The following is a 72,089-nucleotide window of genomic DNA, read 5'->3' on the forward strand; positions in this document are numbered from 1 at the left end:
AAGGTAGATCTGAGACGATGTTTCCTCTTGTGGAAGAATCTAGAACTAGGGGGCACAGTTTAATGATAATGATGTCTCCCTTTTAAGATAGATATGAGGTGGAATGCTTCTCTCAAAGGGTCTTTAAGTCTTTGGAATTTTTGTCCATAGAAAGCAGTGGAGGCCGCGTCATTGAATATATTTAAGGCTGAGTTAGAGTCAACAGTTATGGGGACAGGCAGGTAAGTGCTGTTAAGGTCACAATCAGATCAACCATAATCTTATTGAGTGGCAAAGCAGGTTCAATGGGCCGAATGGCTTCCTCATGCTCCTATTTCTTATGACCTTACAGATAGGGATTGTGCTGAAAACATTAAGCAGGGACCTTCACCCTTAAATAAAATTAATAATTATTGTAAATACACGGCAAGTCAGGCAGCATCTGTGGAGAGAGAAGCAGAGTTAATCCGATGACCTTTCATTAGAAGTGTAAGAAGTTAGAGATTTAACAGTTTAGAAGCAAAGCGAGGGAAAAGGGCGGGCGGGGGCGGGGTGGAGACTGAAGTTACAACGCGCCTTTTGAGAGTAACTAAAGACCGCGTTGGATGTAACTGGCTAGTAACCAGCTTGCAGAGCCGGCTAACACCAGCCATTGTAACCAGTGTAGACTCTGAGCTGACCCAGGTACCTGACCCCGGCGTACGCTTCCCTCATTGGTGCAACGCCGTGTTGTGCAAGCAAGCAGCCTTTGTTTGGTTGGTTGGAAGACCAGCAAATAAATGTTGCAGCACATCCGCAAGTAGATTGGCACACCCACTGCAACAGGTTATTTACTGACAGCTGGCAAAGTCTTTCATGATTTTTCTTTTGGCAATCCCCTCTTAACCATACACTGGTGTCCAGTGAGATGTCCTTATATTTCCTTCACTTGTGGTGGACGTGATCTTGGTCGGCTGTTGGAGATTGCAGTGGGTTGGGTCTGTTGTCCACCTGACGCACAGCTCCAGTTTATATTGAGGTTAGGACACAAACCTCGGTTAATTCCTTTCAGTTCCGGCTGCAGGCAGTTGCTGCTCACATGGGGTGCGTTGTTTACCACACTATTTATGTAATTTCTGTTCTGGAGGATTTGGTTGCAGATTTGAACGTTCTCATTTAAATCTCGCGACCTTGTCTTAAATTTTTTTTTAATTTAACGGCTGGAGTGATTTTGGGGGAACCCAAAGGAATTGGAACCGTCTCAGAAACAATGTGGGCGAAGTTCGCGCTGCTGTTCTGCCAGCACTTTATTCTTTCGCTGTGTAAGTACAAGATATTATTAAATGGTGATTCGCTATTACATTTAAGTTAAAGGAAAAATAGACATTTAAATTTCAGTATAGTTAATTACCAATGGATTATCAATGAATATTCTAAGGTCCATATTCTAAATATTGTTCTGAAATAAAATTGATATTAAGCAAAGAAGACCCCTTTTGCTGCTTGGATCCCGGCTGTATTGTGGAAATAATTATTCAAAAATAAAATGTTATGAATGCCGATGGATCTTTCCAGCGACGGATGCAGTCATTTCGCGGTCTGTCCCGCAATCCTGTTTAATGCTCGGTGCAGTGTAACAGAACACTTAGGACCTGTCGTTCAGCCAAAGTCTTCTGTCAGCTCTGCTGAGATATTCGAGGGACTGAGCGCTTAACAAGCACCAGTCCTGTCAGTTGAGCGGAGAAGGAGTTTCGGGGGGTGGGTGTTGGGGAAAGAACTGGCACAGTGAGAAAGTGGTGGTTTAAACTAACAGTAGAGCAGATTAGATTCCGCGTTTCAGAGGTGAATATTTTCCTACGTGTTAAGTCAACAGTAAACGTTTCCTTTCTCTTTTCAGCGACTGATAGCCTGACTACGAGCGGAACAACAAGCGGAACAACACAAACTGGTTCTGCAACAAACGCAACTACATTTCTATCAGAAATCTCACTTACCGCTTCTATCTCCCCCACGCCTCTTACCACAACCCTGCAAAACGTAACAGCAACCAGTTCAAAAACAGATGTAGAAACATACTCTTCACTTTCTTTCATCAGTACAGCTGTACCCACAGACACAAGCCAGCTGACCAGCACTGTGTTACCCACTGCATCACGGAACTCCACTGCTGAAAGCAGTACACCTCTTAACACGACAACAGTGTTATCCACGTCAACTCCCAACATCACTTCCAATAGTTTAGCCACGGTGACGAGTTATTCACCTAACATAACAAATGTCTCATCTCAAAGTGATAATGCAACTAATACAACCTACAGTCCGCTGACAAGTAACACGACCCACACAACTTCACTTCATACTATTGCCACCAATAGTTCTTTCACAAGTAGGGAACCAACATCCCCTCCAAATAGCACCGGGCACAGAGAGGTCACCACAGTAAAAGCCTCTACTGTCACCTTCACAACAGCTGCTCCCAGCACCGCTCTATCATCTTCGAGCGCAACCTCCCTAGCAAGCACCAGCCTCTCAACCAACAGTACGGGAAAACAGGATAGAATTGCAGTTCCAAGCGATGCAGGTGAGACTTAACACGATCATTTCAAAGATTACGAGGAGTCTGTGCATCAGCACCCAAAGTAAAATCTTTGCAGATATTTACTGTGACCTTTGTCTATTTCCATTGGGCTCTGTGTATTTTTGTTGAAAAAGTGAGAGATGATAACATAATCAGCACTGCTGGCAGGGAGACAGGACAGTGCTAGTGACGTGAGGGCACTGAATCTGTCAATGCAGTTAAAAGGAGATCTCTTGGAAGCAACTTACTTCAATAACCATGAGGCTGTAAAATGCAAATGGATTTCTAGGCTTCATCTCAAGAGTTACAAAAGATTAAAGCCAAGAAGTAATGATCAGCCTATATAAAACCTTAAGAATTCAATTAGAGTACTGTATGCAGTATTGGGTTACACAGTACAGGGCGGATGTTGAGGTTTAAGAGAGTGCACTCTGCATTTCACCACAATGCTCCCTGACATAATGAAATGTCAATGTGGAGAAAAACATGGCTCAGACTGGGCACAGCCTGGCAAAGCTGGAGAACAACTTTTGAATATTTGAGTTTAGCTTTGCATGTCCTTCACCTGAAGTTCCCATACATAATAAATAACAGCGAGTGCCTTTAGCCTCACTGTTATTTTGACAGCAAATATGACCTGTTATGCCAGAAAATGGGTCAGCGCAGACCTGTGAAGAGAGAAGCAGCATTTGCGGGCATTGGCCTTTTATCAGAAGTGGTGTATGTGGAAATGAAAATCTCATTATAATCATGTTGTTTCTCCAACACTTTTTTCCTGATATTTGTACATCTCCCCACAGCACAGTGAATGTCTGGAAGTCTGAAATAACTCTCATAAGAGTCTTGCATCCTTTGTTCCTTAGTTCTATCCTTACTGTGTCCTTCCTTTCCATTGCTGTGATTGTGTCTTTTATCAATATTGCTGCCCCCCTCTTTTCCCAATTTCCCTTTCTTTTCTGAAGAGTTTATAGCTTGGAATAATTGGCTCCCAAACCCTTGTTGCCAGGTTTCTGTAATAGATAGTATAGCAGTGGGTCAAGTTTCTGCTAGTTATATCAGGTGTAATTGGTTGACTCCGCAGAAAAGAGTGAGGATTTGTAAACAATAACAACTTGTAATTATTTAGCGTCTTTAATGTATTAAAACTTCCAAGGTGCTTCACAGAGACATTACTGTGTAAAGCAAAATATGACACTGAGCCACTATAAGGTGATATTGGAGTAGATGATGGTCTGGTCAACTGTGTCAAATGCTGAAGACAGGTCAATAAGGATGAGAAGTGATAGTTTACCTGTGTTATAGTAGCAAATGATGACATTTATGATTTGAGATAAAAGCCATTTTGATAAACTTGAGTGTGTTATGACCAAAACCACATGCTTTTGTGTTCTCTGTTACCTGTTCCACTGGCTCAATATTCAATTCACTTTAATTAGACCGTGCCCACAAAACTGGCTATATCCTAGGGTGGAGTTGCGAGATTTCGCTGTTGGTTCAGGGTTGCATTCATTTTCTTAGCTTCACAGCACTAGCAGGCAAATTTTGTTTAAGCTTTTACATTTTAAATACATTTAATATAATTTTAAACTGACTATTATTTACCAATGAAATAGTTCAGAATAGTTTTGGAGGATTGAACATCTTCAATAAATGCCTATCTTTGCTGCAAAAAGAATGGTTGTAGATGTAGGGAAATTCCAAAATTAGGGGGATAGTCATAATCAGTGGACTGTAATGGGACTTTTAACCAATAAAGAGGGGAGGGTCTAGGCAAGAAAAGAATAACCTAAAGATTAATAAAAAAAAGACAAAAAGGTCAGAATACAGAAGGAAGGATAATATAAATAAATCTGTGAACAGGAAAAGTTACAGGAAGTAACTTTATATTTATATTGTATTAATAAAACAGTACCTGTTTATTGCTCTTCACAACATCATTGAATACTTTTTAATAGGGAAAAAAGAAACAATTGCATTGCACTTCCTGACTGCACTGGTTCACAGAAGATTTTAGCTTATGACTCTAACCCATACTCTTTACGTTGCGTTTGTGCTTTTAATGTATGTGTTTTACTCCAAGCATTCATCAACTTAACTCTTATTTGGTTAACTGCCCCCACCCTGCCCAGATGATGTATTTCTCATACTTTTTGACCTATCACACCTTTGGTTGCTGATAATCTGTGCATGGCAATACAGGAAATGTAGGACGTTTTGATTCTTCATCACCCCTGCTTTATATTTAACAGGTATTTCATTATTACTTCCTATAACTTCTCCTGTCCCCAGATTTATTTATGTTATCCTTATTTCCTTTTTATTCTGACCTTTTTTCTTACTTTTTAAAAAAATCTTTAGGTTTTTTGTTCTGCCCAGACCCTCCCCTCTTTATTGGTTAAAAGTCCTATTACAGTCCTCTGATTGTGGCTATCTCTCTGATTCTGGAATTTCCCTACATCTACAACTATTCTTTTTTGCTGTTCCTGTGCACCCACTTCCTTCCCCCTACTCCCTTCCCACACTGCCTCCAGTTCCAGGGTGCCCTGGTTACATTATTGTCTATTCTCCCCACAGCTTTGTTCCTTTTCCCCCATAGATAGTAAGTAAATTGTACTTGTTGGAGAGGACCATTTTCTGCAGTTTCCCCCTCCTATGCTGACTATCATCACATGCTCCTTTTCCTATACTTGTATCTCTCTAAGTGGTGCGACTGTCTTTTGGCATTGGCTATGCAGATATTTTTCTGCCTTCCTTATGTGTGGGAGTGTCTAACTCACACTTCAGCTCAATGTCTCTGAGTTGGGCTGACTCAAGAGATAGAAACTTTCCACATGTGTTCATCAGGCACAGCCCCACTCTCCTGAAATTCCACATTCTACTGTCCTGACACACTGCCTGGGCTGCCATTATCTACTCTGTATTTAGTTGGATCATTTTACTGTAGTCATTTAAGCAACTATATAGTTAAATATTTAAATTGTGAATAAATAATTGAGAAGTGAGCTTTTATATCTTGGACTCCAGTGGTCCTCTTCATTGGTTATGGAGTCACATTTCAGATTCTTCATTTTATTTCAGTGCTGTTATCACTATGATTCTCTGTGCTCTTTCTAAATATTCTTCTGTCACTGCTTGAATACTGTCTGTTCCTGTGAAGGGCCTTGGGATGTTTACCTTCTTAAAGGTGTTATATAAATGCAGGGTGTTGATGTTGGGCAGAATCTTGTCAGCCATGCAGAGATGGGTTTGGAGGTGGGACGGTGGGGAATTTTTGAAGGTTATTTATCAGGTCATCTACCTGATGTGTTTTCACCTCTGAGTGATCTTGTGGGTAACCAATTAGTAGCAATTAATTGTCCACTTGGGAGCAAATTGGTGATACTACTGGGATCTTCCCAAAGGTGGATGGGCTTCCTGCTGCTGAGGCTGAGTCCGATGGGCTGGCCTTATAATGATATGCAACTATATTAGAATGAGGTTCCCAACATCCGATGGTGAGAAGCATGGAGCACCATTGACAGGCTGAGCGGACGATCACAAACTCGTTTCATGACATTGTGAAATCAATTTTTGGCCTTTGTACCATATTGTCAGCTCACGCCACTGAATGTGCCTGACGCCAGCGAGCATGGAAAATCCTGGCCAATGCTTCTGTAAGATTCCAGCTTTGTCTGAAATTCTTCTGCTCCTGTGTCCATCTAGTAACAATGTGCCTGATTTCATGATGTTAACGGATCATTGGAAAGCTTTTATGGTCACTAGTTGGAGGAATATATTGATGAACTATAAAGGTTGCATATCATGTTTAAACAAATGTATTGAACGTCAATCAAACTGAATGTTATTTATAAATTCAAATTTAATATGAAGCCAAGGAGCAATGACTAATATTGTTGCTGATTTAAAAAAAAAGTGTATTTCATGATGGATACAGCTGTATTTGTCTTCAGACTAGTATGTCTGTATAACAGTTTATGAAACTTTTTTTTTTCACTTAGCCCTCATTTTATTGCTGGGCTAAATGTCTGTTCATTTAGGGCTCTTAGCATTCGAAATTTCAGGTATAAAAATCCCTGATTGTCGCTACAGAAATGTAAAATTTAAATGTTAAAATAATGGGTACACTGGTTGAGCTGTGCAACAGTTTCCAGCCAGTGGAAGCCAATATTGCCAGCAGAGAGCAAAATCCTGGTCCAGAGGGTGTGCATTGATGCTGAGACTCTGTTCATCAATTCATCACTGCATATAAACATGGGTCAGAGATTTCTGCTCTTGCACTTACCATCCTGTGTTTCTCCTGTTCATTAAGATTAATTGGGGGAAATCAAGGGCTGGTGAGTGCACCAGCAGGAAAACCTGGCCAATAACCGCAGTTAGGTTGAGTTACCTTTCCTATGATTTCCTTTAGTAAAATGTTTTTTTGATCATGAAAATAAATATTAATAGCAAACATTGAAATAAAACGGTGAAAGCTTTTTGCAATAAGGCATTTGCTGAGTAGCATACATTCTGAGTTATAATTTTAAAATAAAGAACTGCCATAAATGTTTAATATCAACAAGAGTACAGTTAAGATATACATAATAAACTAGGTAAAAAGCAAATACAGCCAAGCCATTATGGGTGGGTGCTCAATGAAGGTGTTTCCCTTATAGATATGGGGGCTGGGGGTGGGGCAGAGGAGAGAATCAGTCACATTGGACCATCTTTGATAATCTTCAATATCTGGATGTTGAATTAAAGAAGTATTGGTAAAGACTAAGGAGCAAGTCTCATGTTCATGGTGCACACATATTGCAGAATGGCCTCCAACAGGCTTTAGGCCCCTGATTGGCATATGCAAAGTGCCTAACCCTTGTTTCAGACACAAGCTGTGGACTTTTTGACTATATCAATATAGTGGATGGTATACTTCTGTCTTGTAAAGGTCAGACAATTCCTGTCCGCTATATTGGAGTTTTAAGCACGTATTTCATGTCTGAGAAACAAGTGTTGTGGCATTGAATTTCTAGGCCATAATGCCTGTCCATCTTGATGAATTCTATGCTTCCAATATTCTAGGGTCTATCCAGCAAATCAGTAGTTATTCAAACTTACCTTACAAAAAAAATCATCTCATCCACACAACAAAGGACAGCAGGGGATGCGGGCCTTCATTTTTACTGTGTGTGATAGTGTAAAAATGGGTAATAGTGAATTGGCAGCTCCTGTTTTACATCTCCCCAAATTTATATTTCCTTTGATTTCAGTCATTCAAACAAAATCATAATTTTAACAAGGTGACATTTAAGAAAATTGGAATTAAATTGAAGGAAAATCTCCTTTGACTTCAGTTGGAACCTTTCGAAGAAACTGTAACAGGCATTTTCAAGAATATATTACTTATAAACAAATACTTTTGATTTTGATTAGACAGAATTATGGATGGTCAGAGAGCCAAACCACGCTGTGATTCAAGTGGAAAATCCCTCTTTAAAACGGAAGTAAGATGCTGAAAATGATCTTTTATGAAACATTGGAGGCAATTACAAGTGTCTAGGAGTAACCTTGTCATGCATGGATTCCATATAATAGACCAAATGAGACTGTAAATCAATAATACCCAGTGAGTGATGAGAAAGTGTTTAGAAATTACTTATTCTATGGGTGCAAGGTATAAGTGCTTTATTTGAACAGGACCTTCCAACAAGAGAGATGTATACTTTGTATAAACTTGTTAAGAGGACTTTTAAGATAGTAAAGGTTTTAGTGTGGCTATTCATTCTACTGTAAGGAGGTACATTTCTAGCATTTAATTTTCTTGAAAATACTTGAAAAGTTCCAGTCATGCTCTTCAGCCCCTCAAGAAAGAAATATTAGTTGTTTACTGTAGGAGTAATTTAAGAGTTCCATGGGAAAAAAATTAAAGTTTTAGAGTGGTTGAAGAAGTAGTTGCACTGCTGATTACACTTTATAATTTTGTTCATTTTGCTACAAAGAGAGACATGTTTCTGAAACTTTTTGTCTTGCACTCCTCAAGATAAACCTAAGAATGCCAAATTTCAAATGACCACAATTTATACAACAGGAGAAAAGGGTTGTGATTGGTTGGCAAATTGACTCTGATTGGCTGATGTGTTGCCATGGAGAAAGCAACAGGGAACCATAGGCTCCCCAAACTCCCAGGTAATTCAAAAAAGGCACAAGGTTTGAACATATTCCTTTTGTTTGCTGGGAATGGCTCCCTGCATATGAATGTATGTCACTTCTAGCAAGCGTAAATGAACCATGTTACGAGCTTGACTGATTATTATAAAATGGTTGTTAATGTAGCTATTAACACACTCAGGATCGTTCAGCAAGTGCTGCCCAATCACAGCATCACATCTAATGGTAGATGTTTTGTTTTGGGTTTTGCAAGCATAGGCTGGTTGAGTACAATCTGAACTTTGTCTATTTGAACAACAAGTAAAGCAAGCTGTTTTAAACTGCTACTATGCTGGGGCTACACAAGAAGTATTTTCAACTAACAAATGCTGTCAGCAGTCCAAAAAAATGTTCTACCTACCACATAATTTAACAATATCATGTATGAATTTTGTTGCTGGTGTGATGCCAGGGGCATGGGCCCAACAACTGGCTGAGTGAGTCAAACAGCATGTTCCTTGGTTGTACACAATAGGCAAAGTATGGATCATACTCAACTTTGCACTTGTAAAAACCCAAAACAAAATGTCTATTCTTAGAGGGGATTCCATGATTGGGCAGCACTTGCTGAACGATCCTGAGTGCACTAATAGTTACACTAACAACAATTTAAGATAATTAGTCGAGTTCGTAATGTGACATACATGCATGTGCAGGGACCCATTCTCTGCAAATAAAAGGAAGATGTTCAAGCCTTGCACCTTTTTTGCGTTACCCAGGAGCTTGGAGAGCCCATAATTCCCTGTTGCTTTCTCCCTGGCAATGATTTGGCCAATCAGAGTCGGTTTGCCAACCAATCAGCACCCTTTTCTTCCATAGTATAACTTGTGTTCATGTGAAATTTGGTATTCTTGCATTTTTCCTCATGAGTGTAAGATGAAAAGCTTCCGCAACATATCTCTCTTGTCAGCAATATTCGAGCTCCATTTTACCATATGAGTCATCCTACAAAAGGCTATGTTTGCAATATGTTACAATGTGTGACAAATTCTAGGATACATTGAAGGAATTATAAGTATGCACGAGGGTAGGGATCTTGGCATTAAATGTGTTTTATTAACATGAGATAAAACTTGCATGCAGCATTGATACTTTCTAAATGTAGGAATAAGTGCAGGCAGAGAATGGTGCAACTAGCAAACTTGTAATTTCATTTACTTCTTTTCTCAAAGTTCCATCTTTGCCCTTATGATGGGAGAGGGACAAAAGGAAATTTCATATTTCATGTTGCATCCATTTTTAATGAAGATGAGACTGTAGATAATCCAGTTATTCCTTTTAAGTCTGTCTTTTTCCTTTTTTCCCAGTGGTGTTTTTCATCTGTGGTTGAGGGGGTGATTGGGAAAATATACTCCCAGGCATATATCTCTGAAAGGGGCCACTACAAGTTCAAGTTGTTGTTGTTGTATAATGGCCTCAGCATGGTCTCCCTCCAATTTCCTTCCCTGTTCTGAAGTACTTTGCTGTCCATTTGATGATTGATCATAGAAATATTCTTGAGTTTTGGAGACTGGTGTTCAGTACATCATGTGTATAGGTTGTGGCGCCGTGCTACTGCGCAGTAAACATTTACCATTCATTCATTTAAAAGAAAAATGTTCTAAAGGGTGTGGATGATATTAGCAAGGCTGTAATGACTTCCCATGGCAGTTGCCCTGAAAATATGTTATTGTTCCTTCAGTCTGAATCACTGCTGTCTTTTGTGGTACTGGCACTGGTAGGGTTCATTTATAAGTAAATACCATTTTTAATTATCCTATAATTTTGTCTTTGCTACAAGTAGGCAAAGAATACATTCTAATTCAGTAAACAGTTGTGGTTAGGTACACTGTATTCCGGACTGATAAGCATCTAGTCTTAACAGGTGGCGACACGTTGGTTTGGATTTTTCTCATTTTGCTCCTCCTCTTCTTCCAAAAAGCAAAGATACAGTTGTAATTCTAAAAGGAAGCCCTTTGTCCCTTTGCATGAACTGATAGCCAAATAATGCCAGCCTCAAAACAAATGACACAAAGACAGATGTTAAAGCCATTGGCAACTGAAAAAACCCTACAAAATATTCCTCTTTAAAATCCAACACAAACAGGCTTTACTTTCCACCCTAATTTGAATAGACTGCCCAAAAACAGACAGGTGCTTCCTGTGGTTGCTGGGGAAAATGGCAATCTGAAATGGGGTGGGCCAGAAAGCCGGAACTCTGACTAATTTTCCGACTGGTTCTCTGTAAAATTGTAAAATTAAGGCTAACATGGCTTGATTAGATGACAAGGAGGATATATTTTAATTGGGATTCTCCAATTTAAGGGTGTGCGTTACACACAAACTCCAGTGGGCAGGAAATGCCAGCATCAAAAGTGCTTGCATGAAATTCAACGTTATGGTAATATCCAGATCAGGAAACTCAACTTTTCTTAGTTGTTTTTCCCACTTAAAAAAAATGCACTCAAAGAGATAAATGTGCTAATTATGCATTAATTCTGCCCTAGTAGATGGCACATGTAAGGACTGTAACTGCCTAATTAATGGATGTTTGCTGAGAAGGATTCCAATTACAGGGTGTCATGCTTTTAGTGGTACCGTATGAAAGAAAGGGTGTCAGAGTGACCGCCAACAGCAACCTGTATTTATGTGCGTCTCCAACATTGTACTTTGTTACATGCTGCTTCATAGGAGCGTTATCAGACAAAATTTGAGAACGAGCCATGTAAATAGCTATTAGGACAGATTGATCAAAGAGTTAAGTTTTAAGGAGAAACTTAAAGGAGGAGAAAGAGGTAGGAAGATGGTTTAGGGAGAGAACGGGAGAGATCTATGGAGGGAATTCCAGAACTTGCAGCCAAGACAGTTGAAGGTATGGTCGCAAATGGTGGAGCGAAAGAAATCGGGGATGTGCAAGATGCCAGAATTGGAAGATCATACCCTGGGTTTGTCACAATGCCACTATTTATATCTGTAGGCCCTGGCTCTCCATCATGGAGAATTGTCATCACAAGGACTGGGTTGTCACCTCTGTGTTGCAGCCATGCAGATATCTTGCAAATATAGGGCAGTAACAGTCAGCTGTGACCTGAAATTTGTCTTAACTTTCTTAATTGTAGACATTCTGTAATTCTCATCTTTGGATAATGGTGCCTTGGAGAAGCAAAGAGGGTAACCGTCTCTGCAAAAACTTATGGCAGCACCTCCTCCACTTTAGCAGCCATCAGAATCCTGGGCTCCTTCAATATGTGCCTGCAAACTTATGTCTGTACCTTAGCTTTTTGTTCCCCTTACTTTTGTTTGCCAGTTCTTAGGGCAGAATTTTACATTCCACTGCGAGCGTGTTTGTAGGCACGGGGGGGGGGGGATGACGATAACCATCAAATTTCACAGATGGCCTTCCCACTGGGCTCCCGCCTGCCTGGACCTCTCCACAATTTTACGCTTGGATGGTGAGGCCTAGGCTGGCCTGTCCACCCTTGCCTCATTTGAGGCCCTTAAGTAGCCAATTATTGACCACTTAAGGGCCGTTTCCCACCCAGGCTGGCGGGAGCAATTCAGGGACAGAGGAGGAAGCCTGAAAATAAACTGTGTTTGGGCTTCAGGTGGGAAGTGGGCAGGTGTGTGTGTGTGTGTGTGTGTGTGTGTGTGTGTGTGTGTGTGGGGGTAGTGGGGGGGCACACCCATTAGCAGCTTCCTTTTAACATGGAGCACACCCCGAGAAGGTCTGGCTCCTGCAGGCCCTCCCTAGACCCCACCACCTCCCCAGGCCTTTCTACCAACACCTTCAAACCTGTCTGCCCACCTTCCTGGGCCTCACTCTGCTCCCTGCCCTGAGATCCCTAAAACTTACCTGGTCCTGCAATCCTGGGACTTAGGCTCAGGGGACTGCTTGCTCTGGCTGGCAGCTCTCTGAGTCAGGACTTCCTCCCAAGGGAGAGGCGTAAATCCGGCCTCCAGCCAATTAACATTTGTTGGAGCGTTAAATGGCTGCAGGGCAGGCAGTATCGACGGGGATGTGTTCTCTGCCGGCTCTTCGGATGGCGAGAAGGGAAATCTCACTATCCTAAAAATCCTGGCCTTAGTCTCCTCCTTATTACATTTGGCCAAGGCTGCTCATAAGTTCAGATGCTTTTTGACCCTTAGTTTCCAGAGTGTATCAGAATTTTTGTGACCCTATTATTTCTTTTTAATTGTTCCCATTTCTTTATGTTTTACTTACATAGAGTTTTCCACTCTGGCCTCCTTACAAACATCAGAATCAGACCGTGGTACCATGCGTAATTTTAATAATGAATTGCCTTTGGAAAATTGGGTGCCAATGACACACTACCATTCAACTGGGTGCAAAGGATAGGGCATGAATTTCTGGAGGGGGTTTCTCCCATCCATCATAACTTTAGTGGATCCTTAGGAAAATGGCGTAAGTGCTGTCTTTCATGATTTCTGAGGCTCTTCTGCAATTGGTGCAGCTCCTGCAGAAATCGTGTCTCTGGGCTTCTAACAATTTGCGTGGAAACTGTGCCTACATTGAATGATCTTGGCTCATAAGCCTTACTAAAATAGAATCAAAACATTGCAAGGAAAAAGATGTGAATAACTGCAGCTTATCATGCAGCATGAGAATTTTTAGATTGTATTATTTTGTTATTTCAGCATGATGGATAGTGCAGCTTGTGCTTTGATCAAAAGAGCAACTTGAGTTCTAGGCAGCATGTTTTACCCAGAGCCTTCTGACAAGTAGAAGGCACAATGAAATGGAAAACGAGTACATTTTTAGCTTTGTTTATGATGTTGCTACTCATTGAGACACAGATAAATCAGTTTAACTGGTAAATGAGATTAGAAATTCTAGTTTACTGGTTGGGTAATTTTATTCTTTAATATAAGTTTGCTCAGCTTTCTAAGTCAATAAATCATCACATCATTTATGAATGGCATCAACATGACAAAATGATTCGTGGGTTTTCTGCCTTTCTTATGTGAAAACAATGCTCCTTTAAAGATTATTTGAGGGGATGGCAGTTCTTAACTGATGGTGTTTTTGAATCAAATAAGGTTAAAATTTGCTTTTCTGGGGCAACATATTTCTTTATTATTTAATATTAAATGTTGATAGCATCATATGCCAGTTTACTGGAAAGGATATACAGTAACTATTTAAATAGATATATGATCTGGTGAACAAAAATATTAAAATATTCCTCTGTTTTAAACAGAGGCATAGGTTTTATGTCTTTTCCTGTCGATTGCCCTGACCTGTATCTCTGAGGGACATTACTTCTGACCAAGGGGTCATTAGCATGCTGGAGGTATACTCCTCAGGCCTCTGCTTGGCAGCCTCGACAGAAAGTGGGCAGAGTCCTGATAAATAGGCTTCAAGCACCTGCTGTAATATGAGATACAGGAAGCTCTGCACAACCTGAAAAACCAATTTAGTGACCCCACCTTCACCCTATGCAGATGCTTTGTGGGCACAGTGAAACCTGTCTAGATGAACACTCCCCAAAAACAAGCACCAGCAAAAAAAAACACACTTATTTAGAAACCCAAGTAGCTTATATGGCAAAAGAGACACTACGAAACCAGGTAAACTTGCAAATTGTGAACTTCCGGGAGCATTCAGTACACCAAGCCCTTTTACAATGTAAAACACCAGACATGGTCTATTATAAAGCTGCTGTATCTGGAACTTTCACTGATTTGAGATCGCTGATGCTCCCCCTTGCTGCTTGCTCCCTTTCTGTGTCTAAATTCTTGTGAGTTCAGTATATCAGCACAAGGCAAGAGTAGGTTTTGTGAAAGAAATGGCTTTTGTGGAATGGAGAACTCTTGAACCAGCATGCAGAGTTAGAGAAACTGCTCTGTCTCTGGGACTGAATGCTTGTACGGCTCTGTCCAAGGACAGAGCATTTTTTCTGTTACTGTGGCTGCTGGGTAAATGACTTCCACATTTAATTGAAAAGTTTTAAGGTACATATGATGACCATTTTGAAAATGAGGACACCTGCAAGATGATACCAATGTTTATGGTGTCTGTAATTCACAGATTTCACTGCACTTGCATAGGCCCAGGATGTAGAAAGATGTTTCATCCCCTCCAGTAAACCATCAAATGTGAGACACTTGGGCCAAACATGTTTTGTGTCCAAAATTCAAACAGTGTAAATGGCATAAAACACAGTCAAGGTCATATTTCCCTCATTTGCAAAATATTTTACATATGCCTGGCCTAATAATCTGCATCCACGTGATCAATCTCTGGAAAATCTTGGGACGGTTTCAATTCCGCATGGGGATTCTATGTACACACATGGAGTCTCAAGTCTAATGATTTTGCATGAGCCTAATATAGGTGATAAGGGTTTGTTTTGATGCCTGCTGAATTTACCTTGTGTTCTGTTAGGATGTCTGAAGGTGAAAGTAACAAAACTTGCGTGGGAAATGGGATAGACTTTGGGAAAGAGCATTATTGTTAGGTTAAGAACTTCAGTGAGCTTAAAACTGAGCTTAGTGTTGGGTATGAGAGGAGGAGTCATGGTTGTTGGATAAATCACTTGTAAATAGTTTTGGGACAATGTTCCCACAAAATTGTCCTTGTACTGCGTGGGCTAAAGATGCCTCTGAGCACTATTTATTTGTCCATGGGCAGCTTCCATTTTAAGTCACTGAACTTTCATGAAGATGAGAGCAGCTCTTTTATTTCAATGCATGATACATTCCAGATTACTGCATGGCTGTGCACACCCACATCCTAGAGGGATCATTACTCCCAAGCAATGGGAGGAAAGAGACTGAGTTCCATGTCTTTATTAGTATAAATATCATTTGAAGTGATTGTACCCAACTTGTGCTAAATAGTAAATTAATGTATTTCTCTTATGCAAAAAAAACTTCAAAAGTGCTGTTTCCACTCCATACAGTGTGGCCAAGTTTCCTTGGTATGGTTGTTCCCAGCTATGCTGACCCTGCCAGAGTTCCATGTGGTCTGGACAAATATTATTTAACTCACATTTCCTTGAGGGTTCAGGCAACTTCCACGACCTGGAGCTCAGCTAACGAGGGAACCTTCAGAGCAGAATGGCTCACATTGTCATAACTTCATCTACATATGCAGTCCTGACTGAGTTGCTGGAATAGGAACTCCAGCAGTTCCACCCCCATGGCAACACCTGCTTTCTGAAGGACGGATCTAACCATTTTCCATTGTTTTAGGAACCTTGCTGGTCGCCCTCCAGAATTATGTCAGCGGTTCGATGGAAACCTGAGTAATTTTGGCCACAATATCATTTGCCATCATTATTTAAGGGGGAAGTAATTTATTTTAAATTGTGGGACCACTTCCCAGACAAAATGATTTAAAAACCTGCCATAGGACTCATATGTCTAGTCCTATTACATCCTAATGACAGGATTACTGTAGAAAAGGATAGATAGATTAGTTGAGGACGGAACAGGCCAGTGAGGAAATCTGGTTTTGTTTTGCTGATACTTAAAACCATGAGAGAAATATGAAGAAGCGTTATTATAGGCAGGGTGATGTAGAGGACCCTATGTGTATGTTTAATTCTGATGTAGTCTTAGTTGGTTCTGTAGTATAGTGTTAGAACTGTTAGCTCAGTCAGCCTTTTTTAGCATGTTTTCTTGGAATTGTATAATGGTGCTTTAACAGTGTTGTCACTTTTGCAAGATAGATGCTGAAACTAACACAAGGGTGACAGATTGCAATAGTTTTTTAATGTTTACACTGGAGAATTAAAATGCAGTTAATGGCAATTTTCTCTATTATGCATCCTTGAATTTGAGGTGCCTGAAAGAAATTTCGTACAACATTGATTTGATGTTAGTGATCACATTTTGGAGTTCAACACTCCATCTGGCACCCTTTCATAACCTTGCACATCTGAACAAATGTTCAGCAGGAAGAAACCCCCTTCAAGAGTTAAAGGGATCATTAACTACTCATAGATTAGTTGCTGGTTGACTTCTTCTGACTGTTGTTATAATTCTACAAGTGTTTGGTGCTTTCCATAGTTGTTTCAAGTTGCCAAAATCTACAGGGAGTGGTGTAGCAGGTGCTAAAGGACTTCTTGCTGACTTCAAGGCTTCTGCACAAACCAGTCTCTCCAAGGCATGAGTGCACAAATAGGCATTCCCTTTGGAATACAGCATGACTTGGAGAATGCACAAATTCCAATTAGAGCAGGATAAGCTGCTGGAAGAGGGAGTGGGGAGAAGGACTCTCAGTAGAAGGCCATATCTACCAGGGTGTTCTGGGAGTGATTCTCTTATTGAACTTTGAGGTACAGAGGGATCTGGGTCCTGGTACACGAATCAGGAAAATTTAATAAGCAGACACAGCAAGCAATTGGGAAGGCAAATGGAATGTTGTAATTTATTACAAGGGGAATGGAATATAAAAGTAGGGATGTTGTACAGGGTGTTGGTGAGACCACATCTAGAGTACGGTGTACAGTTTTGATCTCCTTCCTTGAAAAGATATAAATGTGGTAGAAGCAGTTCAGAGAAGGTTCACTTGACTGATGCCTGGGGTAGGAGGTTATCTTACGAGGAAAAATTGGACAGGCTGGGCCTGTATCCATTGGAGTTCAGAAGTTTGAGAGTGGATCTTATTGAAACATATAAGATCCTGAGGGGACTTGACAGGGTGGATACTGAAAGGCTGTTGCACCTTGTGAGAGAGACTAGAACTAGGGGACACAGTTTAAAAATAAGGGGTCTCCCATTTAAGACGGAGATGAGAAGACTTTTTTCCCTCTCAGAGGGCCTTGAATTTTTGGAACTTCCTTCCCCAGAGAGCAGTGGAGGTGGATTAATGAATATTTTTAAGGCAGATGTAGACAGATTCTTGATTAACAAGGGAGTCAAAGGTTATCGGGAGTAAGTGAAATTTGGAGTTGAGGCCACAGTCAGATCAGCCATGAACTTATTGAATGGTGGAGCAGGCTTGAGGGGCCGAATGGCCTGCTCCTGCTTCATATGAAACCTCAGTATGGAACAATTGGCTGAACTTTAGGCTCCCCCAGGCAGGTTGGCAGGTGAAACGTGGGGGGGGCTCGAGGTGTAAAATTGGGCGCAATGCCATGAATGCCATCCCCATTCCTACTTGCCCACCCCCGAACTCACTGCAATTTTACCTGTGGCTGGAGAAGTGTCATGAGGCTAGCCAGCCAATTGAGGCCCTTAAATGACATATTAGTGGACACATTGGGGCCACTTCTCACCACTGCTGGAATTTAACTTGAGCTAGGCAGAGGCCAGCTTTCACTGCTCGAGCTGCTGGTGGACATGTGGGGAGAGGTTCCTTCTTTACGGGCCTATCAGAGATATCCCACCCCAAGGTCTTCCTTCCCCAAATGCCCTGTCCACCCTAGTCTCCCACTCCCATTGGCAGGGCCTACCAGTCTGGCCCCACGATACTACCACCACCCCCCCCCAAGACTTCCTTTGCATCCAGCTCCAGCGCCGATCATTGTTGGGGACAGGGTGTAATCCCAGCAATGGTTACCGCTCCATGGTGTTGCTGGGACAAGCTCTCAGAGGCAGCATGTCCTCCTCAGGTGAGGCCAGAGTTCTCAAATCAAATGATGGCTGCAGGATGAGCTGGCCAAACTGAGGGCTCATTCCTGACATTTATGCTGGGGGGCAGATACACTAAGCCCTGTGTAAAATGCAGGCCAAGGTGTGCACTTCAGTAAGAACACCCACTCTGAAATCTGCCACCTGCTGCAAACACAACTGCAACCTCAGAGTAAGACAAGGACTGCACTGCCCATAACCTTGAAGTGATCGTGAGAATGAACTTTTGTGTGTCTGACTTTTTCCAGGCTGGGACTGAAGATATTTGCAACATTTTGGGGTTTCCTGTCCACAGTTGCATAAGGTTCTCCATCATTGAGAATTAACCATATATCGTTTTCTCTTGCAAGAGAGAAGCAGGCAGAGCAAAGGCACCTTCTCTGGGATTGCTGACTTCCCTTTGGTGCTATTGAATGCACCCATGTCATCTTAAAGTTGTTCCATGTCAACTCTGCCCTACACCTGAACCAAAAGGGATTCTATTCACTCAGTGTCCAGCTGGTGTGTGACCCTAGGTAGAGCAACATGCAGGTCATTTCTTCTCCGTCGATGCTGCCAGACCTGCTGAGTTTTTCCAGGTAATTCTGTTTTTGTGTTGTCAATGCTAGTATCCTGACAGCAGTCATGATGACTTCATTTTGTGACAGCCTGCTGTGCCAACTGCACTTGAGTCACCATAGCAAACCAAAGGGTGGATACTGGGTGACGAGCTAGTCACTGACCACCTGGCTGATGACAAACCATGCACATGTGGGCAGCATCCAGACAATGTAAGCCCTGCTGCCACCCAAAATGTGATAGAACAGACAACTGGCAGGCTGAAACAATGCCTCTGCTGCCTGTACTATTGCGTACTCACTGAGCAGAGTGGGTGTCAAGATTTCACATAGTTGTGAAACCAGTTTGCAATTGTCTGCTCTGCCTGTCGATGGCGGGCTGCGATTCCTGTCGTGGGATGTTGGGAACCTCATTATAATACTTCTGCATATCATAAACCCAGCCTGCCAGAATCATCCTCCCTATGCTGGATCGTGTGGGAATGTCGGTGTGATTGCTGATGTGTTTCACAACAGCATGTATAAGGCGTGCACCTGGCTGGCTGCATTTCGCTTGGGACTTTGTGGTTTGTTGGCCTGCCTTGCTTCGGGCAGCACTTGCAGTCATCAACACCCAGGCTTCACAGACAGCACCACATCACTTTTAGGACGGTCAAGGCAGCTCTACCTACCAGACCAGCCATAAGGCAGGGGTGGCTTTTCAACAGCTGCAGTGCTAAGGCTTGGTTGGGGAAGGGGTAGAACTGGCCTCGGGCAAGGGAAGAGGCTGCAGGGCAAGGGCATTACTGGGGAAGTGGGGTATCCCAGGGTGTGTGTGTGTGGGGGCACATGTTGATCTGTGCAAATAGTCTCAAGAGGGTGAGGGCTGAGGAGGCAGTCTCCAGAGGAGATGAGGCCAGATGGAGATGTGAGGGTATGTGTGTGAGAATGGGTGGTGATGTCCCTTGAGCTGGCCGTGAGATGCCAGAGAATATGTGATGGGCTTGGGTGTGTGAGTTTAGAGTGATGAGATGGTCGCCTTACCCTGGCGGCACGGATGAGATCATTCATTCTCTTTCTGCATTTGATGGCATATCTCTTCTATGCAGCATTGGCACTGATCACCACTGCTATTGCCTACCAAGCCGGAGTGGTAATGTTGCTGCCTCTCTTGCGGTCAGAGCCGGGGTAGAGGATATCACAGTGGGCATCCATGGTGTCCAAGAGGTACCTGTGGGATGTGTCACTAAACCTGGGGGCTGCAGTCTTCTTACCTTTCAAGGCCACGTCTGTTTTGCAGTAGTTCTTGGCTGGAAGCACTGGGAGCTGTGTATGTGGCTGTGCTTTGAACGTGGCATCCAGCGTGATGAAGCGGCGAGGTGATGGCATGGCAGGGAATTGGAGCACACCTGCCATTGAAATGACGTGTTTCCTGGGAATGCATAACTAATGTGGCAGGATTAGGATGATACAGCATGAGAAGCCACCATTGAGGCCAGCAGGTAGAGTGTCATTCTTCCTGCCTGCTACCATACTTAGTGCGAATCTGGGACAATTCCGCCCTTAGAGTCTCACTTTCTGCAGATTCCCTTTTATTCCATCCTTTAAGAAAGTGCAATGTTATCATGCGAGCATGTGCCTATGAGTGTTAAATTGAGTGATGGTGCGATGTCTTCATCAGCACTCTCTTCTTGATATTCCTCCATTGCCTGGTTAAGTTGCACCTCTTGTGTATCTGAAAGGGAAAAGACACAAAGGTAAGGTTGTGGTGTGTGGAGTATGTAAAGAGGAAAAGTAAGAGCTTCATGCTTACATTATTGCTCATCTACAATTTACAAATCAGAAGGGATTGTGGGATGAGGGGAAGAGGGATGTGAGAAGGTTATATAGGAGGGCACCATCTTTTTTGATGGTCTCATCCTTGTCACTGGCCACTGCCTTAGCAATGGGCATCTCAATAATGGCCAACATGGGGGTCATGACATTCCAGTGCATGTGTTCCTGATGCCTCCAGAGTGCGCCACCTTGTCTTACAATAAAGAGGGAAGTGTGACAATCAGCGTTGTGCAATCTGTTTGGCTGAATAGCTGGCAGTGTGTGCAAGCTGTGGGCTGTGTGAGGATTGTAGCAGTGCTCTTGGTGTGGCGGTTCGGTGGAGCATATGAATGTTAGGAAAGACTCCTGACTGAGAGAGATTGTTGATAGGTGAAAGATGGGGTTGTGGTGATTTGAGTACCATCTGCGGCTGGTGGTGCAGCTGGTGGGATATGGCATTTGAATATGCATTCACTGAGCTTGACAGCTCGTGAGGTAACTGAATTTCTTGTGACACAGGTCCTCAGAGCTTCGTTCCTGTCATTAACCGCTATGGCTATCTGGCCCCACTGCTTTCTGACCACGTGTCTGGAAGTTCTAGGAAGGTGCTAGATGAAGTATGGTGCTTAGAATACAAAAGGAAGGAGGCCAAGCTAAATTTGTATAATTTAATTAGCCTGCAGTTGGTATGTTATATACTGTTTAAAGTACAACATTATGGGAAGAATATAAAAGCAATGGGAAGGATGTATTGTATATTCTACAGAATGTTACCAGGGATAAGGGGTTACAGAGAAACGCAAGAGCTTTGGCTTTCTTAGCTCCAGTGAAAAAAGCTCCATCAGTAACCTGAACAAGGCTTTCAAGGTTACGAAGAGTTTTGCTAGGGTAAATAGTGGAAGATTTTTTTCCATTGGTTGGTAAGATAGAAACAGGACAAAATATACTGTATTTAAGACAACACCAGGGTATTGTCGTGTAGCCATTATGTGACTGAACTAATATTCCAGAAGACTGGAACAATTATCAAGAAACATGAGTTCAAGCCCCATTGTGGTGATTGAAGAATTTTTTAAAAAGTATTATTTGTTCTCAGGATGTGTGTGTCACAGCCCAATCCTAATTGCCCTTGAGAAGACACTGGTCAACTGCCACCTTGAACCACTGCAAACGTAGCTTGCTAGGCCATTTAAGAGGGCACTTAAGAGTTGCTTTGGATCTGGAGTGACATGTAGGCCAGACCAGGTAGAGACAGCAGATTTCCCTCCCTTATAGGAATTAGTGGACCTTAATGTTCCAGTTTCATTTTTACGATAATCCAATAGTTTCACGGTCACCATTACTGATAGCAGTTTTATTTTTAATTCCAAACTTATTTAATTAACTGAATTCATGGCCGGGATTTTCTGGCCCTGTCGTGGGCGAGGTGGCACCCCAGCTGGAAGTCCATTGACTTGCGGCAGGACCAGGAAGATCCCAGCAGCGGGCGGCTGCAGAATCGCCCCATATCTGCAGCTGCCATGGTGGGATTTTGACTTATGGATGGGGTTTTTTGGCCCCACTCACTACCTGGATTGTTTGGTCCTGCCATGATGCGGCCAGAAAATCCTGGCCTATGCCTCTGGATCGTTAGCCTCGAGCTCTGGATTATTAGTTTAATCACATAACCACTATGCAAATATGCCCATTGACTTCAGTTTAAAAAAAATGTAGAAATGAGTAGCTGGTATCAGTAAAAATGACCATTGTTTTAAAATGCCCAGCATTCCTTAGAGTCAATACCCATTTGTGACTCCAATTCCATGTCAGTGAAGTTGACTCTGAACTTCCCTTTGGGGTGACCTGGTAAAGCACTCAGTTGTATCCAAACCACTACAAATACAATGGTTCAGGAAGGAAGTCTGCTGGCAGATTCTGAAGGGAATCTAGAAAAAGGGAACAAATCCTGGCCTTGCCAGTGATGTCCAGATCCTGAAAACGAATAATTAAAATAAAGCAAGAGGAGCATAGGAAAAAAAGCCTTCCCATAGAGGGCAGCTAGAATATGCAATTTTCTTCCAGAAACTGATGTTGAAACAGAGCCTATGAGCAGGATTTTTTGTTTTGAGTCAGGACTCTGATGTCGGGTGGATCCCTACCCAGCACTGTGTTGCGAGCAGTCATCTGGCAGTGATTTAGTCTGAATAGGCCAATTAGTGGTTAGAAGACATGCTCGTCATCCAATTAAGATGGTGGGTGGGCTGTCACAACTAGAGGATCAATAGGAGAACTTCCATCATGGAACCTACCTTTGCAAGTAAGGCAGAGAGAGGGTGGCCTCCACCTTGAAGCACCCTCTCAGCAACTTTAAAAATTCTTATGATAAAAATGGCCACAGGTGCCAGACCACCATTGCAAAGGAGGAACCCCTCCATAGGGTGGTCTGTGACTACAGCTGTGTCCGGGTGGGTGGAAGGGGTTTCAAAGGCAGTCTGGAGCCTTGACTCCCCAGTCTGATGTTAGGAGGTTGCCTCCAGGTAGCTGTTGTACTCTTGAAGTCACAGGAAAAATCCAGGCGGCCTCTGATAATTGGCAATAATTGGCATTTAAATTATCCTAACAAGCTACTTGCCACTTGAGGGCAGGTAGTCGTTCCTTTCCTGAATCTGCCCCCACCAAAGTGGCTAAATTGGCATGCTGGCTGGTGGTGCAAACTTATTTGTGGGCATAGTTTCCAGGCCATCATTGTGAAGGAGAAAACTCTTAGCAGGACGGCCACTGATTGCAGCTATGGCCCTGTGATAGAAGAAGCTTCAGGTTGCGGGGGAGGGAGTGGGTGTGGAGGATAAATAAAGGAGGCTTTGCTGGACCCTCGCTCCCTGGCTTGCAACCAAGATGCTGTCTCCAGGGACATACCAGGCTTTGCCCATAGCATGGCACCCGTCCATTATTGGTAAGGTCCCAATATTGCCCCCAATCTGCAGTCCAGTTAATTGACATTAATTGGTTACCCTCTGCTCCCAGGCTGGTAGCCACTTCTACTGCTCACCCATCTCCAGTAAGATTGGCTTGAGGCAGGGAAGCGTTGCATGGTCCACCTGACCCACCATTTTCAAAACTCCCCCACCCAACCACGAAACCTGTAAGGTACCACCCAAAGGGTGTGAGCTGAACATCTGAGTAGCAGCTGGAACTTAGATCATTTTAGAACATTGTCACATATTTTAATGTAATTGTATAATATTCAACAGCTTATTTTTATATTACAAGATTGTTCAATTTAATGTAACCCAAACAAAGTTGATTTTGGCATTATTAATAAAGTTGCACCATTCTCAGACAAATGTTCATTTTATGTTTCTAAACAGAATGTTAAAGGGCACTGAAACACTGATTAACCTCCTAAACTCCACTTGGTCTTAGCTGTATGCATGTAGTCTCTGTCTTGAGCTATTACGATTTACATAGGAGTTTCTTCCACAGACATGTACTACTAACTCAATTTTGCTGTTATGTTCTTCCTTTTCTGTGATACAGCAGTTTAACTGATTTAGTGATGCCATTGTATGGAAAATGTAGCCATCAATTTTGCGGCTAGTTCAGTTTCCTATTTTATATCCAAAGCTGTAAGAACAGTTAATGCAGATTTCAGAGTTGGACTGTCTGTCTCCCAAAGCTTTTCCAGATTTGTTTATGATTAAATTTAAAGAAAACATTCAAATTGTAAGTTAACCTTATATTAAAAACTCTTAATTACAAACGCATATAATTGTGTTTCCTGCACTCTTAATTGCACATACTTAAGACTCTCAAAAATCTTTATTTGCATACAAAATAGTATTGAACAACTGAAGTTGAAGCAGAAAAACATTCCAGTAATAATAGGTCATATAAATTACTAAATAAATCGATAAGTCAAAAGACTAATCGGAGTTTATTACATTGTAGTTACTTTAGATCATTTCTGAAAGGCGGCTATTCATTTATGGTGACAAATTATGTATTTATGGCATTAACAATTTTGTATTTTTGTTAACAGGAACAGCTGTAACTGTTATAGTGTCTTTGGTACTCATTGCCATAGCGGTATTGGGCTTGGTGATATATTTAAAGAAAAGGTAAGTTCATGCACTTCAATGGGAACGGCGGAATAACGCGAACCAGAATCCACAAGAGAATACCAACATGTCTATTATTTATTTTTCTGTTGAGACTTTGTGCTGTTGAAGTAGGGAATGTTAATGCTGGGGACCTGGTATTCAACGTCTGCAGTAAGCTGCCAGTTGGATCACTAGGCCATACTCTCCCTACACTGTCCTATGAGGCAAATCCCAACACAGGCAGATATTAAACAACTCAGATAGAGAATAAAAGTCTTCCTATGGTGCCTCAACAAATTGCCTTAATCCCAGTAGCAAAAAGGCCTCCAGTTATACCACGGTGCATTTTTATGTTTCTATACCAGTTGCCCTTACATGAGAATAAGTAAACTTGCTTGTAACAAATTCTAGGCAGTTTTGTACAGTAGACATGTGGCTATTCGGAATTGGGTAGAATTCTCATAGACACCAATGAAAGGAGACCTTCATACCATTAATAAAAACAGTAAATGCTGGGAAATCTCAGTAAGTCTGGCAGCATCTGTGGAGAGAGAAATAGAGTTAATGTTTCAAGTGCGTATGACTCTTTTTCAGACTCGAAACATTAATTCTGTTTTCTCTTCCCCCAGATGCCGCCAGACCTGCTGAGTTTTTCCAGCATTTTCCGTTTATATTTCAGATTTCCAGCATGCACAGTATTTTGTTTTTACCTTCACATCATTAGTCCGTATCAAACCCAGTTCCCAGAATAGTGGTAATAGCTTTGGGCTTACCAGAAAATAACGGTCAGTATCTATCATATAATGACAAGATAGATCCCTATAAATTAGCTGTGATTCATAGGCTGCAGTTTGGACATCCCTGCTCTAGGCCATCCTAAGTGAAGATATTGGAGTAGAGTTTGCGTGCAGTGGTGTGGGTTTTTATGGCGCCATTTGACAAAAATTGGTGTAACCCCATAAAAGATAGTGGAATTTTAAACAAAATTACATTCAACGCGAATTGAGTTTCTGCAGGCCTTTGTTGAGACTGCAAAATTAGGCTGTTTTTAAAAAAAAAAACTCTTTCGGAATCAACCAAATAAACTAAATTAACAAAATCAGGGACAAAATAAACACAACCCCTAAGTTAGGGTAACTGTAAAACCAAAGACAAATTTTAAAGGAAACTTACAAACATCAAATCAAAATGTGATTATCAGGGTTGATAAAGCACCCCAGTCCCTGCGGTGCCCACTGGGCACAGAAGGCCTCGATGGCGCCGGCAGACACTGCGTGCTCCCTCTCCAGGGACACCCGGCCGCGAACATAGCCGCATTAGGCTGTTTTTATTTGCACACAAGAGCTTTGATAGGCACATTTTAAAAGCTTTCAAATGTAATTTTTTTTTTAAGTATTTACTAAGGGCTGTATTTTACATGCCCCTGCCAGGTGTGTTGTGGGTGGAGGGAGTATGTAAAATAGGATGAGTGCCCACCCACCCCCGAGCTCACAATATGGGGGGTGGACGGATGCCAAGATTGGCGGCCTGCCCACCATATTCAAACAGGTAATCAAGGGTTAATTAGGCTTGTCATCAAACCAATTGACCCTGACAGTATGCTGTGCACACCATAAAACGTTTGGCATGGGCAGTCAGGCAGGAGTGGGCAGCCCAACCTTTTTTAAAAGTTCTTCAAAGGGCAGGAAGGAAGTGGGGTTTTCCTCTTCGGGGATTGCCCTTTGTTGATCACAGGGCAACCCTCCCCTAAGGTCAAACCACGCCTTTCTTCCTACCAGCCCATAGCCTTAATCCCAAACCCTCCCTACCCAAGACCTCGAACGTATTGTTCTGGGGATCCATGGGTTTTCTTCTCCTGCAGTATTGGCTGTGGCCACTGACATGCTGTTGGTGCTGCTGGAACTCATGGAGCTCTAGAGGGGAGGGCTTCCTCCCTAGTGAGGGATGGAAGTCCCACTTGGCCTTCATTTAGCTGTCCTGCAGCACTTTATGGCAGCGGGGCGGGTTGGCTTGGGACATGTTGGCTCCAGGCTGACTTTGCTTCCGGGAGGATTGTGGGGGTGGAGGGAGAAACAAGCTGTCCGCCACCCCCATAATATTCAACCCCCAAGAAATTGGCTACTGTACCCCAATATAACTTGTATATTTTTGAAAAGTAATTTTCAGTAATTTAAAATCAGGCTGTTTAGAGGTGATTTGATGAAAATGGCTGTTTTTTGATAAACCTATTTTCGACTGTATTAACCAAACTGCAACAAGTTACTACTTCCAAATGTATCAAGGATATTTTTAAAGCAAATTTTGAATAAAATGTTTGAAAATGCTGGCTTATTTCATTTGTTCATTCCAAATTCTGCATTTTCTGATCTGAAATTGAGTTTGAGCAGAAACTTGAGGGAATAAGAAAACTTCTGAAAACAGGTTCAATTTTGGGGCACATTCTGCCCAAATCACTGATTGCACCCAAAATGTAAACTCCGTCGCAATAGTCAGAGTAATCCTGTGGAGCAAAATGTAAAACTGCTAACTTAATAAAACAACAGTGGTGTTTAGACTTTGAGATGCCTGTCATTGGAATTACCCTGTATCTTGATAGAAATTAGTTTCGCTTGTTATTACCTGGTCCATTGGATTGAGCTCTTTGTTGTAGCAGGACCGTGCTTTCTGTTTAGTGAGGTTTAGTCTAGATTTTGTTTGATTGAATAAAAACAGACAATAAAACATTTCCACTTCCTTTCTCCATCAGTCAATTCTAGTTGAAATAACATTAAGTAATAACTATCATTAAAAATCCAAAGGTTGTGGCTCCCATTTAGAGATTGTATTCTGTACAGATGTTCAATTCATATCCACTGATTTATATTGGTTCAATTTGAGAATTTGGAGCTGAAAGTAATTCATTGTTGTTAGTGAAATAAGAAAATGTGGACTGATCCCTTTGGCCAGGAGCAGAAAATTAAAAGTCCTTTTTGTCTTATTTGTAGGAGAGTGTTCTATAGCCGCTTACAGGAAGACAATACAGCTGGATCTTGGAGCAATTACAACAACCCTGCATTTGAAGATTTATGACAAAAATTCTTTAAATTGTAACTTTTATTTACAAATAGGCATTAAGCCACAAATGTACATAGCAGGTATTTTCTTGAAACTGCATAAAGCTCTGAATGTGTATCCTTTTGTTTGAAGCTGGAAAACAGGTGTAATTAGTCTGAGGTGCTAGCAAAAATGGGCAGATCCGATTCAGCCCATTTTACAACCCACTTGATTTTTTTTTCCATTGGCTTCAATTTTATGTTTTGTGTTACTGCCCAAGACCAATTTTACTCCCAACTGGTACTTTATACCTATAATTATTTTTTTAATTCTCAGAATCTATTTGAGGGTTTTTCACAATGTTTAAGTTAACAACGTCAAAAGTACTTAACCAAGCTGACAAATTATAGTGGCAGATCCTGGTATATAGCCACTGCAACCTGAGCTGATACTTTAGGTATCAATCAAGCAGGCTTGTTTTTGCAAATCTAGGCTACATTTTGTCCAAATCTGCTTAAGCAGGAACATGCTTAGTTGCATAGTTGAAATGCTTTTTAATTTTCTGCTGATCTAGATAATGTTATCCTGTCAAGCTTTGCTATAATAACTAGTCAATGTGGTCATTGTTACACATACACTGCAAATTTGACTGAATATAGGCTAGCATGTCGAAAGTCCGTTACTTTTCCTAAGGGGAGTGTGAATCCTTTGTGTTTCAGTGATCTATTGATGTTATCAAAGATACAACTGAAAAGATAAACACATTGTGGGCAGTATAGGGTAGGTCAACCTTGGATGCACAGTATTTATCCTAAAGTTTCTTTAAATAAAGGGTCTTTGATTTCAGGCAGACTTGATTCATGACTGACACATGATTATAACATAAGTCAAGTTTCTATAGATCTGAGGACTTTAGAGTTGACCTAGAATAGTTCAAGTGGATTTCAAACTACTGTAAAAGACTGCCTTTTATTAAGGACTTCAGCTTCATTCTGTGAAAATACCTCAACCAAAAAAAGATTATTAAGCTATAAAGACTGTCAGGAATCAAGATGTAGACATTTTAATTATATATTTATGCAGGAAAGGGAAGCATGGTCATGCTCCTTCTCAAAGATGTGCTGGATAATTATAACCTATTCTAATTTCTTTAGATTGCTTTTCTAATATGCAGAGGGAACAGATGAGGTGTTTGTAGTGTGCAAAGTAATAAATGTCACATATTTATGATGTGGTGACTGGGCTCACTGCTTAGCTTGAAATTTTAAGGATTCTCAACACCAGGCATAAAATTGAATGTAGTATAAAATAATATATACAGTAAATAGTGTTTTGAGGCTTTTATCCAATAAACGTAATAATTTTTGTATGTTATCAATGATTTACATGTGATTATATTATCAATTATCCTGAATGTTACTGCAAGTATCGTGAATACAGTGAGGAATGTTGGGCTCCATTTTGCTATAGTAAAATAGAGCGAATGCACTTTGGAGTGATAGTGTTGGAACAGTGCTGGCACAGGATCAAATGTTTTTGCCCTATACTTGCCAGCAAAGAGTGGAAGAAGAGCTGTGCTCCTTTGTGCTCGGGCATCCAAAAATTGTACAATATCTTAGCTGAGGCTTGATTCTTACCATCAACTGGCGAGACAAGAGTTAGGTGGAAAGATCTATTTATCCTTCTATATTTTATGAAAAGATAGGAACAGAATGGATATTGATACCCACTGTAAACATAAACAATTTTCCCATTGCTTGTACATTATCATTTACGTACAACTTTTCTGGCAATTTACAGGGGATCAACTTCTGTAATTTTCCAACAAAATCATAGTTTTCAATAATGAATTACCAATACAACATGATTGTTTGTAAGTAAAATGATGAATCTTAAAATTATAAAGGGAATGACTGAACAATATGTTCATATTATTCAACATGAAAATATGAACCTTAATATATTTAAAATATTGTTGTTACTTAGAAGTGTTTAATGTAATTTTTCAATAAGACACTAAAAATTAAAATTTTCCCTTCTCTTCTAGCCCCCAATTGAGTATTTTGATTGGTTCAGATCTCTGGTTATCTTTGTTACCATAAGGGGTGCACACATGTGGTTGACAATGATTCATCCATCTTCCAACTAATGACCTGATTGAAATCAGTTCCTCACTGGGGTCATTAATATGGCCTGTGCACTGGGCTAGTACTGGTATAGTTCAGGCACTCTGTGCATCCTTGAAGAAATGAACTGAGCTTATTATGTAACACAAGGTCATTCATTTGAATACTTTTCCTGCACTCTAGGTGGAGATGGATGGAATTGGAAATGGCAACAGTCAGTCAAGGGCTGCTGGCTGATTGTAGAGCACCAGTGACATCTTCTGCTGTGGAGGTAGAAATGGCACAGGATGGGAGGCACAAGGCTGTGTTGACAGAGGGCCTGGAGCCTTCAATTTTAAAAAAAATTTCCCATTGCTTGTACATTATCATTTACATACAACTTACTTCACTACCTCTCTTCCAAATAGGCACTGTGCAACTGGGGCAATGCTGAGGCCTCGAGTGGCATTATAGAGAGGAATGCTAATTTAATTTCATTTTGGCGCCTGGGTGAGCCTTCTGCACAGTTTGTCACACGGGCTTTCGATGTTTTTCATGGGAGTTGATCACATGAGGTGTACTAGAGTTTTTACAGGCTAGTATACATCAAGCATTTTAGAGAGGGCATTATCTTCATGAAAATATATTTGATAAACCATCTTTTGTTTGAGCATGGAGGAGAATCAGAACAACACTTATGCACAAAAGATGTCAGAATCCATTCTAACCTCATTTACACTATCATTTTAACTATTATTGAACAAAAGCAACATATCCTCCAAATTGTTTTTTCATGAATGTTATTGAAGAATCATTATGAATGTATGAATTAAAAATTGACATGTGCTTCAATAATAACTTTCTAATGGGAATTTTATAAATGCTTGAAGGGGAAACATTTGTAGGGCTATGGGGAAAGGGTCAAGGGAGTCAAACTAATTGGATAGCTCTTAGAACAGGTACAGGATTAATGAGCCACATGGCCTCTTCTTACTGTATTTTATACTTTCTTCAACTTCTGGAACACTGACTGCTTATGCATTCTGCTGTTGTAACACATCTTCACCACTAGGATCTATTTCTCTTTACCAGGCATCCTTCTATCCTTCATAAACCAATAGCTTATTATGTACAGTCAGCAGGGAATTAACATCAACATCGCTAATAAACACTGCAAAGACAAAATTGGAACTGTTGTCTCTGTGCCAAGAATGAAATTTTAGATGTAGAGCCTTTCACGAATAGATTTATTAGAGAAATTGACATTCACAGTTAACACATATAACAACGCAAAAGCTGCAGGCAACTCACATTAAAGTTGCTGAACTAAGTCAAGGTAATTAGCTCTTAGATCACCCCAACTTTGTACTATAATAGTTTTGCTTTTATCTTTCATTGGAAATGCTATTGCATCATGTTGTGCATTTTGTGAACTTTACACTTGGTTTATGTTAATTATCATTATCTCGTCATTTCACTGACTTGGTATCAGTGGGTGAAAGTTCTATTACGGGTCTCAGGACATAACAAAAGCTGCCTTGAAATGCACAGAAAAGATGAACATATTGACCATATTTGTGGTCAGGGTGAAATGGCACTTGCCATTTATCCTGCTGATGGCTGCTTATAAAGTTTTCTCAGGCTTTTGAACAGAGACTTACATTGTTCTAGCATCTGGTCTGGCATGGCGTACTCTACAGGGGATCTGTGGAGAGTGTGAGCAGGGCATGTAACAGTGACGCTCTTCCACCAGATTGAAGAATCCTTATTAAGACACAGAGGGCAGAATTCTCCCTGACCTGGCCTGCAGGCAGCAGCTCGGTCAGTAAGTTGGTGGGGGGAACCCACCATTTGGGACACCTGTGGTCAATTTGGAACATAGATCTGAGGAGCAAGAATAGGCCATTCAGCCCTTTGAGCCTGCTTCATCGTTGAATAAGATCATGGCTGCCCTGTCTGGAAGCCTAGCTTGATTGACAAGTGGGGCTGCAGTTGGACAAGAGCTGGTTACTAAATATAGCAATAGCAGCTAAGTCTGCACTGGAAAAGGGGTTCAATTGGTGATTGGGGGAGGTGGCAGGCAGGTCTGATTGGGGGGTGTGGCAGTTGGGTCAGGGTATGACTAGGGAAGGGATGAGCGATCAGCTGGCTACGATTGACAGGCGATTGAGCGGATGGTGTTTTCGATCCTGGAACATTGGAACATAGGACTTAGGAGCATGCATAGGCCATTCAGCCCTTCGAGCCTCCTCTGCCATTTAATAAGATTATGGCTGATCTGGTAGTGTCTCAACTCCACTTTGCCATAATCCTCGATTCCCTTGACTATCAAAAATGTGTCAATGACCCAGCCTCCACAGCTTTCTGGGGAAAAGAATTCCACATACTAATGACCCTTTGAGAGAAAAATTTCTTCTTAAATGGTGGACCTTTTATTCTTAAACTGTGTCCCCTGATTCTAGTCTCTCCCACAAGTGGAAACTCTCCCCGTATTTACCTTATCACATCCCGTCATTCATTTAAACTCCAATGGGTGTAGGCCCAACCTGTTCAATCTTTCTTTATAGGATAAGTCCTTCATCCCAGGATTGAGTCAGGTGAACCTTCTCTGAGCTGCTTCTAATGCAATTATATCTTTTTTCAAATAAGGGGACCAAAACTTTACACAGTATTCCAAATATGTTATCACCAAGGCCCTGTACAGCTGCAGTGAAACCTCCCTACTTTATATTCCATTCCCCTTGCAAAAAATTCCAACATTCCTTTTGCCTTCCTAATCAGTTGCTGTACCTGCATACTAACTTATGATTCATGTACCAGGACACACAGATCCCTCTGTACCACTGAGTTCTGCAATTTCTTTCCATTTAAATAATATACTGCGTTTCTATTCTTCCTACAAAGTGAACAAGTTCATATTTTCCCACATTATACCCCATCTGCCAAATTTGTTCCCACTCACTTAACCTGTCCATATCCCTTTGCAGATTCTCTACCTCCTCTTGGCAGCTTACTTTCCAAACTATCTTGGTGTCATTGGCAAATTTAGCTACCATACATTAGGTCACTTCATCCAAATCATTGATCTAGACTGTAAATAGTCAAGGCTCCAGGCCTTTTCCGTGTGGCACTCCACTTGTTACAGCATGCCAACCCAAAAAAGACACATTTATCCCTACCCTCTGTTTCCTGTTAGCCAACCAATCCATCATCCATGCCAATATGTTACCCCTTAAACCATGTAATCCTATTTTGATGTGGCACCATATCAAATGCCTTCTGGAAATCCAAATACACCACATCTACAGGTTCCCCTTTATCCACCTCATTTGTTATTTCTTCAAAAAACTCAATAAATTAGTTAAATACGATTTCCTTTCACAAGCCCATGTTGATTCTGCCTGATCAAATTATGCTTTTCTAAGTATCCTGCTATGACCTCCTTAATAATGGATTCTAGCAATTTCCCTTTGACTGATGTTAGGCTAACAGGCCTGTAGTTTCCTGCTTTCTGCCTCCCTCCTTTCTTGAATAAACATTAGCTATTTTCCAATCCACTGGGACCTTTCCAGAATCTAAGAAATTATGGAAGATTATAACAAACATCCATTCAGCCACTTCTTTTGAGACCCTAAGATACTGGCCATCTGGTCCTGGGGACTTGTCAGCCTTTTGGTCTAATAGTTTCCCAGCACATTTTCCCTAGTGATGGTGATTGTTTTAAGTTCCTTCCTCCCGTTCAACTCTTGATTTTCAAGTATCTTTGGGAAGTTTTCTACAGTGATGACAGACACAAAATATTTGTTCAACACCTCTGCCATTTCCTTGTTTTCCATTATCAATTCCCCAAACTCACTCTCTAGAGGGCCAACACCAGCTTTAGTTACTCATCCTATTTAAATACTTGTAAAAACTCTTACTAGCAAGCTTTCTCTCATACTCAATTTTCTCCCTCTTTATTTTGTTTAGTCATTCTTTGGTGATTCTTAAAATTTGACCAATCTTCTGACCTACCATGAATCTTCACCGACTGTTAGTGTTTCTTTCAATTTGATACTATCCTTATCTATCGCTGAATAAGGAAGTTGATGCATTCTTCTCAATGAGTCTTTTCCTCTCACTGGGATAATTCTTTGCTGAGAGTTATTAAATCTCTCCTTAAAGGTCTGCCATTGCATCTCTACTGTCCAACCTTTTAACCTGATTTCCCAATTCAATTTCACTAGATCTGCTTTCATACACTTATAATTACCTTTATTCAGGTTTAAAACACTAGTCTTGGATTCACACTTCTCCCCTTCAAACTGAACATGAAATTATAACATGTTATGATGGCTGTAACCTAGAGGCTCCTTTACTATGAGGTTATTGATTAATCCTGTCTCATCACCAGGTCCAGAATAGCCTTCTCTTTTGTGGCCCTAGAACAAACTGCTCTAAGAAATCGATCTGAATACTCTCTATGAACTCATGTTCCAGGCTACCTCTGCTAATCTGATTCACCCAATCTATATGTAGATTAAAGTCACCCATGATTATTGCCATACCTTTCTTACTCAACTCATTTATTTCTTTCAGTATACCCTGTCCCACTGTGTAACTACTGTTGGGGGGCCTATAGATTACTCCCACAAGGGACCTCTTACCTTTCCTATTTTTATTTTCACCCAACTGATTCTACATTTTCCTCTTCTGAGCAAGGTCATCTCTCACTACTCTATTAATGACATCCTTAATTAACAGTGCTACGCCACCACCTAGCTTTCTATCTTTTCAAAATGTCAAATACCCTTCAATATCCAATAGGGATGGGCAATAAATGCTGGCCTAGCCAGCAAAGCCCACATCCCGTGAATGAATTTAAAAAATTGATGTTCTAGCCTTGGTCACCCTGTAACCATGTCTCTGTGATGGCTATCAAGTCATCCATATTTATTTCTATCTGTGCTAACAATTCATTCATTTTGTTATGAATACTATACACGTTCCAGTCCAGAGCCTTCAATTTTGTCTTTTTGACATTTTTGTATTATTTGGCCGTATCTGCTGATTCACTCTTAAGATTATACGCTCTGTCCCTTCCTGCCAAATTCTGGCTACCATTATCCAAATCACTACTCTGCTCTATTACCTCATTGTTTCCCTTTCATTTACCACAACTCCTCTCACATGATCCCTTCCCTCCACTGTTTGGTTTAAAGCCCTCTCTGCCACCCTAGTTATACGACTCACCAGAACACTAGTCCCAGCATAGTCAGATGAAGACGGTCAGAAAAGTACAACTCTCATTTTCCCCTGTACTGGTGCTAGTGCCACATGAATCATAATTCATTTCTCCCGCAGCAGTATTTGAACCATGCACTCATCTTTCTAATCTTATTTGCCTTATTCCAATTTGCTCGTGGCTCAGGTAATAATCCAGCTATTATTCCCTTTGAGGTTCTGCTTCTTAATTTGATCCCTATCTGCTCATAATTCATTAAAATAACCTCTTTCTTCATCCTATCTATGTCATTGTTACCAACATGGGCCACGAGAACTGGATCCTCCCCCTCCCACTGCAAATTCCTCTCCAGCTCTGAGCAAATATCCCAAACCCTAGCACCAGGCAAGCAACACAGCTGTCTGGACTCATGCTCCCGGTTGCAGAGAACTGTGTCTATCTCTCTGACTATACTGTCCTGTATTTCCACTACAGTCCTATTAACTCCCCTGGCTTGAATGGCTTCCTGTACCACGTGTCATGGTCAGTTTGCTTATCCACCCTGCAGCTCTCGCTTTCATCTGCACAGGCTGCAAGTACCTCAAACCTGTTGGAATATAGCAAAGGCTGAGGCTTTGGAGGGAGGTCGTTTCCTGAGAGAGGAACGGCCTTGGTATGGGAGGGGATGGGAGGCCTTGACTGGGAGGATTCAGGACCTGGGTGAGGGGGTGGAATCAAGGTTTGTGGGAGGTTGGAGGTCTTGGAGAGTGGGCTGTGAGGGGGGGAATGCAATCATGGAGCCTCTTCAAGCAGGTTCCTGGATCTGGGGAGTAAGTGTGAAGGCATCTACATCTTGAATCCACCAAGTGCTCACCTTGAGGAAGCTGTCGGGCTTCCTGTGGCTCGGGAAACCTGGCTGACAGCAGTAAAAGTTCAAAATCTGCATGACAACTGTGCCACTCGGCATAAAAGTTGCAGAAATGCTCCAGAAATGGATTATTGCCCACTGCCACCCTCAAAGAGGCCTTTTGCTTAGGATCCAGAACACCAACCTATTTCAAATGATAGGCACTTTTAATATGCGAGTGAGTACAATGAAAAGCCTGTTTTGTGGAACATGCACTGTGCATAGTCTGTCCTGTTTTACCAGGTTGTACAGCTGCAAAACAGACACTAAAATGTTAAAGGAAAAATCATTTTTGTGGAAGTTAGAGGAGCATGAGTTCTGTTTTGGGCACCAGGAGATGATGTGGGTTGGTGCTGTCATGTGTTGAACAACTTTCTACTGTCTTCACCTGGGAGAATCAAACTTGTGATGCTCCATTTTTGTCAATAAAATTAAATTGTCCTTTGTGCTCAAAAAAACTACTTGGCATGCTCCATCAGTCAGCCTTCAGAGTTAAAAAAGCAAATGGTGTGTAATTCTGCCTCTTTTGTGAATGTGTTTTATTCTATGGCTTCTACATTCCAAGTGTTATCCACCAAGTCTGTATAGTATTTGTGGGAGATTTATCTGCAGGGAGATTTATCTGTATTTCCCTTCTGAACATTTCATGTGGCAGATGACATTTTGTTCAAATGATGGTATATTGAAATGAGTACTGTATGTAATACAGGGCTATGCAGCAGATCAACTTTACAAGAAATAATGCTTAACATTAGCAGAATTAGAACTGTATATTTCTGTAAAGAGACCTTTAATTCTCCCCAATCAGCGTGGGAATATAGGAAATAGGAGGAGTAGGCCATTCAGCCCCTTGACCTTGCTCCGCCATTCAACTAGATCATGGCTGATCTTTTATCTTAACGCCATTTTCCCTCACAATCCCCATATCCCTTGATATCTTAAATATCTAGAAATCTATCAATCTCTGTCTTGGATATACTCACTGACTCAGCTTCCACAGCCCTCTGGGGTAGATAATTCTAAAGATTCACCACCCACTGAGTGAAGAAACTCCTCCTCATCTAGTCCTAAATGGCCTACCTCTTATTCCGAGACTGTGTCCGCTGGTTCTAGACCCCTCAGCCAGGGGAAGCATTCTTCCTGCATCTATCTTTTCGAGATCTGTAGGAATTTTATATACTTCAATTAGATCATCTCTCATTTTTCTATAGTCTTCTCAATCTCTCCTCATTGGCCAATCCAACCACCCTAGGTATCAGTCTGGTGAACTTTCGTTGTACACCTTCTATGGCAAGTCCTTCTTTAGGTAAGGAGACCAAAACTGTACACAATACCCCAGGTGCGGTCTCACAAAGGCACTATACAATTGAAGCAAGGCTTCTTTACTCCTGAGTGGAGGAGACACTTAAAATAGAACAACATAATTTCTTGTCCTGTTCCCGATGATTGCCTATTTTAATGGCCTTGGTGACTGATTAGGCTACTGCTGTTCTCATGATAAATAATAATTTATAGTTTATTGGAGCCTGGTGGAATTTTAACCTGCTCCTGACTGGCATGCAGCTATTCTACCAGGTGAAGTTGTTTGCAAGCCACCAAGGCCCTCATTGGTAGGGGAAAAGGGCTTCACATTGAGGGACCCAGACAGGAGTGCCCATCCAAGCTCTAAATAGAATGCCAGGCTCTTTTGATCTGGGCGTCCTCCTATCAGCTGTGGGACCTTTGTAACACCCACATAGCTTGCTTTCTGGAGTCAGTGGGCGTGTCAGAGTTGCCCAATCTTCATGCCTCTTACTCCCTCATGGACCAGCTGCTGCTTTCCACATGAAATGATATGCACATAAGGCCAGATTGTTAGAGCCAGCTGAGTATTCGACAAACACATCTGCACAGGTTTGCTATCTGTTCCCACAGAGATTAAAATCAGTCAAATGTAGATCTATTTATGCATTCCTATATGTTTTCATTATTTTTAGCTTCTTTAGAATATGATAATGAACTACAATGGAAACAAAATTTACATTTAGACAAATGATAAGAAGGAAAGAAAGTGTACTACGTGGGACAATGTTATTTTTTAACAATTGAAGAATCTTGTAAAAAAGGACAGGATTTTACCGAAGGCATTGGGACCAATTAAAAGAGAGCCTGGGGCCCAGACTTGCCTAGAGCCAGACTGGGGAGGGCTATTTTCCTGGAGGCAGCCTCCTAATTGGCCACCTCCAGGCTCACTGTCCAATTAAGGATGTCAGGCGGCGGCTCTCAATACTGCTGACCCAATCAAAGGGCCGGCAGCTCTAGAGACTTGGCCACCCCACCAACAGAATTAAGTGCTGCTCAGGCAGCTAGAAGAACACAAGGGCGTAAAAGTAATTAAATATTTCATAGGGGCCAAACATGCAGGCTCCTCTGATCAAAGAGGAGATCCCTCTGGTAGTGTTTGAGCCATGAGGGCAATATCATCTTTGGACCATTGAGGTGGTGGGGTGGGGCACTCAGCTGCCAGAAAAATGCCACTGAGTATTCCATATGGCCCTTAATTGGGGTCTCAAATATACAGATCGGCTGCCCGCTTCTGTGGAGCTGGCAGCTGATACGTATGCTGACCTGCCACCTGGGAAGTTTGTCTGGTGGTGAGAATGCATTGGGGAGCCATCTTAATGCAGCTTCCTGCTACTTCCCACACCCACCTCCCCCGACCCCCACCAGCTCCTAGCTTGCCACCCCAGGGCCATTAAAATTCAGTCCTAAATCTCATGGCTTTAAAATTAAAATGATCATCCAAAGATTTCTCCATATTGGAGTTTGGCAACACTGTAAAAAATATTCCATCATTGACTTTGTGTAATGAGGTTCTGTCATTGTAACATTTGTGATGGGGCGGGGGCTTGGAGGCAGGAGGGGTCTATGACAATATTAAAACAATTCATTATATGGCCAGGATATGTAATGAGAGATACCGAAGTATGAAGATCTGTGAATTTTATTGACGTGCCTATAGTTGGTAAAGCATTGCCTTATTAAGTAATGCACATCATATTTAGTCTTCAGAATAGGAAATACATTTGTCGCTTCATCGAGAGCTTTTCGTTTTTTTTTAATGGAAAAGTCTGGCTCTTTGACCAACTCTCTTGTTCTCATTTTTTTTAATGCTATGGGAATACAAACTGCATTAAATATAAATTCCATGGAAAGTTGAGCTAATCTGCACAAGGCCAGGCTGTGGGAAGCTACATCCTTCCCACAATTTTCCCATAAAAGTTATTGCTACACATTTAACTGACAAGAGTAGAGATGCCGTATGTGGCAACTATCTGGCATCTATTAGTACTCGCTCCTGTGACAGGCAAAATGAGCAACTTACTAAATTCTTTGTTTTACAAAAGATTTTACATATGATTTGACAGTAAACTAGGTATCAAAACCAACTGCAATTACATCCCATTAGTTTGACAGAATTAATGCTAGGCTGAAAATTGCGTTCAAATTTTTAAACAAAAAACTCTTAATCATGCTTGCATATAATCAAATGCATATGTTGTACTATATATTAAGTAGCCTACTACCATTAAGAATGATGTATAACAGCTTTGTATAAGTAAAACTATATTTATATGTTTATTTTTCAGAGCTAAAGAGAAGTAAAAATGTGATGAAATTTATCCTGTTTAAGGGGGTGTGGAGCAGGTGAAGCTGGATAGAAGGCCAGTGATAAGTGGAGGCAAAGGAGAGATTGCCAGAGATGTCATGGACAAAAGGACAAAGAAAACTTCTGACCTTAATGCCACCATCAACACCTCCTTTAGGCAGCACCACTATCATTAACACCCCTTTGTCCTTTTGTCCATGACATCTTTGGCAATCTCTCCTTTGCCCCCACCTATCACTGGCCTTCTCTCCAGCTTCACCTGCTCCAACCCCCTTAAACAGTATAAATTTCATCACATTTTTACTTCTCTACCTCAGAAGGAGAGTCATATGGACTCAAAACGTTAACACTTTTTTTTCTCTCCATAAATGCTGTTAGACTTGCTGAGCTTTTCCAGCATTTTCTCTTTTTGTTTCAGATTTCCAGCATCTGCAGTATTTTATTTTTATCTTATTTATGTTTATGTATTATCTCTTATTTAATCTACATTTGTCTTAATGATAGCAGCTTTCCTGTAGCATTGTTCAAGATGAATTGAAGGATATACAATTCTACAATATGGCTGGGATTTTCTGTGCCTGCTGGCGTTGGGCACGTTCGGTGGCATGAATAGACAATATACCACGATTGGTTTCACAATGGCGATTGTCTGCTCAGCCCATTGATGGCGGTTACCTGCCATCGGACGTTAGGAGCCTCATTGTAATACATCTGTATTTGTTATTAGGCCAGCCCATTGGAATCATCACCCCGCTGGATTGTCCACCCACGTTGGTGGGAAAACATGCTGACATGTTTCAGAGCAGCACCTGGTGGGTTGCACTTGGCTCGGGACTTCAAGGTTTGTTTGTTTGCCTTGCTTCGGTCAGCACTCGCAGTCATCAGTGCCAGGTTTCTCAAACAGCCCATCACTTTTAGGACGGCACATGGCAGGTCCCCACCTACCAGCTCAGCCATATGTGGAGTGGCTTTTCAATGGCTGCAGGGCTAGGGCTTGCTTGGTGAAATAGGATAAATGGCCTCGGGCAAGGGAAGAGGCTGCAGGATGAGTGCTGTACTGGGGAAGGAGGGCATCCCCAGGGTCTGTATGGTGACACATGTTAATATGTGCAAGTGGCCTCAAGATGGGGAGGGCTGAGGAGGCAGTCTTCAGAGGAGATGAGGCCAGATGGACATTTGAGGGTATGTGTGTGAGAATTGGTGGTGATATCCCTTGAGCTGGCAGTGAGTAAGATGTCAGTGAATGTGTGATGGGCTTGAGTGTGAGAGTTTAGAGTGATGAGATGGTTGCCTTACCTTGGCTGTACAGATGAGATCATTCATCCTCTATCTGCATTGGATGGCCAACCTCTTCTGTGCAGCATTGACACTGATCACTACTGCCATCGCCTCCCAAGCCTGGTTGGTCACACCGCTGCCCATTCTGCAGCCAGAGCAGGGGTAGAGCATATCACGGCAGACCTCCATGCCGTCTGAAGGCATTCCGATGACACGTCACTAAACATGGGATTGCAGTCTTTTTACCTTTCATGGACATCTTCCCTGCAGTATTCGTGAACTGAAAGCACTGAGATGTGTGCACACGGCTGGACTTTAAATATGGCGCCTGGCGTGATGAAGCGACAAGGTGATGGCGTGGGGGAAGAATGAGAGCCTGCCCACCATGGAAATACCATGTTTACCGGGAATGCATAACTAATGTGATGGGTTTGGGACGATACAGCATGACCTGCCCACTACCGCACAGTGCAAACCTGGGATGATTCTGCCCTAAAATGTGTTATGTAACTTATTGCAAAATATCTAATTATCAGGGTCACAGTTTTAAGTTGACTGAATAGCTGGGATTTTCTGAGTTGCTCTGATTTGGGGTGCTTCTCAGATCTGCTAGGACTCCTGCATTGATGAATAGATCAAAAATCTGCACTTTGTCTGAATTGGGAATAAACAATGGGGTATAATTATTAGAAATTTGCCAATTAGTGTGTTTTCAACATCTGGTTACTTCATTTAAAACAGTAATACAACAGGCATTAGTTGCGGTTTTCAGGAATTGTTCAATATAATCAAAGGCACGTTATAAGTCCGACCATTATAAGTGCATCAAACAACATACACAGAAAATAAGTAAATTGGAAATGAGACCACAGGGAACATACTAGCTTCATGTTGCAGGAGAAACTGGCATATATCCACTTCGCAGTGTTGTTCACTATGTCGTCTAGAAGAACATTAGCTGGTAAAAATCAATGAAAGCAGGTTGGGTTTGGCTTTGTGGTCAGAGACCCAGCAAGGAATCCCCGTTAGTTAAGTGGGGAAGGCCCGATGGAATCAAGTGCCCTTCAAGCATTTAAGTAGCCACTGTTGGGCCTCCCGAGTGATTAAGGTCCCCAGAGGTAGAAGTCCCGCCTGCTGAGAGCTGTTGTCCTCATCAGTGCAGTACCAATGAGAGCAGTGGCTGCTGGCACCCATCCCATCAGAAGCCCAGGGATGTCCTGGGACCCTGTGAGGGTGGAAAGGGGGGTTGCGGGGTGAGGATCAGAGGCAAGTGCAAGCTGGGGGCTCTCAGCAACCGCCTTCCTTCCCGATGCCAGGTCCCCAGTCGACACAAAGTGCCTGATAATGAGGGATCACCAGCCCTACCCCTCCATCCCCAACAACGGGGAGGCTGCTGGCAAACCCAACATGGGCAACCTTTCAAGGGGCAGGAAAGCCATGTGTCTCCCATTAAATCCCTGAAGCACCAGTAAATTGTGGTGGCCTCTGGGATAACGGATGTCACTTGGTTCATTATTGAGTTGAATTGACATGCTGCAGACTTAATCAGGGAAGGTCCTCCTGCCACCGGGAGACTGACGGGGGGCCTCTCCTGTAAATAAGTGGGCCACGCCCCCATGATTCCCACCACAATGAGCCAAATCACCGTGATACTGCATTAAATCCAACCCATTGTGTGGAAGAGATAGGAAGGCAGATCAAACAGGCATCAGACCATGACCAACAAATACATTCAAAAGTCAAATACTGAGCCATAATTTGTACAAATTGTATGTCAAAATCCCAACATGTAAAATTTATTAGTTTCAGATGTGCTTCCCCTCCTTTAACACTAATATGCTGGGTAAATGGACTGGACTGTATATGTGGTTGCTACTTAATACCCAAATTAGCTGACTTCAACCATCCTACGTGCTCAAATAACATTACTTATGCCAGTTTTCTGTCAACAGCATAAGCAAAGTGCAACACTGGTTAGAAACACAGTGTAAATCTGGGACGATTCCACCCAAAGTGCTGTAGGAGTGGGTAAAATAACATTTTACCTGGGAAACATGCCATTTCCATAGCACACGGGCTCCCATTTGCCTGCCACACCATCATCTTGCCACTTCAGTATAACAGGCACCATAGTTAAAGTGCAGCCGCGTGCATACCTCTCAGTGCTTCCTGCTAACGACTGCTGCACAGAAGAAATGGCCCTGAAAGGCAAAAAGACTGCAGCCCCCAGGTTCAATGATGCATCGAGCGCCTTTTGGACACCGTGGAGGCTTGCCATGATGCCCTGTACCCCAGCTCTGGCTGCAGGATGGGCAACAACCTCACTAATCCGGCTAGGAAGGCAGTGGCAGCGGTGGTCAGCACCAACGCCCTGCTAAAGAGCACAGCCACCCAGTGCTGTAAGAGGATGAATGATCTCCTCTGTTCCGCCAGAGGAAGTCACTCTTCTTATCACTCTCAACTCATCACACACCCACAGGGCCCTCACTCACTGTCACTTCAAGTGACATCACCATTCACCTTCATTGTCCTCATCCCATCCATGGGACCACCCACCACCCACACATGCCAGGCACACTTACCATCTGACCTGACAAGCGTTCTGCTTACACTCTCTTCATCACTATTTATGCAGGACAAGCTGGCACACAACAAGAGAGAGAGGTCGCTTACCGGTGCAGGAATACCTGAAATCAAGGTCCTCATGGATATTGAAAACAGAGCCATCCATCTGACCGGCGACGATCTGGACCGGTCTTGTGCTGACTGTGAGGTCGGCGGTGCTCTATAAAGTAAGGATCCAGCAGTGCAACATCCATCAGACAACAATGCTGTGAGTGATGTGTCCTGTTTCACAGGCCACTGCCATACACTAATTATCTCCCCTTGCTTCCGCAGGCACATTTGGGAAAGAGCCAACAGAGTCCATGACCCAGGGCCTCCAATCAAGCTCCAAAGAAACCTCTGAAGTGGAATCTGGAGGCACCCTCCCTGAAGTTCTGTCACAGCGTTCACCCACACCCTCCACCAGCGCAAAGACACACACCTTAGTGGGACCTAGCTTTACAGTAGCCCTGGGAACACAATCTGGTGAGCACATCACACTTTCTGATCCACAGCAGGGATTTCCCAGGTTTCTAGAATTTGGAAGACTGCTGGAGGCCAGAAATTTGCTGAGTCCAAGTCAGATGATGAGCCTCTGGATTCGGTCATGTCACAGTTGCTGGAGCTGCAAAAGCATGCTTGGGAACATCAGGAAGGGATGTCCGCTGCACTCCTCAGATTGCAAGGCATGATGGAGGAACCCATCCGCTGAGGTGATAGCTCCGGCATGTCAACCCGCCATGGTCAACACTGGAGGATGGCGGCTGCTATGGAGACCTTGGTCAAGGTCAAGGTGCAGGCTGAACTCCATCACTGACATCATTGTTGGCCTCCGACAGTGTGTATGTGAGAGGAGTGCGAGGCAGTTTGATCTCACTCCAGCTAACTCTTCTCAAGGAGTCAGCCACAGGCCCTTGGGCACCATTAGGGAGTAGGATCAGCAGATGCACACTCTGGGGCCATTCACCCAGGTGACTCCGGGAGTGTCCAGCTCATCCGAATCCCCTCTTCCTGTGACCCCAGCAACTCCAGCTCCACAGATCAAGGAGGGTACCACTGACACAAACCAGATCCCCGAAAGCAGGCCGAAGCCTTGCAGGTCTCAGCCCTCCAGAGGACGCCTAACAAGGTAATCACAGATGTAGCAGTCAGCAGGCTGCCTCCCCACCTCCGCTGTGGATGTCCAGGAAGCACCAAGACATAGCAGCAGGGTTGGGAAGGTTAAGAAGATGTACTTATTTTGAGTGCAACTAAATTAACAAATTGAGGGACAAATTAAAAGGCATCCCCTTAAAGGGAAACTGCAAAAACAAAAGACAAAATTTAAAGGAAACTTACAAATCAAAATTTGATTAAAGGGGTCAATAAAGCACCCCGGTCCCCATATTGTCCAATGAGCATGGAAAGCCTCAACGGTGCCAGCGGAGACCACGTGCTCCTTCTCTAGGGACACCCGGCTGCAAACGTAGTTGCGGAAGAGGAGCAGACAGTTGGGCTGGATGACCCCCTCGATAGCCCACTCCCTGGACCAGTTGATGGCCAGCTTGGCCAGGCCCAAGAGCAGGGTCACAGGGAGGTCCTCCTCCTTCCCTGGACCTCCGCACATGGTGCCCGTAGATCAGGAGCTTGGGACTGAAGTGCAAAGAAAACAAAAGCATAAGATTTTCAAGTAACTAAAACTGGAGTGCAGCCTACAACAACTTACATATGCGTGGTCCACGGACTCCAGAAGGTTGCAAAAAGACACAGGCAAATTGGGAGTCTTTGAACCAAGACATCCTGTGGCTGTATGAGATTGCTGCGTGCAACACACTCCACCCCAGGTGCCTGATTATAAGGAGGAGGACTCCCATGTAGAGAGCCCTTCACCGCTGGACAGCAACAAGGCTTGCCAGGGCGTGTCCGGGCAACAGGTGAGGGCAAGGAAGTGAAGAGTGTGCAGCAGCAGCCCATACAGGAAACACCTCTGTGCGTGCTAAAGGGCATGGAGGTCATTTCCACAAGGCGACTCAGGGTGCGGGGCTCTGGCTCTTGAAGGGGGATTCGGGGTTTGGGGCCAATGTAGAATTCTGTCTGAACAGGAGTATGCTCGGAAGAAAGACCAACGCCCACCTGAGCCACCAAGTCCCAGTATGACATCGGGGCCTAGCACGACCGTCCTAAGATCTTGAGTGGCATTGGCTGTGAGCTGGACATCCACCGACATGCCATGCGCTCACTCCTATGGAAGCATCCAGCCCACTCCTCTGCCACCCAGCATGTCCCCAATTCTCGTCACCTCAGTAGCCACAGCACTCCTCTCCACCAGCCACTGAAAAGGACGGAGGGGCGGATTCCTGAGCAGCGGCTCTCTGACAATAACCGCTGCTCCTGACGGCGGAGAGCTGCATCGTGAGGCAATCATGTTCCAGACTTTGATCAGGTCCCGGTAAAAGACAGGCAATGCCTGCAAGGCCTCCATGGCCACCGCTACCAAATGACCCAGCAGCTGGGGAATCACCATGGTCCCCCAACGGGCCAGATGGCATCTCAGGGATGCAAGGTGGGTCAGGGTGGGGTGCATCCCCTCAAGGGTAACGCCCTCACCAATCCCTGCTCTGGGGAACGCAATGAGACACTCAAATCCTTGCCCTCTCCAGAGGGCGGAACGAGGATTTGAAAGGCAGAGACACCACCTCCTCTTCACCTGAGGAGGAAATAATTTTGGCTCCAGGAGTCGTGAACTCCCCCCCAATCATCCATCCAAGGAGTGGCACCTCTTCTGGGGGAGGCAAGAGGCCGGGGAGACCTCCATGTGCGAGGCTCCCGTTACCTCACCTCCTTCCCCGGATGCTCCGCCCTCTGGGATTTTGGCAAGGGCATCTTTTTCAGAAAGACCACCAGCTCAAGGTCCCGTGCCCCAACATCACCGGACCTGGGACCCCGTGTAGAGATGATGCCTGGTCCAGCACTAGGCACTGAGGAGCCAATGGGCCTGGGAGCATGCGCCACAGTGACACCAGGTCCGGATGTTTCTATTTCCCCCGAGCAGAGGTCTTGGGGGGTCTGGGGGTCAGGTTGGGCCTGGGGGATGCAACGGCATGCATGCCCTTCCTCCGCACCTTCTTGTGGCGTGAATGCTCTCCCCCAACTTCACCAGCGGCTGAGGTGGCATTAGCTGCCGGTGTCACCTCCCCTTGTGGGGAGGAAGATGGGTTAGTAGTGGGGGAGGTGGGGCAGTGCCCGCCATGGCTGGCTGGGTGGTGCTGGTGGCCTTGGAGGCAGGGCAGCATTTTCTAATGTTACCACCGCACGCCATCGGCTGTTCTAAAAACGCAGTAGACGGCCCCCTCACACTCAACATTAAAGCCCCAGGCACTCTCTGCACTCCTCCTGGGTCAGGTGGACAAAAACCTGGTGCTGGAAGGAGTACACTTGGTGGAGGGCTGCCTCCTTGAGACCCAGTGGGATCGGCACAACCCCCGACCTCACCTCTCCCCTCAATTGATGGAGGTGTGAAAGGAGGAACTCACTGGGGACAAAAGGCAGGATTTTTGATAAAATCATCCTCTGAAGGGTCCACCGCCAGAAACGCCCCGTCCACTGTGAGCCCCTTTTCAAGGGCCAGGTGCACCGTCCGCTCGGCCCTGAATAAAAATACGGCTTTGCTGTACATTCTAGAGGCCACGACAATGTCCAGAGCCAATGGCTTTACACAGGCTTCGATGGCCGTTTCAGGGTGAGTGTATCTTTTCACCCCAAATTGTTTCGTCACCGACCGAAAAGGTGACGGGGCTGCAGGAGCAGTAGGTGTCTTTGGATGGCCCCGCCACCAGTGACAATGGTGCTGCCATGGGGGCAGTCAAGCTACACTCACCCCGGGAAAAAGGTATTTGTAGAATAAAGATGGGGGAGATAAAAGGGCTCAAATGATCTCATTAGAGAGAGAGAGAGAAGTGGGGGGGGGGGGGTGCGGTGAGGCACAGGACGAGTATAAGGCGGCACAGGGCAGATAAGTGCCAGAGGTGGGTTTGGGTGGTGGGAATGGTCTTGTTGCTTTCCTGATGGGGGAGGGCGAAGTCTTCACCAGGCAGCTGGGACTGCCTGGCACACAGAAGTTGGTGTAATCTCTCTTTACCAGGTAGCCCCTGCTAGCCTAGACTCTGAAATCAGGCAAGGGGAGGGGTGGGTTGGGTATCAGATGTTCAAAAGGCAAGTCTCAGTTCAAACACACCCACATCCCTCAGCCATTGTTCCTCCTCTTTTTCCTCCCCTATCACAATAGTCCACTGCAGAAACCTCCCCCCATAAGTCTCAAAACACACACTTCTTAATGACAAGGATGGATGTCTTCTCCCTCCTGATCTGCTCATCTCCCTCCTCTCTCTGATATAGGCCTGAAGACTCAGGCCTTGAGCTGAAGGCCTCTCTTCCTGCAGATGTTGAAGCAGTCAACAGCATCACAACCCAGGTCTTGAAACAGCCTTCAGGCCTCAGCTTGCAGGCCACTTGCAGATCTTCTAGCAGCAGCAGCAGGAACTCAGTAGCAGCAAAGCAGGAACAGGAGCAGGAGCAGGAGCAGTCACAACAGCAGCAACTTCACACACCTGTGTCCAATCAGGAAGATGTAACTCTTTTCGGGTCACAAACAAACAAACTAAATTAACTAATTAAAGTAAAAGACATCCCCTTAAAGGGAAACTGCAAAAACAAAAGACGGAATTTAAAGGAAACTTAAACATCAAATCAGTTGCACAGCCTGGGCACAAGTGTTAATCACTTGTACATAATGTTCACTTATGTCAATAAACTCCCACGAATGTCTCCCTGCCTATGGTTCCTTGTTCTGATGAGCAGTGTTTGTGTCACTCAGATGTGAAACCTTTCTGTACAAGATAAAGGCAGGTGTCTCGGTCCAGGGCCTCTTTCCTGTGCTTTGTACAACCTTCAGACCAAAGTGATGGTCCGGCCTCCTGGACACATTACTGATGCCTGCACCTCAATGGTGCTTGTCATTGCTGCCAGAATGTAGTGGGCAGGCATCACAGAATTCCATCATTCTCTGTGTGCCCTCACCATCTTTAAGGTGAGGCTGGTCCCCCATCTCATCAGCATCTGTGACCAGTGATGCTGTGCTCTTGAAGGGCTCAGGTGCTGAAGGTGGACAAAGGATCAGATGCTTTTAATGTTTCATGGCTGCGCCTCTATGATACGACCCTGATCACAGAGTGCAAGTGAGCTACCCTCGGCCAGACAGGAGTCAGACATTCTCAGAGGCTATATGAAGATCTATGGAGTGTCCACACTGCATGTCGTCATCATCCTCCTGCAATCGAGTGACTATTAGGGCCTCCACTGTGTCTCCATGACAGAAGCCATCACAGAGGGTATGCACGCTACCATAAGCCAGACTGGAGTCAAACGTTCACAAATGTGATGTGAGGATCTATGATGTCTTCTCACGGCATGTCATCATCCTCCTCCACAAATCTAGCAGCTGTGAGGGCCTCCCGAGCATGCCTGCCTCATCTGGCCAGTGCGAGGGCCTCATATCTGTCATCGTCGCCTTCAAGGACCTCCTCACCCTCATCACTGTCGACCTCCAGCTCCTGCCTCTCCACCTCAGCCAGCTCCTCTCCCCATTGCAGCATCAGGTTGTAAAGGACGCTGCAGGTGACGATGCTGCATGGCACCCTCTGTGGACTATATTGCAGGGCTCCACCAGACCGGTCCAGGCACTGGAAACTCATTTTCAGCATCCCGATGATCAGCTCCACCAAGTTGCGAGTTGCAGCATGAGCCTCATTATACCGTTGCTCTGCTGTAGTCTGAGGCTGCTGTACAGGTGTCATCAGCCACATCCTCTGCGGGTAGCCCTTATCCCCAAGAAGCCAGTCCTGCAGCCTCTGTGGTTCCTGGAAGATGTCTGGGATCTGTGACCGACTGAAAATGTAGGAGTCGTGGACGTTCCCTGGAAACCATCCGCAGATCTGCAGGACTCATTTGTGGTGTTCGCATACCAGCTACACATTCAGCGAATGGAAGCCCTTGTGGTTGACATTGTTGACTGCATGTTGCGATGGAGGTCTGAGCGCCACGTGTGAGCAGTTGATGGCATCCTGCACCTGTGGAAAACCCGAGATCTGGGTAAATCAAATTGCTTTTGCATCCTGGCTGTCCTGGTCCCAGGCAAAATTGTGAAGATTGCATCTGTGACCTCATGGATACATTTGTGCGTGAAGGCTTGTAATATCCCACAGAGGTCACTGGTGGAGCCCTGAAAGGAGCCAAAGTAGAACTTGAACACTTTCTGTCATTTTCATGGCCACAGGCAGTGAATGCCCTCCATGTCCACATGGCGCCAAATCCCGCATTAGCTGGCAGATATGACTGACAGTTCTCTAGACATTTGCAGTCTTTGGCGACTCTGGTTCTCGGTCATCTGCAGGAATGAAAGATGACGTCTATAGACCCTGAGTCTAGCTAAGCACCGACCAGCAATGGCTCACTGTGGCTCTTCGGTAGCATGTGCGGGAGCCCCAGCTGCCCCTTCTTCCAGAGGGTGTTGCTCCTCTCTCTGCGCAGCCAGGCACCCACAACACTTGCTTCTCCGTTGTCTTCACTCTTGTGCGCCACGAGGCATACAGCTAGTTCCGCAGGCTCCATGATCCTGATGTACTCCTCCTGCAGGATGAAACAGAGAGGTGCGTGGGTTAGCATGGGTGTACTAAGAACCTCTCTTGGTTAAGTCTGAAGGCCCCTTAATATATCCCAGAGATGTATTAACTTGGATGGCTAGAGTTTAGTGTGCTTCATGGCTGCCCGAAACCCCACCTTCCTCCGCTCCACTCCACCTGACCAATTGGTGGCAGCTTCACCCATTGGATTGCATGCTGTGCTCTCAGCTCAGACCCAGGCATTCTCCTAACCCACACTGCAAGGCTGCACTGTTAGCTTGAACCATGGGGGAGACTGGTCCAAACTGGGAAGACGACATTGCTGGGGCTGTGAGCGCCTCCAGCAGTGACTGCTCCATGACCAGCTTTAGCAAGGAGATTGTACAACATGCCCAGTCATCCAACTGTTCTGCAGTCCACTAAGACGCTCATTAGTTTCCAGCCCCCTAATCCGCACATGCTTGTGCGCTACCTTCAGTCATAGGGCAGCCTATGCCACCCTTCCAAAAGTTGCCTCAATTTGCCCCCCCAACACACCTCAATGGGCGACCCTCGCGAGCGCTCCACATTACTGTGTACTCACCTCTGAGTTCCCCTCAAAGTGCAGCCTGCCAAGTGCACGCCTTTTATATGCTGTTGTGAAACATGTTGGTGTGCCAACACGCTGACATCGGCGGACGTGGCCACATGGATTGGGGGCCGGAGGAACGAGTTCTGTGGGCTGGCCATATAATGATAGATAGATGTATTACAATGACGTTTCCAAAATCCGATGTTGGGAAATGTGGCCTGCCATTGACTGGCTGAATGGATGATCGTAAACTGGTTTCACAACATCGTGAAACTGGTTTTTAAGCCTTCTCAGCATGTCGTCCACTCACACCATTGAACACGCTTGACACCAAAGGGCACGGACAATTGCGCTCTTTAGCTTGCTGGATGTCAAGAATTGAAGATATAAAGAGGTATCATTAACTACTTTGTTTCACTACTTCTATAGATGCAAGAAAAATATATTATGTTAGTACAATAGGTACAAAGACATGGTTTCACAATGACAACAGCTCAGTGTTTGCTATCTGTGTTCAGCACAGAGCCTTCAGCACAGGGAGCTGTGGCATTTTGATGCAGCCTCCTAATTTAAATGGAACTTCTGAGTTTGGTGTTGAATGTGTGGTAGTGGGTGTGGGGCATGGCATGATCGCAACTGGTGTAATTAAAAGACCAATCCAAAATTGGAAATTAGATGCATTAGGAGTTTGAATCAAGAGTGGGTGTGGTCTCAGAATGGATGCAGGATGCTCAATTTTTGCTTCTCGGATTAATAATGCATCACTTGATGCATTGCTGTTTGCAGTGAAAAGTCAAAGTGAGATAATCTTCCTCAACAGCAGGAGGAAGAAGCTTGTTTTTGCAACAAAGAAGGCACGGCTGGCAGTTGAGGAAACCAGCAGCAGGAGCATTGTGGCTTGCTCCTGATATCAGTGCAGGAAGTGCTTTAGTAAGTCCCTTCACCACTGATGAACAGTGGCAGCAGTATGTACCATATACAAGATGCACTGCAGAAACTCACCAAGGCTTCTTAGGCAGCTTAGGCTGAGAAGTGGCAAATAACATTTGCGCCAGTGCCAGGCAATGACCATCACCAACAGGAGAGAATCTAACCATTACCCTTTGACATTCAATGGCATTAGCATTGCTGAATCCCCCACTATCAACATCCTAGGGAGGTTACCATTGACCAGAAACTGAACTGGACTAGCCATATATAAATACTGGGCCTATGAAAGCAGGTCAGGGGCTAGGAATCCTGCAATGGGTAACTTGCCTCCTGACTCCCCAAAGCCTGTCTACCATTAAAAGGCACAAGTCAGGAGTGCGATGGAATACCCCCCGCTTGCCTGGATGAGTGCAGCTCCCACAACAATCAAGCAGCTTGACACTGTCCAGGACAAAGCAGCCCGCTTGATTGACACCCCATTCACAAACATTCACTCCCTCCACCACTGACGCACAGTAGCAGCAGTGTGTACGATCTATAAGATGCACTGCAGAAACTCCCCAAGGCTCCTTAGGCAGCTTCTTCCAAACCCAAGGCCACTACAATCTAGAAGGACAAGGGCAACAGACACATGGGAACACCACTACTTGGAAGTTCCCCTCCAAATCACTCACCATTCTGATTTGGAAATATGCCGCCGTTCCTTCACTGTCACTGGGTCAAAATCCTGGAACTCCCTCCCTAATGGCACTGTGGGTTTACCTACAACACATGGACTGTAGCAGTTCAAGAAGGCAGCTCACAACCACCTTCTCATGGGCTATTAAAAGTGGGCAATAAATGCTGGCTTAGCCAGTGATGCTCACATCCTATAAGTGAATGGAGAAAAACCAATCAGATCAGGAAGGCTGGGTAGAGTTGCATATTCACCCACTCCTTGTTGTGCGCTTCAATCCCCCTCACTCTGCCTTGTTGAACCAACTCCATCATGTTACTCCTCAACCCCACTTACCTTGCAAGCGCACTCATCCTTCTCTTTCTATGTGCTTTCCTATACTCTCTTCTAACCCAACCACCACTGCCACTCAACCTGATTCTTATGCCTCCCTCAATAGTCACTATTACCAAATGCATTACATTTTTTGGATGAACACATGCTATTACAGTCACTCATAGGTCTGTTCTTTCCCCTGTTGCAGAAGAAAGAGCAGCACAATAGGGAAAGGGAGAGCACCAGAAGTGGTCCTCCACAGATTCGCCAGTTAACTACTGGAAAGGAGAAAGTGCTTTTTTGATGATCCTGATCATCAGAGATGCAGACATTAGGACCTCTCAGTACCTGGTGACAATCAAATATCAATGACCCACATGTCCACAACATCATGTTGGTTTGATTTCAGCAGTTTCATGATGATAGGTTGCAATATTCTTGTCAGTACTAATTGATATCTTTTTTCTCTTCATATGTCAGCAACAGTCAGTGGATCTTGTGAATGATGAATCCTCAGAGGAGCTGATTCTTTCTGAGGGTGCACCATCACAGGAGTTATACTTACCATACACTATCATTTTACATAACATAATTTAGTTTAAAATTGCATCATATGTCATGATATATTTATTAATTGTAGTTCAGGTATTTGCCTATTATGTATTCAACTAGCTCTTTTAGTAAGATTTTAGATGTGATTATACAATCTCTGCTTAATTGTTGCTTAAGTGCCAGGTTGAAATATTCAATGTTTTTTCCCTGTATTGGGTCCATCTTTCACTGAATGAACTGGCTCTGGCATCTAGATTGTGCTTTCAAGTTGGCAGCATATTCTTCTGATTCACTGGACATCTGTCCCATTTTTTTCTGGTTGGCATTTTATATATATTTATCAACAGTGTTCCTGTTAAACTAAGGCCAGGATATTTCGGATGGTGGGATTTCCCATCCTGCCATCCAAAGAGTTGGCGGGGAATAAGTCCCTGCCGACACTGCCTGTCTCACAGTGATTTCATGCTCGAATGAGCACTAAGTGGCTGCAGGCAGGACTTCTGCTCCTCATTTGGGAGGAAGTCCCACCTTAGAGAGCTGCCGGCCAATCTGATTGACCAGCAGCTCTCTCGTCTCTGCAGTGGCAGAAGCTGCGGTAGACAGAACTGGAACTTCATGAAGTCGACAGACCTAAGTCCTGGGAGTGCATGAAAAGGTGAGTTTTCAGAATCTGAGGGTGGGAAGGGTAGGGAAGGCCTGGGGGTTGGATTTTGCCAGATTGGGGTGTCAGGGGAAAGGCTGGTGGGGGGCAGGGAGGTCCACAGGCCACTGGACCTTATAGGGGGATTCTGAAATTAGAAGGGAGCTTCTGATGGAGGTGCCCCTTCCCCCCAACCTTCCCACCCAAGACCTAAACCCAATTGTTTTCTGGCTTCCCCCCACAGCCAGGAAACCCTCCCTCCAGCCTAAAAATTGAAGCTGGGTAGAAAATGGCTCTTAAGTTGGTAATAATTGGCCACACAAGGGCCTCAGCTGGAGCAAGGGTGGGCATCCCATCCAAAGCCTCACCCACCCCAGTGTAAAATTGCTGAGAGGTCGGGTGGGCGGGAACCAAGTGGGAAATCCATTCATCCTATTTCATGCTCCCCGCCACCAAAAAACCCACCGGCAGGGGAGCATGGAATTCAGGCCTAAGTTTTTGAGAATTTGGAACTGTCACAACCCTGTTTTACTCCTCGCTTTGCTCAGCTGAAATCTATTGATTTCTTTCTAAAGCTTCCTTACATTTGCATTCTCTGAAAAGAACCTTTCCTTATTGTCCTCGCTTCTTTCAAATGATTGCTCTTTGTGCCTCTCATTGACGAAATTATTTTTTCAAACAATCAATGCAATTACACTTTTCCATGGAAACAATCAACAACCTTTGTGTATGCTGAGGAAAGCTTGACTCTGTTTAATGGATCTTCTCAGCCTCTTATTTCTTCATCTTTGTAAGTCTCTGTTTCTTGATCAATTTTACATTGAGTACAAAAGTTTTAGCTAGTCTTAGAGTGTCAAACACTAGAATTTTAATTACATTTACATGGATCCGTTAATACATTTGTTTTTTCTTGATTTACAAGTAAAATTTAAGTAAAACGATTGCTGGAAAAATGCTAAGGATTTGATGCTCATGTTGTAGCAATGCTGTCCAGGCCAACGAATCACTGATGATGTTTCTTTCCGAAATTTAAGCCCTTCATACATTTGGAGCATTCTGAAACACTGCAAAAACCTAGCTTAAATAACTGGATTAAAATACTTACTCCAAACAGATCGATTAATCAGCTTTTGTACCAAGTTAAATGCTATCAAACATCCCATTGTCTAGAACATGTTCTTATTTGTTGCTTCAGTACAGATATGAGTGTGTTTCCAGTTGTTTTAATCAGCATCTGCCCTGTGTCAATGTCATTCCAAAATGAAGTTAGCTGCGTCTTATCAAAATTAACAAAGTCCATTCTATCTTTATACTGTTGCAGATTCCAATGTTCCTGTCTTGTGATAGAAGACCCCGCTCTGCACAGTCTGTTCAAACAGTTCAAAAAAATCAGAGAGCACATTTTTGGCCCCATATTTTAACTCATATAACCAGAATGTAACTTACTTAACTAATGGACATGATGATACACTGAATTCAGTCAGTAGCTGATTATCACCACCACTGTAGTAAGTTGCTATTTCTGAGCTCTCCTCCTTACATGTAGAAGTTCAAATATGGACTTAACTCGGACATGTGCAAATGTGATTATTAGAAATTACATTAGGCTATGAAGCCTCCTGTTTGCCTTATAGGATTTCAGTACAAATTCTCCAGGAACTGAGAAGCCTTGGTATCAGTTATATTGGGATTATGCTGGTTATGTCTATGAGCATTGGCATACAAAAATGCAAAACCAATGGTCCATCAGGCCTGCTCCATGGTCATGATAACCAAAGCATTATAACTAAGCACTCCCTGTCGCTTGCCATTTTAACACTCCACCCTGCTCTCTTGCCCACATGTCTGTCCTTGGCTTGCTGCATTGTTCCAGTGAAGCCCAACGCAAACTGGAGGAACAGCACCTCATCTTCCGGACTGAATATTGAATTCAACAACTTTAGATCTTGACTTCCCTCCTCCTTCCCCATCCCCTTTCTGTTTCTTCCCCCTTCCTTTTGTTTTTTCTAATAATTTATATAGATTTTTCTTTTCCCACCTATTTCCATTATTTTTAAATCTTTTATGCCCCCCCATCCCAACTGGAGCTATACCTTGAGTGCCCTACCATCTATTCTTAATTAGCACATTCGTTTAGATAATATCGCCAACTTCAACACCTGTGTTCTTTTGTCTGTGACATCTTTTGATTATCTGCTCCTATCACTGCTTGCTTGTCCCTACAACCACACCACCCCCCTCCACTTCTCTCCCCCCCCACCCCCCAACACCCACCCCCCCACTCCCCCCACCTTAAACCAGCTTATATTTCATCCCTCTCCTTGGATTCACCCAGTTCTGCTGAAGGGTCATGAGGACTCGAAACGTCAACTCTTTTCTTCTCCGCCGATGCTGCCAGACCTGCTGAGTTTTTCCAGGTAATTCTGTTTTTGTTTTTTATTTATTACTTCCTTTCTTCTTCCCTTCCCCAGTTTCTGCCCTCGCCATTCTCCCTCCCCCCACAACCATGTAATCTCTTAGGAGGGCTAGAATACAGAGGGGTCAGTGGGATGTGGAAACTGTGAACTGGCACCAGAAAATGGCTATGAAATGTGCTGGATTGATAGTTAATTCCCAACTAGTTCAATAATATCCTTCAGAGAAGGAAACCTGCCACCTCTATCTGGTCTGGCCTATACGTGATTTCACACACTACATGATTGACTCTTAATGCTTTAGACGCAATTAGGGAAGACCATGGTCCATGAATAAACTAAACAACTCCACTCCCATAAGCCTTTTGTGGCACCTTTTGTGATATTTTTCATCAACTTTCATCTAAGAGATGCACTTGAACAGTAGAACTACATATTTAGCTATATGTTTAGAGGGTTGGAGTATAAGAGCAAGGAGATTTTGCTGCAATTATGCAGGGTTTTCATGAGACCCCACCTGGAATTCTGTGCTCATTGTATATTGTTCCCTAGTTAAGGAGATCATACTTCGGAAGGGGTGCAACAAAGATTCACTAGATTGATTCCTGGGATGACAGGGTTGTCCTATAAGGACACATTGAATAGAATGGGCCTATATTCTCTGGAGATTAGAAGAATGATATATGATCTCATTGAAATATATAAAATTCTTAAGGGACTTTTCAGTATACGTGCTAGTAGGCTATTTATCCTTTCTAGAGAGTCTAGAACTAGTGGTCATAGTCTCAGGATAATGGGTTGACCCATTCTCAGGACTCATGAGGAGAAATTTCTTCAGTTAGATGGTTGTGAGTTTTTGGGATTCTTGATTGCAGAGAGCTGTGGATGCTCAGTCAATCAATATATTTAAGAATAAGATCAATAATTTTTTTGGCAACAAAGAAATGAAGGGAAATAAGAGATATGGGGATGGGACAGGAAAGCTGTAGAAGTTCTCCCATTCCTTATGTCCTTCCGTACCCTGGGGAAACATAGGTTAGACTTTTACATGGAGGTAGTGGCCTTGCCACCTTAATTCAACCCCCCTCCACCCATCACCACCCCCAACTGGCTGAAAAGTCAGGGGAGCGCCTGATGCTGCTTGGCCAGGTCGCCCTTCAACTTTCTGGTTCTTGGCCCTTAAGTTGGCTCAAGGCAGGATTTCTGCCCCATCTGGAAGGAAGACCCAAGAGCTGTCGGCCAATCAAATGGCAGTCCCCAAAGAAGAGTCACCATGGACCTTGTAAGAATTTAATCCCTTACTGGTACAGGATCGGACAAAACAATGAAAGTTCCATCGTGAAGCAACTTTATTATGAGATGTAAAATTCAGGCAGCGATGAACAACATGAGCCATATACTTCCTGCATCAAAACTGTACAGAGGAGCGCCCTTCTTCCCTCATTTTAGTCTTCAGTTCTTTTTGCTTCTTTCTTCTTGTTCTTATGTGTTCCTTCTCCACTTACCAGACACCGGACAGAGAGCCTTTTATTATGCTGGCATTTCTCCAACAAACACCCCTGAGACTGCAAATTAGATTGTCCCTGTATGGTCCACTACACAAGCAGGCAGTTTTTGTTCAACTATAGGTGAGTTCACATGAACAGCACTCGCCTGTGCATGAGCACAAACAGTCATTCCTTAGTAATAACATATAGCTTCTGTAATTTCATTATCTCACATTTCTAAACTAATACAAGCAGGTTTAAAGTATGACAATTTCACCTGATTCTTTCACTTTGCAGATAAATGTACAGCCAAAAATACATGATTCTGACAACCTGGACTTAAAGGTAAGCCAAGGTTTCGCTGGGACCAGGCTGGGAGTCCCTGGTGATGGGATGGGGGTTAGTTTTTCAGGGTGGAGGGGTGGAATGCAAGGAGTGGGAACTATCTTGAGGGCATCCACCATTGGCATAGGGTCCCCTCCATCTGCAAAATGGTCATCAGGCGTGGCGAGGGCGCCTCCCACTGTGGGTAAACTCCCAGCATAGTGGGAGGAGGCCCTTGCGTGTGCATTAATTGGCCATTGATTAATTCCCTTAAAAATTAATTCCCTTAAGAAAGTCCCTTAAGAATTAGCCATTAATTAAAAATGACAGACATGGTGCTGCCACCATGGTGCTCAATTTTACACCCCCTCCCCAGCTAACTTACCGTTGAGGGGCTGTGGGGGAGTAAAATTCCAGCCATAAAATCAGAAACGAGTGGGTTGGCTAGCATTCATTTTAGCGTTTATTGTTTTAAAATTTAAAATGTCTTGTTGGAGATGATCATTGCCTGGCACTTGTGTGGCATGAATGTTACTTGTCACTTGTCAGCCCAAGCCTGGATATTCTCCAGGGCTTGCTGCATATGGACATGGACTGCAGCCTTCCAGCTGCTTTTCCCTCACAGAACCCAGCTGCTTTTCCCTCACCTGAACTTCTGTTGGTAAGTTACACAGATAAATTAAATAAAAGAACCTTTCAACCAAGGGTCCACCCTTTTTGCCTTCAACACAGCTCTCTGCTTCTGTAACCCTATGAATAATTCATATTGCTAACAGAGTTTTATGACTCTATCTCCAAACTCCCTTGCTCAATTCCTAGCTTAGAGATTGATCGTTCATTGTTCAAGTTTTTTCACTATCAACTCAGACCTCGCAAGATAAACACAAGTTAGATTTAAGTGTAATTAACTTCAAGCTTTTTTGAATTGCATCATCGGTTTCTCAATCAGATGCCTCAATTTTTCTACAGTTAAAACTCTGATTCCTAACCAGAAGTTATATTCTAAAACATATGAATTATGAACTAGATATTCATAACAGTTATCATATTCTCAGATGGGTACTGCTTGCAAGGTAAGGTCTGTTTTTGAAGTTGAAGGAGGAAGAACTAAGATAATCATGGCCAAACCAGACAGTATTAAAACAATGAGGAACCTCAGTAATCAGTTGTGCTCCAAAGTCCTTTGCAGCAGTCATTGAGCAGTCCTCTGATTGACAGTCATCCTGGTGCTATCCTCCATGTATTTCTGCCTCCAAACTGCTAGGGTCTCCCTCTGAGGATATCCAAGTTGAGGCTTTTTTGTATGGAAAGATTGTGCATGGCAATGAGCCACTAAACATTGCTGATATTGATTGGAAAAAATGCTTTTGACGGACTGAGTAGAGAAAGCCTAGTACATAAGTAGCCAGATCTGTATTAATAGAAAACTTTCCATGCCTTTTGAATTTAATATCAGAGGGTGTCACGGCTGTGTCCTTTCATAATCTTATTCTTGACTGGCATTGGCTGTATCATAGTCAAAAACAGAAAAAATGTCGCAGTGGGACCAGCCAAGGTAAAGTCTACGTGGACAGATCTGGACATTTGCGCCGATACAAATGGCCTTGACTGAAACTATGGGCACCTTCACAAAGCCCTGTTGACCCTTAAATAAGGGGCATTTAGCTTTAGCCTTCAGGTCATCTGGGACAAAAAGAAAGTGCAATTGCTAGGACACAATATAATTCCAGTTATCTTCATAACTCTTGAAAACCCAACCAAGATAGTGGAATCAGTGACATAATCACTCACTTGGATAGCATGATTTTTAAAAATTCATTGGCAGGATGTGGATGTTGTTGTGGTCAGCAGTAACTGGCCATCCCTAATTGCCTTGGGAAGGTAGTGGAGAGTTGTCTTTTTCAGCTGCTGCAGTCTGAGGATTCTCACGGTGCTGTTAGGAAAGAAGGTCCAGGATTTTGACCCAGTGGCGATGAGGATTGTTTTCCTGACTGCCCTAGGCACATTGTACTTGCATGTTTTACAATGAACTCTCTATCCCATATATGGAGATCAAATATAAAACACAATTTTAAAGTACAGGCCTACTACACATTTTATGTCTATATTAAAATATGGCTCACAAATATGAGTATACATCGAAGTAATGAATTGGCAGAATTATAGACTCTATTTTATATTAATTCAAACACTGCTAAAAGCCTCAAAATAAAATCTTAAACAAGACTGTACACAACCTGACCAATTAACCACTGCTGACCTGGTTGTTTGATTGTCACAAACTCTGGTATGGACACCTCATGCTCCATTCCAAGTCTGACCCTTCCCAGAGCATTTACCACCAAAGCACCACTAATATAGGAGGAGAGACCACAAGGCAAATCCAGACTAAGGGATGACAGCATAAAAGTGCTCCCTAAGAGCAAGGATTTTACAGTCAATGAGACACAAGTGAGAGCCCTGAGCCTTAATGACTGGAAGAAGACAGAAAAGCCCTGAGATGACAAAACCTGCCACTAACTACGTAGGACACGTGAGCCAGAGCACATTGCAGAGTTTCTCCCAAACAGATAAACCGTGAAAGCATCCTTTTTAAACCCTGTTGGTAGAGACACTGCGCTTCATTGTAATTGTCCTCTGCAGCTCTTTGGGAAAACATTTTTTTTTAATTCATTCGGGAGAGTTGCTAGGCCAGCATTTGTTGCCCATCCTTAATTGCCCTTCAGAAGGTGGTGGTGAGCTCCCTTCTTGAATTGCCACAGCCCATGTGATGTAGGTACACACACAGTGCTGTTAGGAAGGGAGTTCTAGGGTTTTAACTCAGCGACAGTGTAAGAGCAGCAATATATTTTCAAGTCAGGATGGTGTGTGGTTTGGAAGGGAACTTGCAGATGGTGATGTTCCTATGTGTTTGCTGCCTTTGTCCTTCGAGGTGGAGAGGGTTTCGAAAATGCAGTCGAAGGAGAATTCACAAGTTATGGCAGTGCATTTTGTAGATGATGCACACTGCTGCTATTGTGCCCCAGTGGTGGAGGCATGATTGTTTAAGGGGATGGGGTGTGATCTGTCCTGGTTTGTCCTGGATTGTCCTCATCCAAGTAAATGGAGGGTATTCCATTATGCTCCTAACTTGTGCCTTTTGATGATAGACAGGCTTTGAGGAGTCAGGAGATGAGTTTGTTGCCACATAATTCCCAATCTCTGACCTGCTCTCGTAGCCACAATATTTATATGGCTGGTTTAGTTCAGTTCCTTGTCATTGGTAACTCTCAGGATGTTGGGTGGTGGGGGGATGCATCAATAGTAATGCTGTTGAACATCAAAGGGAGATGAGAGTTAGATTCTCTGTTGTTGGAGATGGTCATTGCCTGTGTAGCATGAATGTTACTTGGCACTGATCAGTCCAGGCCTGAACATTATCCAGGTCTTGCTGCATGTGGACACAGGCTGCTTCAGTATCTGAAAAGATGCAAATGCTCTGAACATTGTGCAATCGTCAGTGAACACCCCGTCTTCTGACCTTATGTCGGGGGGAAGGTTATTGGGCCTAGGACATTATCGAGGAACTCCTGGGCTGAGATGATTGGCCTTCAACAACCACAACCATCTTCCTTTGTGCTAGGTATGACTCCAACCGGTGGAGAGTTTACCTCCTGATTCCAATTGATTTTTATTTTGCTAGGGCTCTTTGCTGTGGCACCCAATCAGATGCTGCCTTGATGCCAGGGGGCAGTCATTTCCATCTCCCCTTTTGAATTCAGCTCTTTTGTCCATTCTTGGACATGGCTGTAATGAGGTCTGGAGCCTAACAATCCTCATGGAACCCAAACTAAGCATTGGTGAGCAGGTAATTGCTGAGTAGATGCCACTTGGTAGCACTGTCAACTACCCCTTCCACCACTCTGCTGCTGATTGAGAATAGGCTGATGGGGTGGTAATTGGCCAGTTTGGATTAGTCCTGCTTTTTGTGGACAGGACATACCTGAGTAATTTTCCACATTGTTGTGAAGATCCAAGTGTTGTAGCTGAACTTGAATAGCTTACCTAGGGGTGCAGCTAGTTTTGAAGCACAAGTCTTCAGTACTACAGGTGAGAAGTTGTCAGGGCGCATAGCCTTTGTGGGGGCCATTATTCATGGCATCAAGAGGCCCAGCCTGACACCCAGAAATCAACTGTTGAAGTGATTTTCTTTCTTGAATAGATCAAGGAAGGAGGAATTTTGAAGGATGAATTGTGACAGCCTTTTTGCAAATCTCGTGTTGACATACATGATCTTTTGTATGTTGTCAGTTATAAGCCAACCACCTGGCAAGCATTCTTTAGTTCTGGTTGCAGGCCACCTAGCTGAAGGTAGCCTGGAGATAGAAACTGTGAAGAAGTGAACAGCAAAGCACCTCAGTAACTTCCTTAGTAAATGTCAGAAAATATGATGTACATGAGACTTGCCTAGATGAACAAAAACTTGAAGGTGAGACACCTTAGCTATGATTTAACACCGAGCAGTCAGGAATGCATCAGTGTTAGTTTGTGAAGCATTTGAAAATCAAATGAGTTTCTAGGCACATGTGATATTGGAGAACAATTTTGTATTTATTACTCTACAATTTATGGTTTCACAAAAGCAGGCGGCCTCTTTTCTTTCTTTCCCCAGGGAAGAAAAGACCATGAGATCATTAACCAAAATTAGTATCAACAAATTTATGCTTAGATTCCTGAAACTGAGTCTGTAGTTTATGTTTCCAAAGCACTTCCTGCCTATTTCAACCAGCTGGCTAACCATTTTGATATCATGAAGATGGATTTTTCTCATTACTTTCCTTTTAAATGAAAAACATAGGTGAAGGATCAAGGCAAAAACAAAATTAACTTCTTCCTCTTTTTGCATGTTTTGGGTGGGCAACTGACTGGCTTAGAGCAAGTTAAAACTGTGGGTTCAGGATGAGTTGCAAAGAGGGATTGGGTCTATTCGTGGGTGGATGCAGGGGGAATTCAAGGCAGTAGAAACCATGCCTTGTCTTGTGAAACCAGAAGAAGCATTCTTTTTGATTTATATTAGAAGGCCTCCTCTTCTTCCTTGCCAAGTTTTACTGAGTCGGCCATCCATGATAGGCACCCTGCTCAGTTGGCAGCTGAAATGCGTTATAGACAGGGAGAGATGTAGGATAATTACCCCCTTTTCTCACACCCTGGCTGATTGCAACAAGAAGTATTTTTGAGATGGAGTGTTTTAACTCTTTGAGTGCTGTGACTTTAAAGAACAGACAAGAAACAGGCTTTCTTTAAGTTTAAATCAAAAGGAAAATGCTTATTTCTCAAAACACCTGAAATGTAATTGCAACAAACACTCACTCCTCACACTTACCAGATACAAAAACACAGAAGAAAAGATAAGTTCTAAAGTTGTAACATGCACTTAACTTACTTAAATGAGTAAAAGAAACAGGTCACTTCTTTAAATAGTCCTTAAGATGGTAGTTAAAAATATTGCAGGCGTGAAGGATTCTCGCTTAGTTCCCTGAAGACAATGGAGGTTGGAAGTTTCTGGCTTTTCAGTCAAAATTATGGTCAAGCTCCTGTAGTGAAGAAACATAATTTTGCAGGTAAAACAAATTAGCACCACTGCCTGAGAAGACTTTCTTTTTGAGGCAGGGACCAATCTAAAGTGGGACGAGACATGGCTTCCCTCTGGTCTTCATATCCTAGGCTGACTCACTGGGCTGCCTTGTGGATTAATAAGATATTGGCTATTTCCAGACAGTTTCAGTCAGGTCACAACAGTATTGATGTATTCCATTATCTACAGACTAGGTTGATGGAAGATGTTGACACACAATGGAGAATGAATGATATCCCATCAACATTCCAGCCAGGAATGGATACCTGTATTTGAAACCTCATCTTCATGAGGCCAGCAAATCTAACAGTCATTGTTACTTTAAGTCTCTTCAAGCGAAATGGAGAGGGTGGTCTTCGGCACTTGGGAAGGCCACTTACATTTTAATGACTTTCCAGAGACATGTCCAGACATGAAGTTAGTCCTTGTTTGGAGTCCATCTTGCCAAGGTACAGTGCCCATATTCCATGCTGCTTTTAAAAAGTAAAGTGTCCATCTTCCAATAAGCTTTTATGGGCATATGATGTGACCGTGACAAATGTCATCAGGATCCTATGGACGTTATCGGACCTGATTAGCATCTGTAAATGAGGCTCCCACCTGAGGCAAGTTAGCAGCTTTGTGATAATAAAAGAGACCAATTAAGATGGTAGTGGATAGGAATTGAGTGAGAACAAAAAGATATGCATTGGTATTCCAATTGTGCAACTGTGCCATTCCCAGAATGGGTTAACATTACCTCCCACCTACCAATAATGTTTGTTGTGTGTATCCACATGTGAATTGGTAGACAATAAAATCCAATGCTTACCTTTAAAAAAATGAATAATAGGCAAAATGGGATGTGAATTATTCCATTTAGGGAATTAGCCTGAGGTTTCAATGGAATTATATCAGGTTAATGATAGCATAAATTCCACATCCCAGGGAATGAAGCTCTTTATGTCCCCATTTGCAAATACTTAAGACATTCAAATGTAAATTTGAAGTAAACCACTGCATAAACTCTAAACTGAATATCTTTTGTGGATAATATATTCTAAAATTTAATTGGAACAGACCATAAAATGTTCTGTATTCGGGGAAACCCACTGGGAGTGGGATTGAAGTTGGAAAACATCAATTTTTGAGACGCATTATTTATTGACATTGAGAAAGAATTTTATGAGCTTTGAAAGTGCCATGGCAAGGGTCAATGCAGAAAATACTGAACAATATGGAATGGAAACTCTGCTGCAGCATAAATTTATGTCACAGATATTCATCACAAAGTAAATGAAAAAAAAATCTGAGGCAGTGTTTGCTGTACTGCAATAACAATAACTTGTACATGTACAGTAGTTTAAAATTAAAAGCATTCTTCACAGAGCATGAAATGAATGCAGAATCTTAGTGGGAGCGTTAAAAGAATCTTAGAATAGCTACAATACAGAACAATGCCATTCAGCCTGTTGTGTACTTGCCTACTCTCTGTAAAAGTTACTCAGATAGACCAACTCCCCGGTGTTTTCCCCATAGGCCTGAAATTTTTTTCCCTTCAGATAATTATCCAATTCCCCTTTGAAAGCTATGATTGAATCTGCCTCCACCACAGTCTAAAGGCAGTGCATTTCAGATCCTAACCATCCACTGCTCTATGAGAGACAGTTGTAAAAATGGGATTTTAACAGCCTTTTAAAGGTGGAGAGGGGAACAAAGAGATGGAGATTCAAGGAGGAAATTCCAGAGTAGGCCTGAAATAGCTGAAGGTTTAACCACGATGATAGAAGATGGGGTTGGGGGTGTTATGGATGGTGGGGTTGGGAAGATGAAATGAATGATGGTAAAGTCAAGGGGCCAAAGGGCATGAGGGAGTTTCCTTTGTGATGGATATAGGGCTTCAATTTCAGCCCTGGGCCAAATAGGATGTTGAGAATGTGAAGGCTCTTGTTTAGCCTGAGGAAGCAGCCAGGGAGGGGTCCCATCAATTGTAATAATAGAATCATAGAAATTGGGCCCACGTGAAAAAGTGCTAGCTACACCAATCCAAATTTTCAGCTCTTGGTCTGCCGTCTTGTAGGTTATGGCATTTCAACTGCATAGCCAAGGACCTTTAAAATGTGATGATCGTCTCTACCATCCTTTCAGGCAATGGGTTTGAGATCTCCACCACTCTCTGGATGAAAAATGTTCTCCTCAATTTGCCTCCAGTCTTCCTATAAATTATTTAAAATCAATGCTCCCCGGTTTTGACCTCTCTGTTAAGCAAAATACGTCCTTTCTATCAACTCTGTGTAGGCCCCTCATAATTTTGTACATCTCATTTAAATCTTCCCTCAGCCACTTGTATTCCAAAGAAAACAACTCCAGTCTATTCAATCTTTCCTCACAGCTAAAATTCCCTAGTCCTCGCAACACCCTCATAAATCTCTGTATTCTCTCTAGTCCGATCAGATCCTTCCTACAATGTGGTAAGTAGAACTGGATAGTACTTTAACAGTGGCTTATCTAATGTTTTATCAAGTTCTAGCATAATATCTCTGCTCTCATATTCTATGCCCCAGATAATAATGGAAAGTATCCTATATGCCTTCTTAGCCATCTTAACTGCATGTCTTGTTACTTCAGGGACTTATGGACATATGCTCCATTATCCCTCTGTTCCTCTATACTTCTCTGTATTCTACTGTTTATTGTGGATTCCCTTGCCTTGTTTGCCTCCCAAAAATACATTACCTCATGCTTCTCTGGATTTAATTCCATTTACCGATTTTTTTGCCCACATTACCAATCCATTGATATCTTCCTGCATTCTACAGCTTCTTTTCTCACTATCAATCAATCTTTGTATTATCCGTAAACGTTTAATCATACACCCTACACATTTGTCTAAATCATTGATACATGCCATGAAAAGCAAGGGACCTAGGACTGAGCCTTCCAGTTCATAAAACCACCCATCAACTGTTGCCCTTTGCTTCCTGTCAGAGCCAATTTTGGATCCAACTTGCCACTTTCCCTTGGATCCCATGCACTTTTACTTTTCTGACTACTCTATCATATGAAACCTTGTCAAAAGCATTGCAAAAATCAATATAGACTTCATGAAGCACATTACCCTCATTGACCATCCTTGTTACCACTTCAAAAATTACAGTCTAGTTAGAGACAAGCTCTCCTTAACAAATCCATGCTGATGCTCCCTGACTAATCGGTGCTTTTCTATGACAATTAGTACTGTTGGACATATTTTTTCCAATAATTTCTCCACCAGCAGTGTGTACTGGGCTAGCCATATAAATACTGTGGCTACAAGAGCAGTCAGAGGACAGGAATCCTGCAGTGAATAACTCACCTCCTGACTCCCCAAAGTTTGTCCACCATCTACAAGGCCCAAGTCAGGAGTGTGATGGAATACTCTCTACTTGCCTGGATGAGTGCAGCTCCCGCAACACTCAAGAAGCTTGACACCATCCAGGACAAAGCAGCCTGCTTGATTGACATCCCATCCACAAACATTCACTCCTCCACCATTGACACACAGCGGCAGTGAATACCATCTACAAGGCTCCTTAGGCAGCACCTTCCAAACTCATGACCACTACCACCTAGAAGGAAAAACAGAATTACCTGGAAAAACTCAGCAGGTCTGGCAGCATCGGCGGAGAAAAGAGTTGACGCTTCGAGTCCTCATGACCCTTCGACAGAACTTGAATTCGAGTCCAAGAAAGAGTTGAAATATAAGCTGGTTTAAGGTGTGTGTGTGTGTGTGTGTGTGTGTGTGAGGGTGGGGGGGGTGGGGGGGTGGAGAGAGAGAGAGAGAGAGAGAGAGAAGTGGAGGGGGTTGGTGTGGTTGTAGGGACAAACAAGCAGTGATAGAAGCAGATCATCAAAAGATGTCACCAACAATAGAACAAAAGAACACATAGGTGTTAAAGTTGGTGATATTATCTAAACTAATGTGCTAATTAAGAATGGATGGTAGGGCACTCAAGGTATAGCTCTAGTGGGGGTGGGGAGAGCATAAAAGATTTTAAAATATTTAAAAATATCTGCTTCTATCACTGCTTGTTTGTCCCTACAATCACACCAACCCCCTCCACTTCTCTCTCTCTCCGCCCCCCCACCCCCCCCAACACCTTAAACCAGCTTATATTTCAATTCTTTCTTGGACTCGAACTCAAGTTCTGTCGAAGGGTCATGAGGACTCGAAATGTCAACTCTTCTCTTCTCCGCCGATGCTGCCAGACCTGCTGAGTTTTTCCAGGTAATTCTGTTTTTGTTTTGGATTTCCAGCATCCGCAGTTTTTTTGTTTTTACCACCTAGAAGGACAAGGGCAGTGGATAGATGGGAACACTACCACCTGCAAGTTCCCCTCCACTCACCATCCTGACTTGGAAATATATTGCCATTCCTTCAATGTTGCTGGGTCAAAATCCTGGAACTCCCTCCCTAACAGCATTGTGGGTGTATCTACACCACATGGGCTGCAGCCTTTCAGGAAGACAGCTCACCACCACCTTCTCAAAGGAACCAAGAGATGGGCAATAAATGCAGGCCTAGCCAGCGGTTCAAGAAGACAGTGCACCATCTCCTTGTCAAGGGCAATTAGGGATGGGCAATAAATGCTGACCTAGCCAGTGACGCCCATATCCCATAAATGAATGTTTTTTTTTAAAGCACAGTTGGGCTGATTGGCCCGCAATTTCTTGGTCTATCCCTTCCTCCCTTTTTAAACAATGGTACAACATTACCAGGTCCTCAGCACTATGTCTGCAATCAGGGAGGGCTGGGAAATGATGGTCAGAGTCTTCGCTATTTCCTCCCTTCATTCTCTTAACAGCCTGGGATATATTTCATCCATGCCTGGCAATTTATCCACTTTCAATAATACTATTTCCTCTCTCACTATACTCATCCCACCCTATATTTCACATTCCTCTTCCTCAACTACTATGTCTGCAGTGTCCCTCTACTGTGAAGACAGAGGCAAAGTATTCATTAAGAACCTTTCCCTTTTTCCTTGCCAATATTTTTGTGTGCCCACTCTTTGCTTTCCAAATGTCATTTTTAACATCATCCCTGCACGTTCTGCATTTATCTAGATTTGTGCAGTATTGAACTCTTGAAATAGTATTATTGAAAGTGGATAAATTGCCAGGCATGGATGAAATGTATCCCCGGCTGCTAAGAGAATGAAGGGAGGAAATAGTGAAGACTCTGACCCATCATTTCCCAGCCCTTTAACATATTCTTTCCCTTTTAGTCTCATCCTACAATGTATGCTCCTAGAAATCCAAGGCACTCTGGATTTGTGAGTTCCACATCTTTTACTTTGAGGGAACATATTTGTTCTGAATCCTCACTATCTCCATCTTGAACACCTCCTCCTTCTTTGCCACATGAAAAGTGCAGCCATGCGCACACCTGTCAGTGCTTCCAGTCCAGGACTGCCAGAAGACATGGCCCCATAAGGCAAGAAGACTGCAGCCCTCTGATTCAGTGACATGTTCCTGGAATGCTTTTTCGATGCTGTGGAGGGGTGCTGTAATGTTCTATACCTCCACTCTGGCCACAGGAGGTCCAGCAACCTCACCACTCCAGCTTGGTAGGCAATGGCAGTGGTGATCACTGCCAAAGCTGCAGATAGAGGGTGAATGATCTCATCCGTGCCGCCAATGTAAGACAGCCATCTCATCACTCTAAACACACACGCCCCACAAGGCCACCACACATTCACTGGCATCTCACTCACTGCTAGCTCAAGCGACATCAACACTCACTCTCTCACACACACCCTCAAATCTTCATCTGGCCTCATCTCCTCTGGAGACTGCCTCCTCAGCCCTCACCATCTTGAGGCCACTTGCACAGATTAACATGTACCCCTACACACACCCTGGTTCCCATGTACAGTACTCGTCCTGCAGCCTCTTCCCTTGCCTGAGGACACTTCTCTCCCTACCTCAAGCAAGCCCTAGTCCTGCAGCTGCTGAAAAGCCAACCCACCTTATGGCTTATCTAGTAGGTGGAGACCAGCCAGTGAGCCCCACTAAAACTGATGTGGTGCTGCCTGTGAAGCCTGGTGAGTGCTGCCTGAAGCAAGGTAGGCAAACAAACCTTAAAGTCCCGAGTGAAGTGCCGCCCACCAAGTACACATCTTATAAATGCTGTTGTGAAACACATTGGCGTGCAACCTCGCTGACGTGCTCAGATCATCCAGCATAGGGGGATGATCCAGCAAGCTGGGCTTATAATGATATGCAGATGTAGTACAATGAGCTTCCTGATGTCCGATGGTGGGAAACAAGGCCCACCATTGACGGGCAGAGCAGATGTTTGCAAACTGGTTTCATGATGTCATGAAACCAATTTTTGGCCTTCCCACTGTTTGGCCCCTCATCCCGCCAAACACACCCAACGGCAGCGGGTATGGAAAATTCCGTCCCTAGTCTATCTTTGTCCTTTTCTATAACTATACTAAATTTAAGTAAAGAATGATCACTACAAACAAAATGGTCTCCCACTGATACCCTTTTTACCCACCCAGTCTAATTCCAGGGAACTAAATCCAGAACTGCCGTTTTCTTGTCGGAAAAGATAGAATCAGCATAAAAGGTATAGAGGATGTAGAATTATTAAAATGCAATAAGGAGAATATTTTTAGCCAGTACGTAAGAAGTCCAACAAGAAAAGGGGCAATTCTGGATTCAGTTTTCTAGAATGAAATTGAGCAGGTGAAAAGGATATCAGTGGGAGAGCATTTTGTTTGTAGTAATCACAATTTATTTAGATTTAGTGTATACTGATTCTGTCCTGTTTAATATTGACATAATCAAAATCCTGTCCTATTACTCTACTTCTATTTTTGTGTTTCTCAGAAATTTGGCTACATCTTCTATCTATTTGCTCTTCTACTCTCTTTAACTCATTGGGTGGCTATAGTAAGCTCCTAATGGTGTGATTGCCTCTTTTTTGTCCTTCAGTTCAACCCATATTGCCTGTGTTGATGATCTTTCTACCATCTTTTATCCATATAAAGAAACTGGATCTTTAACCAATATTGTGACACCCCTTTTTATCCCCCTTCCGCCTCTTCATTGCATCTGAAAACCGTGTAACCAGGAAATTTGAACTGCCATTCCTGCTCTTCTCTAAGTTATGTTTCAGTAATAGCTATATCATACATACAAGTGTCAGCTCATTTGCCTAATTTGCTAGACTCCTTGCTTTGATGTACATCCCATTAATCCCTGAATGACTCCTTTGTTGTCTATTTTCAAAACTTTGTTTTCTACGCCATCCATACTCATTTACTAAATTTCTGCCTTTCATTTCCAGCATGGCTTCCCTTCCTCCTGAATCTATAGTTAGATTCTTAACCCCTGCCTAACTTAAATCCTCCCCAAAAGCGCTAGCAAACCTCCCTATGATCCAAAACAAAAACAGAATTACCTGGAAAAACTCAGCAGGTCTGGCAGCATCGGCGGAGAAGAACAAAATTGATGTTTCGAGTCCTCATGACCCTTCAACAGAGGTTTTGTCCCTTTTGAGGTGCAATCTATCTGGCTTGTGACAACTCCTCCACAACTGGTCCAATGTCCTAGGAAACTAAAGTACTCCCTCCTCCACAATCTTTCTAGTCACACATTCATCTGCTCTATCCTCCTATTTCTGTACTCATTAGTGCAAGGCAGCAGAAGTATTCTGAGGGTTACTACCTTTGAGGTTGTGCTTATTAATTTTTCTCAACTCCCTAAAATCTGTCTCCAGGGCCTCATCTCTATTTCTCCCCATGCAACTGATACTGAAATGGACCTTTATGTCTGGCTGTTCACCTTTCTGCCTCAGAATGCTCTGCAGCCATTCAAGTGACATCCTTAACCCTGGAACCAGGAAGCAACATACCATCCTATAATCACATCTGCAGCCGTAAAAATGCCCACCTATTTCCCTATCAAATCCCCTATCGCTATTGCTTTTCTGAACTTCCTCCTCCCCCCTTGTACACCTGACTCTGGCTGTAGAGCCCACAGGAATCATCATTCTAACCAGTATTCAGAACTGAATACCAGTTAGAGAGCAAGATGTACTCAGGGTCTCCTGTTCTACCTGCCTAGTCCTCTTCATCTGTCTGGCTGTCACCCATTATCTCCCTGCCTGCACACTCTTAAGCTGAGGGGTGATCATCTCTCGACTTACACTATTCATATAGATCTAAGTCTCGTGGATGCACTGCAGTGATGCAGACCACTGCTCAAGCTCTTCCAGCTGATGACACTGGCCGGGATTTTCCAGCCCCATCATGTTGGGATCCATCCTTGACTTTCGGTGGAATTGGACGATCCCAGAGCCGGGTGAGGCCAACAAATCCCATCCAGTGTGTCCAGGATATGACAAGCATCCTGGGATATTGCACA

The 72,089-nt window shown here is 43.3% G+C and overlaps 1 protein-coding gene across 1 annotated transcript; it reads left to right on the forward strand.

Moving 5' to 3' along the window:
- The first annotated feature begins 805 nt into the window (after positions 1-805).
- On the forward strand, positions 806-29,810 carry LOC121281554 (cell wall integrity and stress response component 4-like). Its single transcript, XM_041194516.1, has 4 exons — positions 806-1,280; positions 1,856-2,539; positions 24,671-24,749; positions 27,716-29,810. Exons 1-4 carry the CDS (start codon positions 1,229-1,231, stop codon positions 27,798-27,800), a joined length of 900 nt encoding a protein of 299 aa, XP_041050450.1. The 5' UTR covers positions 806-1,228; the 3' UTR covers positions 27,801-29,810.
- Positions 29,811-72,089: the final 42,279 nt, after the last annotated feature.

Source organism: Carcharodon carcharias, chromosome 8 (assembly GCF_017639515.1).
Source record: "Carcharodon carcharias isolate sCarCar2 chromosome 8, sCarCar2.pri, whole genome shotgun sequence".
Taxonomy (NCBI): Eukaryota; Metazoa; Chordata; class Chondrichthyes; order Lamniformes; family Lamnidae; genus Carcharodon; species Carcharodon carcharias.

Bases quoted from the DNA above. Each gene is read 5' to 3' on its own strand.
- LOC121281554 (XM_041194516.1), top strand. From the start codon at position 1,229: ATGTGGGCGAAGTTCGCGCTGCTGTTCTGCCAGCACTTTATTCTTTCG. The intron at 1,281-1,855 runs GTAAGTACAAGA...TTCTCTTTTCAG, and splicing joins GCACTTTATTCTTTCGCTGT to CGACTGATAGCCTGACTACG. The intron at 24,750-27,715 runs GTAAGTTCATGC...TCTTATTTGTAG, and splicing joins GTGATATATTTAAAGAAAAG to GAGAGTGTTCTATAGCCGCT.